General features: G+C 38.7%; 2 protein-coding genes across 2 annotated transcripts; both read right to left on the minus strand.

The window, feature by feature from the left end:
• Positions 1-42,513: 42,513 nt before the first annotated feature.
• LOC141714586 (uncharacterized) lies at positions 42,514-43,281 on the minus strand. The gene has a single exon (XM_074518100.1). The coding sequence runs from the start codon at positions 43,279-43,281 to the stop codon at positions 42,514-42,516; it is 768 nt and encodes a 255-aa protein (XP_074374201.1).
• A 4-nt stretch (positions 43,282-43,285) lies between these two features.
• On the minus strand, positions 43,286-44,664 carry LOC141714587 (uncharacterized). Its single transcript, XM_074518101.1, has 2 exons — positions 43,942-44,664; positions 43,286-43,855 (listed from the first exon to the last, which is right to left on the minus strand). Exons 1-2 carry the CDS (start codon positions 44,662-44,664, stop codon positions 43,286-43,288), a joined length of 1,293 nt encoding a protein of 430 aa, XP_074374202.1.
• Positions 44,665-72,089: the final 27,425 nt, after the last annotated feature.

Here is a 72,089-nt window from a genome sequence, read left to right on the forward strand (position 1 = left end):
ACTTCATTAAGTCCTGATATATATCCATATATATATATATATCTCATACATTTCCTGAAAATCTCTGTCATGTAAAGTATGAACAGAGTTATAATATCCAATGAATTTTGGAAAGGAAAAGAATTTTGGCATAAACCAGATTTCTTGCTGATCAGGCAAAGATACCAATAAGTAACCTTTTCTACTGTAGATGGATGAATTCCTCACCGGTCATCACCCTGGCCGCATTAGGACCTCGCGCTAGACCGTTACCCGGCCACTCACGCGTTGATGGACTGCCACCCAGCCACTTACACTTTGATAGACCGTACCCCGGCCTGTCGCTTATGCCGACTCAATTAGATGGGCTTACTTCCCGAACATTGGGCAAGTAATCAATTCATTTATCAAAACAGCAACCTTGTTGCGAATATAAAATACACCATAGAGCCGGATCCCTCAGGTTTTGAACGAGTATTTAAATCCCCTTTAAAAGGAAGATCTTAAATATAAAAATGAGTTTTGGGATCCGCTCTAACTTTTAAAAATCATTTTGAAGACTCGAAAACATTTTTAAGAATGTTTGGAGTAATGCTGATTTAATAAAATAAATCAGTCCCAATATGAAAGAAATATCTGAATATTATTATTTAAATAATATTCCCATAAAGAATAATTGAGGTAGAAGTTGGAAAACTTATACTTGAATGAATAGCAATTAATCAAAGATATACTTATACGAAAGTAATATCTTTACTTGAATATCAAAAGTAAGTTTGATTATCGAACATTATTCTTTAATAAAATAAAGAATATTAATAAATAGTAAGCGGAGTCATAATACCTCGAATGAATATTATAAACAATATTCATTAAATAAAATAAAGGAGTCATACATCCTCAAATGAATATCCAATTAATAATCATTAATAATATAAACTGAGTCATAAGCCCTCGAATGAATATTCAAAATAATATTCATTAAATAAAATAAAGTTATCGAATAAACCTTATTCGATTAATAGTTTTGAAAACTATAACCATATATTTATATAAATATATATATTATACTCGGGATCCTCGACTCCCGGTTTAGAAAATATTTCCACCTTTTGGGTCCCTATACTAAGGGTATATACAAGTTACCGCTATCCTCTAGCATAGGTATTATCAACTGAATCAACAATTATATATGGAAAGAATATGAAACAAGCATGCATATATATACCATAGCAGCATGCTTCAATATATTGCAACATTTGCTAATATAAACATCATGCATCTATCGCAAGATAATGCATATACATATATACATCACAACAACAGTATAACGGGTAGAAAACTTGCCTGAGCGACTGGGGGTTACGAATGGCTCGGGACGAGTCTGGTAACCTATAAACAACAAGTAAGTTGGAATTAAACCAAAGTCACTTGTAAATCTATACTTTAACTAACTTAGACTCTAACGCTTGTTTGCGCTTACTGATTCTCTTAAGTCACTCGAGTACCCTCGGCTCCACCATTTTTAATAATTTAACCTTTATGAGTTTTAAGGCGATTCCTTCGCGAGTGTCTTACCAACTGCCTAACACACTTACCATAAATGTTTCATACATTAATTAACCCTTTTTGGTCTTTAACCTATGTTTCAAAGTAAGGCGAGGGGAAAAGTTTCATTCGCGAAACGCCGTTACTTGAAACGGTCGTTTCTCCTAAATCGTGCATCGGAATCGAACGAACTACATATCAAAACGAAGCTCGTAACATGAGCTATCTAAACATGGCTGTGGTCATAATCTAGAAGGGGGTTCTCGGGTCCTAATATTATGCACAAAAACAGTCCAAAGAAAATCGGACGTTACGACGGCTATGTTTACGCGATTACCAATGTTTAAACTACTCCAATTAACCACCAACCAACTCATAACCATCAATACAACAAAACTTCACCTAAACCATACCACATCAGTCCATAATCTCCAAGGTTTTCAACTCAAACAACCACAATCAAGACCTATGAACTATAATCAAGCTTCAATTACCAAAATACTTCCAAATCAAACCAAACTACTAATAATCACAATCCATGCTTCTCATTTCACAACACCAACCATTAAACTTACTAACAAATAAAGTAAAGGCTAGGGTTTGAAGTTTATACCTTCCTTGGGAGGTGTTAAGTTGCTAGGAAGCCTTAGGGAGCCTCCTACAAGCTTGATCTTTCCAAAGAAATCAAGAACACAAAGTTAGGCTTTGAAGTTTCTAAAAGTCTGATTTAAATAACTGTAAAAATGAGGGTCTTACCATGATTATTTGGACGAGACTTGTGAACAAGAGTTGTAGGCCATCTCAATACCTTTCCAATGAGCTATAGAACACAATATTTGTGTGAGAAATGAAGGAGATACAGCAGTTTTAGTGTTCTGGTTCTGTTTTGGCCGAGAGCATGAAGAACAATGCCTTGGTTTCTTTTTGATTTTGATGAAAATGATTTTACTTGGCTTGGTTGCTTTGTTTTTGTGTTTGATTTAGTCAATTACCTTGTTGCCCTTGAATTTGTGTGGTTCTCATTCAACCACACCTCCTTCCTTCCCATGTCATGCTTGTGTCATCCTCATGATGTCATCCTCCCCTCCTTGTCCTCTTTCTATTGGTTGGATGACATCATCCCCACTAATCCCCTTGATTAACTTCCTAATCGTTTGCCTAATGACCGCTGATCTGTTATACAGTTCGCTTAACTTCCGTTTTCGTTTATCGTTTGAGGGATCATACTCGGGATCTTATTACTTAGGTTCCCTTAACCTTTCTCAATATATTGTATTCCTTTTATGATCCTCTCTTATAATCCTTTAATTTAAATCCTTTTTATCCTGTTACCTTATACTCAATTCTTTCCGTATCTATTGGATTTCCGGGAAAAATCAAAGTGTTCGGATTTGGATTCTGACGATCTTTACATACACTTATATCCCATATAAAGTACTAATAAAATCTCAGAATATCCATATCAGAACCCCTACATAGTGTGGCATGAAAAGTTTTCTCATTCAGCAAAAACACTATTCATAAGGGTTTCAAAAATTTCCCAAAAATTGGGGTTATTACAGTCTCCCCTCCTTAAAAGGATTCCGTCCCGGAATCAGATAGAAAATAAATAGGGATACTCTCTTAGCATTGCACTTTCTAACTCTCGAGTAAATTTTCCCACATTGTGGTTCTACCATCAAACTCTTACTAGTTTGATAACCCTTCTCCTAAGCACTCGTTCCCTTTTACTCTATACCCTTCCTGGTTGCTCCATATAGGTTACGTCTGGTTGCATGTCTATGCGCTCATATGCCCCTATTTGTCTGGCATCTGAATTACACTTCCTTAACATTGATACGTGGAACACGTTATGAACTTGCTACAGGTTCGGGGGTAGGGCTAGCTCATATGCTAACTTCCCAAACGTCTTAATATATCCAAGGGTCCAACAAATTGTAGACTTAGCTTTCCTTTCTTTCCGAACCTCATCAATCCTTTTCAAGGGTTTCCAAGGGGATACCTATAACATTACTAGGCCCCCTATTTCATACTCTTTGTCCTTTTTGAGTCAAATCAGCATACCTCTTATGTCCATCTTGGGTTACTACCAGCCGTCCTCTGATTAGATCTATCATATCCTTGGTCCTTTAGACCACTGCTGGTCCGAGCATCTTGCGCTCTACAACTTCATCCTAACATAAGGGAGATCGATATTGTCTTCCCTCAAGGATCTCATAAGGCGATATCTCAATACTGACATATGATCTATTGTCGTAAGAAAACTCAATCCGTGTTAAGTGATCATTCCAATTTTTTTCAAGTCTATTGCACAGACTCTCATTATAGCTTTTAGCATTAGAGCTTTTGCTTCTCAATACCCATTCTTTTCCAGTTCGTAATCGCTACTACCTTCCGTTCCTAATATTATACTGGTTATACTTTTGCTCGTTAGCGTTCTATAACCTTTTAATAACCACGTCAACCTTAGTATCACGAATGTGTTTCCATTCCGAATACTACCACAACTTTATTACTCCTTTTTCAGCTGTTTCTATTTCCCAAAGTTTGATCAATCATATAGAAGTAAAGGAATTTGTTGAGAGATCACTATGATCATGAACACTTGTTATCTCGCATAGTTAGTACAGAAGGTGGCCAGCCTTTAGTACTTGACAAGCAATTAAACAATAGTTGGTATCCTACTAGGCTTCTATCACACAGATAGACAGTCATTCGGCAATACCTCCCCTTCTGGAAGGGTTGTTCTTCTCAAATTACATGAAATGAAAAGAAGAGAAAAGAACGAACTGAAGAGAATTGTATATATATATAAAAATATACTGCCACAAAATATCTGGCTTGGAACCTACCTCTGAACTATAGAGGTTTGTCATAGGAGAACAAAACATATATGTATTTATATCAACATCAAGTATTATAGCATCCTATTTCACATGCCTAAATATTTCTATTCCGTTCATCATTCTATGGACCCATGCTCTTCCTCGAGCTTATACACAATCACCTTTGAAACTCCCTCGACATCGAAAATCGAATCTGGGATCTCATTCTATACATCATCGCTACTAGAATTCTATGCTTGCACCGCAACCTTCCTCGTATAATAATACGACTCTCTATTGATAAGAAAGAATAATAATTCACTAGGTAGATACTCTACTTAATTAGTCTATCAATGATAACTTATACACTACCACGACCCGATTAGTGGTACTCAATCTCAACACCCATTCCAATACAACTCTCACGGTTGTAATCAGCTCATTACTCGCAGAATCATTGCTGCCTTACTATGTTCCACCACTGACCTACTGTCGTCATTCACTTTTCCATAAAATCTTAATATCTAACCATACGGAGTCCATACATCTCGTATCTAATTCTCCTAAGGAGTTAACATAACCACCAATCACAATTCATGAAGAACACTCCAAACTCTGACGTACTTTCATGACATGAAGTAGATAAAATTGCAGAAGAGTTTCAATCAAAGCAACGATAGCAGGTTAATACCATTCTTAGTCATATGCCTTAAATAGAAGACTTAACTCAAAGGTTCGTTTAGTCCTTTTTGAAACATGGTCCTGGATTATTCTCAAGATAGTACCTCCTAAGATAGATAGCCCGTTCCTGGCGATTACACGAATTAAACCTTTACCAACTACTATTACGGTTGGGTATTGCACAGTCATCAGAAGGAATGTCAATCTTCCAAACCATAATTCAACCTTCACATTTTTAACCATCATCACTGTTTTCTTTTGGCACACGCGCCTATAATTATCCACTTACCTTTAAAGTGTCGGCCACCTCTTTGGCCTTTCCTGATAGTAAAATTTCCTTACAGTCAATGTCATTTTAACCACCTCCAAATAAATTTTCTACCTTATTTCCGATCACTGCTTGAGTGAAGATGTTTTCCTTAAAATCAGATAGGAAAGAAAAGAAAAAAAAATATCACCATTTTTCCATAAGTTATTGCCTCAATCTTTAGAGGCTAATCACTGTCAAGACTGACTCTCAATCATACTTAGAACATTTTTTATCTTAAGTCCTAATTGCCCTGAACAATTTCGACCATTACTGGTTCGATCCACACTTTCTCGTGGTTTAACACGTGCCCCACTTGGCATCATTATAATTATGTCATATTTCCTTTATCAACATTTTTATTCTTGAGAATTTCGAATATTTCCTTTCTCCTTGTAAAACCTCTAAGGTTATCCTTCAATCGTTCCTCCAGTATTCCCTATATACAGGGCATATCAAAATACCATTTACTAATACTAGAACCATTGTCTATATACTTCTGAAAAATTTCTCCACTGATCCTTAAAGGTTATTATTACCTTAATCCTTTCCAATTCATACTGTCAAAACTCATACTATCCCTATTAAGGGTGAAATGCCAACCTTTATGCATTCCCCTAGGATTCATTTTAAGTTACCGATGTTCTATCCTTAATTCCACCTTTAAAAAGGTACAAGCATCCTTCCATGGATAAATAAAGTCATATATCCCTGATAAGGGTATCTTATTCAATCATTTCCACCTCGATAGTCTATACCGAATTTCACAATAGCATCCTTATTCAAGTTAAGGTCAATCCACATGGCCTCCAAAAGATAAAAATGGTTATCCGCTTTTCTTTCCTGATTTGGTAATGATCACATGGATGATCTGGAAGATATTGGTCGTGTTCAACTTGAACTTCTTCTTAATAAATCCTTATTTACTTTTGTTGTTTATCTCAACAGTCATCTCAATGTTGGGATATCTTTCATACCTGGCGTCTCCCTTCCTGGGTATCAAGCCACCGGTCTTACACTTCACATTCTTGAAGGTCACTTCCTTCATCCAATTTTCTTAATTTCTTACTTTCTTGTCTCCTCAGTCTATCCGCGTCTCATTATTTATCCTTCGAACTATCTCAAGGTTTCTTCGAATCCTCCCAACTTACAGGGGATAATATATATGTATCTCTTATACCTTCAACCATCAATTTAACTCATGGTATATCACCCTCATCCTGACGATTACATACTTTTCTATGTCTATTGCTACGAGTCTTTAGGGTTTCCTCATACCCAACTCCCTTATCATTCCTCAAACTCTATTGCCTTTATATTCCTTTCCACTTCAGTTTCTTTTTATTTTCCTTTCTCTTATCATTATTTCATGGACCAACACAACATAAACATTGATTTCATACATCCCGTCATTCTGGATTCGTGTCCTCAGAACGAATCTTGATAACTTTTACAACTTAGATTCATAATTCATCATACTCGTCTGCCTTTGTTCTGTCTCTAAAGCTTTTACACTATCTCCATAACCTTGGGAAGTACTTTCCTAAAACAATTGACTAAACTTAAATCAGTTTATTATAACCTCTGGCTCCGTGCCTTTCTTGGTCTTTCACCAGCGGGTGGCCTCTCTCTTAGGAGGGTAAGTGACAAAAACAGTCCTTTGTGGTTCGTCAATCATTTAGAATCTCAAATGATTCCTCTATTTCCTTTAGCCAGGCTCTTGCCTCGGCTGGGTCAGCTTGTTCCATGGAACTCTGAGAGCTTAGCGACTTAAAGGTCCTGAAAGAATTTCTCACCGTACTGTCTCCTCAGGGTGGTGGTTGGGGATAATAGTCTAAGTTCTCTTTAGACAGGTCCATGAATTGCCGTATAGGGGTACCATCTCGGGTCTCCTTTCCTTACTCGACTTTTTGTTTCCTTAGTATGAAATGTTTCATCCTACTCCCCATAATTGGGGTCATCTTTTAATTTAAAATCCTCATTTTCCACTCCATTATGTCATGGGTTCCTTCTATCTTGATGGCAACCTCCCTGACTATCACGTTCAGGGTTTGCTCTAAATCTTATTCCTCAAACTAGCTTTCATCTAAGATCTCATCTTTAAGCTCTTGAACATTTGGAACCCAAATTCTGTAGGAATACCTCATTATTCCCTTCTCATCTTTCTCGGTATTAACCTCTTATCTATTTGTTGGCTCTCTGCCTTCATTCATAACTTTTTCTGGCACAATATGATCTTTTCCAATAATTCGGGCTGTATTGCTATCTCAAACAGCTTTTCGGTACCGGCTCCGGTTACCTTCACTACTATTTCCATTTTCTCAAAATCTCTTATAAACTCTCCAAAAGACATTATCATCTTGAGTCTCTCCTTTTTACTAAGGGCATCAGCCACCATATTGGCTTTCCCCGAATGATAAAGAATCTCCCAATCATAATTCTTGATTAGCTCTAACCGCCTCCTCTGGCGTATGTTGAGCTGTTTCTACGTAAGAATGTACTAGAGCACTTATGGCTTAGGTAATTCTCGCACTTCTCTCCATACAAGTAGTGCCTCCAATCTTTAGGGTAAAACTATTGCCACGAGCCTAAGCTCATGGGCGGGGATATCGAATTTCATATTACCTTAATTGTCTTGACGCAGACGCGATTATCTTGTTGTGCTAAGAAGCACCCTAATTCCTTATGCGAAGCGTCACTTACAAATCACAAAATCTCCTTTTTCCATCCGGCAACGCCAGCATAGGGGCCATCACCAACCTCTGCTTCAGTTCTTGAAAGCTGTTCTCGCATTTCTCTGTCCATTCGAACTTCTCAGTCTTACGAGTAAACCGCGTTAAAGGGGCTACTATCTTTACAACTTGAACGAACCTCCGGTAGTGACCGGCCAATCCTACCTCTGGTAGTTGCCCTAACCATGGTCATCAATTCCTCAGTGGTCCTTTATTCATTCTTGTCAGGATCCTCCATGGGATCCTCCTCAGCAACTATCCCTTCTAGGACAACATCCTCAACCGCTACATCCTCAATATCAACATCATCCGGTCCCGCGTTAGGACGCTCTATCGGATCCATAATCTGATCCCCAATAAATAATAAAACATCATCGCGTTGATGTTCCTCAACTTCAGGGTTCAGAGTCCCGCTACCATATACGATAACGAACTACGCTTCTATCGCTACATTTATAAGGGTTCCCATAAGGGTTTTAACTGTCAGTACTACGTTAGGTAGTCCGACTATGAACTTGGCAAGAGTTCTTATTATCTTAGTGAACTTATTATCTTAACGTCCCATCATCTCTGAGGTTTATAACGCTTAGCTCTGATACCATTTCTGTAACACCCCCAGATCCGGGGTCGGGGATCCGGGTCGTCACGGTCTTTCTTTCCACAATATCACTTCACTTAATTAATAATAAATAACCTTATGTTGTGACCCCACACTAACACACACCACAACCCGTTATAGTCTCAGAGATGAAATTTAAATAAGTACAAGTCTTTGAATCCAAAATTTAAAAGTTATTACAACCCAAAATGATTACTTGATAAATTTACAGTTAATTGCCATTATCTGCCACAAGTTATAATTATACATAATTGATTCTCAAAAGTAGATGGTCTGATCTACAATAGATCTACCTCTGCAGCTATAGCAGCTACAACATCAACGGGAAGACGCGGGACGCTTCCCACGCGCTTGCGCTGGGTCTGCTGGAGTCTGGCCATCTTTCCTAACTGTTGTTGTGTGATGAAGAAATAAATCAAGGGTGAGCAGCAAGCCCACCAAAATAATATGTATAATGATTAATAGTATATGAGCCTTCTCATAGTACTCATGAAAGTCTTGGTCAAAAGAAATGAACCAAGTTTGATATCTTAATGCGATGAAGTCGCAAAATATTCAGTATATATACATATATACTTTTCAAAATCTTGGAAGTCCTCTTCCATCCATAATATACACAGAGTTCCAGTTTATAACTGTATACACAAAAAAATATCGTTGCAAGGTGATCTCATATATCTAACCTTGTCTCAACGTTTTTCCGAAAATCTTTGTCATTCATAAGACAATCATTAACTAGATATAAGTTTAAAAGATGAAGTTACAAGATACCCCAAAATACTTATATCTTTACCAAATACTACTTGAACTACCCCCGTTCAAGTTATAATCAGTTTCAAAGGTTCATCACATAGATGAGACTACAAGATAAGACTTGAATAGATTCAATCTTTGAAATATCATTATAAATAATGAAGTTACGAGATACTTCATTAAGTCCTGATATATATATCCATATATATATATCTCATACATTTCCTGAAAATCTCTGTCATGTAAAGTATGAACAGAGTTATAATATCCAATGAATTTTGGAAAGGAAAAGAATTTTGGCATAAACCAGATATCTTGCTGATCAGGCAAAGATACCAATAAGTAACCTTTTCTACTGTAGATGGATGAATTCCTCATCGGTCATCACCCTGGCCGCATTAGGACCTCGCGCTAGACCGTTACCCGGCCACTCACGCGTTGATGGACTGCCACCCAGCCACTTACACTTTGATAGACCGTACCCCGGCCTGTCGCTTATGCCGACTCAATTAGATGGGCTTACTTCCCGAACATTGGGCAAGTAATCAATTCATTTATCAAAACAGCAACCTTGTTGCGAATATAAAATACACCATAGAGCCGGATCCCTCAGGTTTTGAACGAGTATTTAAATCCCCTTTAAAAGGAAGATCTTAAATATAAAAATGAGTTTTGGGATCCGCTCTAACTTTTAAAAATTATTTTGAAGACTCGAAAACATTTTTAAGAATGTTTGGAGTAATGCTGATTTAATAAAATAAATCAGTCCCAATATGAAAGAAATATCTGAATATTATTATTTAAATAATATTCCCATAAAGAATAATTGAGGTAGAAGTTGGAAAACTTATACTTGAATGAATAGCAATTAATCAAAGATATACTTATACGAAAGTAATATCTTTACTTGAATATCAAAAGTAAGTTTGATTATCGAACATTATTCTTTAATAAAATAAAGAATATTAATAAATAGTAAGCGGAGTCATAATACCTCGAATGAATATTATAAACAATATTCATTAAATAAAATAAAGGAGTCATACATCCTCAAATGAATATCCAATTAATAATCATTAATAATATAAACTGAGTCATAAGCCCTCGAATGAATATTCAAAATAATATTCATTAAATAAAATAAAGTTATCGAATAAACCTTATTCGATTAATAGTTTTGAAAACTATAACCATATATTTATATAAATATATATATTATACTCGGGATCCTCGACTCCCGGTTTAGAAAATATTTCCACCTATTGGGTCCCTATACTAAGGGTATATGCAAGTTACCGCTATCCTCTAGCATAGGTATTATCAACTGAATCAACAATTATATATGGAAAGAATATGAAACAGGCATGCATATATATACCATAGCAGCATGCTTCAATATATTGCAACATTTGCTAATATAAACATCATGCATCTATCGCAAGATAATGCATATACATATATACATCACAACAACAGTATAACGGGTAGAAAACTTGCCTGAGCGACTGGGGGTTACGAATGGCTCGGGACGAGTCTGGTAACCTATAAACAACAAGTAAGTTGGAATTAAACCAAAGTCACTTGTAAATCTATACTTTAACTAACTTAGACTCTAACGCTTGTTTGCGCTTACTGATTCTCTTAAGTCACTCGAGTACCCTCGGCTCCACCATTTTTAATAATTTAACCTTTACGAGTTTTAAGGCGATTCCTTCGCGAGTGTCTTACCAACTGCCTAACACACTTACCATAAATGTTTCATACATTAATTAACCCTTTTTGGTCTTTAACCTATGTTTCAAAGTAAGGCGAGGGGAAAAGTTTCATTCGCGAAACGCCGTTACTTGAAACGGTCGTTTCTCCTAAACCGTGCATCGGAATCGAACGAACTACATATCAAAACGAAGCTCGTAATATGAGCTATCTAAACATGGCAGTGGTCATAATCTAGAAGGGGGTTCTCGGGTCCTAATATTATGCACAAAAACAGTCCAAAGAAAATCGGACGTTATGACGGCTATGTTTACGCGATTACCAATGTTTAAACTACTCCAATTAACCACCAACCAACTCATAACCATCAATACAACAAAACTTCACCTAAACCATACCACATCAGTCCATAATCTCCAAGGTTTTCAACTCAAACAACCACAATCAAGACCTATGAACTATAATCAAGCTTCAATTACCAAAACACTTCCAAATCAAACCAAACAACTAATAATCACAATCCATGCTTCTCATTTCACAACACCAACCATTAAACTTACTAACAAATAAAGTAAAGGCTAGGGTTTGAAGTTTATACCTTCCTTGGGAGGTGTTAAGTTGCTAGGAAGCCTTAGGGAGCCTCCTACAAGCTTGATCTTTCCAAAGAAATCAAGAACACAAAGTTAGGCTTTGAAGTTTCTAAAAGTCCGATTTAAAGAACTGTAAAAATGAGGGTCTTACCATGATTATTTGGATGAGACTTGTGAACAAGAGTTGTAGGCCATCTCAATACCTTTCCAATGAGCTATAGAACACAATATTTGAGTGAGAAATGAAGGAGATACAGCAGTTTTAGTGTTCTGCATCTGTTTTGGCCGAGAGCATGAAGAACAATGCCTTGGTTTCTTTTTGATTTTGATGAAAATGATTTTACTTGGCTTGGTTGCTTTGTTTTTGTGTTTGATTTAGTCAATTACCTTGTTGCCCTTGAATTTGTGTGGTTCTCATTCAACCACACCTCCTTCCTTCCCATGTCATGCTTGTGTCATCCTCATGATGTCATCCTCCCCTCCTTGTCCTCTTTCTATTGGTTGGATGACATCATCCCCACTAATCCCCTTGATTAACTTCCTAATCGTTTGCCTAATGACCGCTGATCTGTTATACAGTTCGCTTAACTTCCGTTTTCGTTTATCGTTTGAGGGATCATACCCGGGATCTTATTACTTAGGTTCCCTTAACCTTTCTCAATATATTGTATTTATTTTATGATCCTCTCTTATAATTCTTTAATTTAAATCCTTTTTATCCTGTTACCTTATACTCAATTCTTTCCGTATCTATTGGATTTCCGGGAAAAATCAAAGTGTTTGGATTTGGATTCTGACGATCTTTACATACACTTATATCCCATATAAAGTACTAATAAAATCTCAGAATATCCATATCAGAACCCCTACATAGTGTGGCATGAAAAGTTTTCTCATTCAGCAAAAACACTATTCATAAGGGTTTCAAAAATTTCCCAAAAATTGGGGTTATTACAAACAGGCTTCGGCTGGATTGAAGATGGCTTCGGCCGTACCTGAAAATAAAGAGAATGCGAGGGTTTGGACCCCCGATTCACCTCCGGTGTGAGAATTAGAATCTGGCTGTAAAATTAGGGTAGTAATACAAGAGAAGTAGAGTGTTGAGAGTGTCTATCTTTTATCTTACTTCACAAGGGTTTTATACCCAATTATGCCATGAATGTTCTTCCATTACCAACCATTAAGGAGGGAGTGAAAAAGGGGCGTTGTGTCCCTTACATTATCCAACAATCCGCGAGTAGCAGGCCTCGGCCTGGGCTTCAATGGGCCTTGGCGACGCGGGCCTGGAGGTCCTTCAGCCCAGTAGCACAACCGCTTAGTGGGCCTTCGTTCAATGGGCCTTATTAGGCCTATAACCAACATGTCCCTGTCCTTCGGCTGGGTCTTCGGGCCGGCCGACGGACACCGGTCTCGGCCCATATGGGGATGGAGGAACCCTAGGGCGATCGCTTCAGTCTTGCCTCGATCTTCGGTCGTACACGTGGCAATCTTATGGGGACTTGCAGTGCATTGATGACAGCTGGTGGCACGTCGTTTAATGACTCAATCTCAACCGTTGAATGCCAACCGTTTTGATCTGGGACGTTCATTTCAAAAAACCCCAAACGTCGCTGCTCTAAATTCATTTTAGGCGCCTATATAAGCCCATTTGTATGTTTCATTTCCTTTTTATCACTTTAGCTTCTCCACATACAGTGACAAATTGCGGTGAATCTCTCAGTCACGGGCAACAGCAACTCCGTCTTTCCAAATTATCCCATTTCAATCCAAGAACATCTTCAAATAAGTAAGTCTCTCTTCTTGTTTTCCAGTTTTGAATTTGCTTGCTAGTTTCCCGTGTTTTATAGAGTTTGCATGCGGACTTTTGATCCGGGTTTATGGGGATTTTCTGGGTTTTTGCGTGTGCTGTTGTGTTTTTCTGGGGTTTTTGGGTAGGTAATCATAGGTTTCTGGGTTTTACCGATCCTGAGGAGGCCCCAAGGGTTTAAAGATGGCATGTGAGGTATTTTATGACCAAGAACGTTCTTCAGGACTTCTTGGTTTTAGAACACCCTTCGGGAGCCGACCTAGGGCTTAAACAGGTGGTCTGGAGCGATGTTCGCGTAAGGCTCTGTAGGCAAGAACATCCTTCGGGTGGGCTTGGCTCAAGAGCAGCCTTCGGAAACAGCCTCCGGGGTTCGGGTTCGTTCGGTCCTGGGAAGTGTACTCGGGTGTTTATTTTTTCTTTTATCTGCTAATCTGAGTACATGAACTAATGTCTCTCTGTTCGATACAGGGACATGGACCGAGCAGAACGTCCCCCGGATTCTTGGGACCCCGTATCCAACAGCTTGGTGGGAACGTCTTCCATTCGCCCCGAGCGGATGGGACGGGCCCGATACGGTTCGGCTGCCGACTATCCCGCAGCCAATAATAGATCTGAGCTGACGAAAGGGCGCGTCGTTCAGATGTACGATGATTACTCTATTCCCCGAGGACTTTGTTGGCTGTACGCGTCGAAGGAGGGTGAGAGAATCTTCGACACTCCGGGGTACCGGACGGATATGGAGGCTGTGCCGTAGGGATTTCAGAGGCGACCTTCAAATGCGGCTTGAGGGTGCCGCCGTTGAAGTTGATTAAGCACCTCTTTTTCCAGATGGGCATCGCCCTCGGACAGATGGATCCGAACGGGTTCATTCACATAAACTATTTTTAAAACAGGTGTCTTCATGCCGGGATCGCACCCAGCACTCGCATATTCTGGTACCACTACGATTTTAGGAGGAATCCGAAGAGTGCTGGTTTTTACACCATCGCCCGTCGGGCAGGGTGACCCGATTGGACGGCGACCAACTCGAACAATAAGTCCACTCACACACATTGGTGCTATGTGTGTGGCCCGGGGTTGGCGGCCATGTCGGTTTGGCGGGATGTAAACCCCGCTCTGCTTCTCATGCCGAGCTTGACCTTGGAGGAGAAGGATAGTTACACGGCGTTGGTGGACGTCAATGTGAAGAAGCTGGGTCCCGGAGAGTTTCGGGACAAGGATTGGCTCTTCAGCTTATGGGGTGGGGGTAACAAAACTTCTTCCTTGGTCTTTTAGTTTTGTCCCCACGCCTGTATTTCCATTTCTTTCTATGCATTCGATTATATATATGCTTGGACTGACTTGTTTTCCCCTCTTATTTCTGTGTCTTCAAGGGAGGCCCTGATCGAGAGAAAGAAGGCCAGGGCGGCCGAGAAGAGGGCGGCCGAAGAGGCGGCGAAGAAGGTCGATGATAAGGGGGCTACGCCCGATCCATCTGAGGGCACGAGCGAAAGGGCCCCGACCGAGAAGCCTTCGTCGCCTCGTCAATCTCGAGTGGCTTCTGAGGCCGAGGAGGGGGACGATCTGGAGTACATGGGAGAGGGGAACCCTTCCAAGAGGACCTGGAGCAAGGAGGGGATAGTGCATTCTTATCTCCCGGGGTGGGGCGTGCTTACGTCCAACCATACGGTGTATCCTGCTCGGCAGTCCACGAAGGAGGTGGCTTCGGACCTCTGCCATGGTCTTCAGCTCCCGGTCGATCTCCTGACCTTTGCCTCGGCTTCTGCTACCGAAGCCTGCATGGAGTTTTAGTCCTTCCTGTGCTTGGTATGTTTTTTAATCTTCTATTTTTCTTCCACTTTTTTTATTTCGGCATCCTTTAGTAATGCTTTTTCCATCCTTTTGCAGGCTGCTCCTTGGGCCGCAGCCGTGGAGGATAAGGTTAAGGATATGGAGACTCGCATGGCCGAGGTGAAGGAGTTGGAGAAGAGGGCTACGGCGGTCGAGGAGGAGCTCGTAAGGGTGAAAGCCCAGAACGAGGTCGAAGCCGCTGAGCTGAAGAAAGATAGATCCCGGCTGGAGACTGAGCTAGAGAGGGCGAATCGGAGGATCTCCCATCGGAACGGCCAGCTGAAGAGGTCCCGAAAGGAGCTTCGAAAGAAGCAGAAGCAGCTTCGATATCGCTGCTTCCAGTTCGGTGCTGATTATGTCCTGGAGAAGGCCCATGGCCTGAACTGGGACTATAAGCAGTTGCTGGACGACAGCCTGGAGGATTCTATCGATCGTCCAGCAGTCGAAGTCCCTCCTGTCTCCTCCGGCGAAGACGAAGAACTCTCAGATGAAGACCCTCAAGCCTAAACCTTCAGTACTGAGGTGCTTGACATGACTGAAGATGATCTTATTGCGAAGTTTGCCATTGGTGTTTTCATGGTCGTACCCAACTCTTGCAGCGGCATTCTTCGTTCGTCTTCCTGTATTTCTATTTTTCGTAATCGGTACTCTTTGTAATTGGTAGTAGTTGGTACTCTTTGTAGTTGGTACTCTTTGTAATTTAACTGGCCTTCGGGGTTTTATATTTTAATACATCTTTTGTTTTTTCATCAGCATTGTCCGACTGCATTTAATTGTTCACCTTAAAAACAAACCGTCTCTTCGGCATTATTGGTGCCTTAACGATTATTAAAATTGTATCTTTGGCTTACTCATTTGCCTTAACGAAATTAGTGAATTGTATCTTCGGCTTATTCTGCCTCAACAATTTTAATAATAAAATGAATCGCATCTCTGGCTTCATTCGCCTCAACGATCTTATCAAATTGAATAAAATGAATCGTATCTTTGGCTTATTCCGCCTCAACAATTTTAATAATAAAATGAATCGCATCTCTGGAATTGAATAAAATGAAATGTATCTTTGGCTTAAATGAATCGCATCTCTGGATTTATTCGCCTCAACGATCTTATCGAATCGTTAAAAAATGAATCGTATCTTCGGCTTCATTCGCCTCAACGATCTTTTTTTAACGATTTTAATGTATTGCTGCCTCACTACCCCTTACGGCCCCAAGGGTTAAATGTCGAAGGGTGGTTCGGGCTGTTAATCCTTTCTTAATTCAGGCGAGGGCATATGTGTAACACCCCCAAATCCGGGGTCGGGGATCCGGGTTGTCACGAGTTTCATTTCCCTTAATAACACCCAATCTTAATAAATAATCAACTACTCTGTACTGTGACCCCACAATAAACACACACACCACAAGTTATAGTCTCAGAGATGAATATCCAAAAATAATCACAAGTCATTTTATTCCACAATTATCTGCCAATACACCTTAAAAAGGGTTTCTGAATAAATTTACATTTCTTTGCCATTATTACAATTCATAAATATACATAAGTCTGGTACAACAAAAGTTGAAAGCCTAGCCTATTGGTATACCCTACCTCAGCTACAACGGCATCAACGCCTACAGGAAACTGCGGAACGTTTCCTATCCGCTCGCGAATTGGGAGCTTGATCCTGTTCATCTTGTCTATCTGATGTTGTGTGATGAAAGAAGAAAGCAAGGGTGAGCAGCAAGCCCACCGAAATAATATGTGTAATAATTAACAATATATGAGCATTCTCATAGTACTCATGAAAGTCTTGGTCAAGAAGAAATGAACCAAGTTTGATATCTTAATGCGATGTAGTCGCAAAATATTCAGTATATATACATATATACTTTTCAAAATCTTGGAAGTCCTCTTCCATGCATAATATACACAGAGTTCCAGTTTATAACTGTATAAAACTATCGTTGCAAGGTGATCTCATATATCTAACCTTGTCTCAACGTTTTTTCTAAAAATCTTTGACATGCATAAGATAATCATTTACTAGATATAAGTTTAAAAGATGAAGTTACAAGATACTCCAATATACGTATATCTTTTCCAAATACTACTTGAACTACCACCGTTCAAGTTATAATTAGTTCAAAAGTTCATCACATAGATGAGAATACAAGATAAGATTTGAATAGATTCAATCTTTGAAATATTATTGAATGAAATGAAGTTACGAGATACTTCATTAAGTCCTGATATATATACACCTATATATATCTCTCATACATTTCCTGAAAACCTCTGTCATGTAACGTATGAACAGAGTTGCAATATCCAATGAATTTGGAAAGAAAAGAATTTTGGCATAAACCCGATATCTTGCTGATCAGGAAAAGATACCAATAAGTAACCTTTTATACTAGTAGATGGATGAATCCCCAACCGGTCATCACCCTGGCCACATAAGGACCTTGTGCTAGACCACCACCTGGCCTCTTACGCGTTGATGGACTGCCACCCAGCCACTTACACTTTGATAGACCGTACCCCGGCCTGTCGCTTATGCCGACTCAATTAGATGGACTTACTCCCCGAACATTGGGCAAGTAATCAAACTGTTTATCAAAACAGCAACCTTGTTGCGAATATAAAATACACCACAGAGCCGGATCCCTCACGTTTTGAGCGATTATTTAAATCCCCTTCGAAAGGAGGATCTTAAATATAAAAGAATGAGTTTTGGGATCCGCCCTAACTTTTAGAAATTATTTTGAAGACTCGAAAACATTTTTAAGAATGTTTGGAGTACTGCTGATTTATTAAAATAAATCAGTCCTGATATATTAGAAATATCTGAATATTATTATTTAAATAATATTCTCATAAAGATAATCCTTATAAAAATAATCGAAGTAGAAGTTTTAAAACTCATACTTGAAATGAATATTAAATAACCAAAGATATGCTTATACGAAAGTACTATCTTTATTTGAATAATCGAAAATAAGTTTGATTATCGAAACATTATTCTTTAATAAAATAAAGAATATTATTAAATAATAAGCGGAGTCATAATACCTCGAATGAATATTATAATTAATATTCATTAAATAAAATAAACGGAGTCATACATCCTCAAATGAATATTCAAATAATATTCATTAAATAATATAACTGAGTCATAAGCCCTCGAATGAATATTATAAATAATATTTAATAAATAAAATAAAAGGAGTCATAAGCCCCCGAATGAATATTCGAAATAATATTCATTAAATATAACTGAGTCATAAGCCCTCGAATGAATATTATAAATAATATTCATTAAATAAAATAAAGTTAAAGTTATCGAATAAACCTTATTCGATTAATAGTTTTGAAAATTATAACCATATATATATAAAAATATATATATTATACTCGGGAACATCGACTCCCGGTTTAGAAATATGTTCACCTTTGGGTCCCCTATACTAAGGGTAAACTCAAATACCGCTTATCTCTAGCATAGGTATTATGCAACTATAAGCATTTGAACCAACAGATATATAAATCAAGAATATGAAACAGGCATGCATATATACCATATCACATGCTACAATATATCGCAAGAATTTGCTAATAACAAATATGCATTTATCGCAAGATCATGCATATACACATATACATCACAACAACAGTTATACGGGTAGAAAACTTGCCTGAGTGCTCCCGGATAGACTTAAGCTTAGAGTGGGTCCGATAACCTATGAACAACAACATAAGTCGGAATTAAACCCCGATCGCTTAAGAAACTAGACTTTAACCATTTAGAGTCCTAACGTTCGCTTTCGCGCTTAACGATTTACTTAAGTCGCTCGAGTACCCTCGGCTCCACCATTTTTAAATAAATTAACCATTAAGGGTTTTAAGGCGATTCTTTCGCGAGTACCTTACCAACTGCCTAATCCACTTTACATATTTGTTTCTTACCCCAATTATTCATTTAAGGTCCTTAACCAAGGTTTCAAAGTAAGGCGAGGGGTAATGATTCGTTCGCGAAACGTCGTTACCTAAAACGGCCGTTTCTCCTAAACCATACATCGGAATCAAACGAACTACATATCAAAACGAAGCTCGTAACATGAACTATCTAAACATTGCAATGGTAAAAACCTAACAGTGAGTTCAAGGGTTCTGATGTTAAGAACAAAAACAGTCTACGGTAAATCGGGCATTACGACGGCTATGTTTACGCGATTTCCCAAAATTTCACCTAACCAATTCAACCACCAATCAATCCCAATTCATTCATACAACCAACATCCCTCCATATCACACTACAACAGCCCCCAAAACCTCAAGTTCTCCAATTTATGTTATTCTCAATCATGAATTTAAAACTATACTTAAGTCCTTTACTAATCAACAAGTTTCAACATTCAATTCACTACAACTCCAACCCAAACTCTAAACCTACAAGCATTAAGCTACTCTTTTACCATAACAACCAAAATCATCCTAATATACAAAGTAAATCTAGGGTTTGGAGATGATATACCTTCCTTGAAGCTTTTAATCAATGAAAGATCCTTGGAATGCCCATGGAAGCCTTGATCTATGCTTAAGCTACCTTGAACTTTCATAAAAAATCAAGAAAACCAAAGTTATTTCTTGAAGGTTACTATTCACCATCTTCTTCCTTGATTTATTGGAAGAGATTGTGAAGGAATTAGAAGCTTAAACTTATAGGATATCCATATCTATGTACAAGGAATACTAGATAATTATCTTACCAATTAAGGAAGCTTGGAACTTGAATTTTGAAATTCTTCTTCTTGAAAATGGGGAAAAGCCGAGAGCAAGCTTGGAAGAAAGAGAGATTTTTGTGTTTTTGTGATTTGTTTTGATTTTCCTTGGTTGTTTTTGTTTTGATTTTGGTTAATTACCTTATTAACCTTGAACTTTATGTGGTTATCATTCATCCACACCTCCTTCCCCCCTATGTCATGCTTATGTCACCTTGTGATGTCATCATCCCTTACTTGCCCTCTTCTTATTGGTTGGATGACCTCATCATCCCTAACCTCCTTGATTAACTCCTAATTGTTTGTCTAATGACCGCTGATCTGTTATACGGTTCGCTTAACTTTCGTTTTCGTTTATCGTTTGAGGGATCATACCCGGGATCTTATTACTTGGGTTTCCTTAACCTTTCTCAATACATTATATTCTTTTTATGATCCTCTCTTATAATCCTTTTATTTAAATCCTTTTTATCCTGTTACCTTATACTCAATTCTTTCGGTATCTGGTGGATTTTCGGGAAAAATCAAAGTGTTCGAATTTGGATTCTGACGATCTTTACATACACTTATTTGTCATATAGAGTACTAATAATATCCCAGAAGATCAATAAAAGAGCCCCTACATAGTGTGGCATGAAAAGTTTTCTTATTCAGCATAATCGGTAAAACACTATTCATAAGGGTTTCAAAAATTCCAAAAATTGGGGTTATTACAACATGTTCCCAGTAGGGCTAGCTCATATGCTAACTTCATCAATCATATGCTTAAGCAAAACGAGGAGCAACAAGTTCATCAATCATATGCTTAGAGCTTCCAGGCATAGCTCAGATTTTGAAAAGTGATTTGCTGAAGCTTATCTACAGCTCTTCTTTAACTCTTCTTTAGCAATAAGCATATGATTTATGAACTTGCTACATGTTCGGGGGTAGGGCTAGCTCATATGCTAACTTTCCAGTACGTCTTAATACCTCAAAGGGTCCAACAATTCGTAGGCTTAGCTTTCCTTTTTTTTGAACCTCATCAATCATTTCCAAGGGATACCTTTCACATTACTAGGTCCCCTATTTCCTATTCTTTGTCCTTTCATGTCAAATCAACATACTTTTTATGTCCATCTTGGGCTACTACCAGCCGTCCTCTGATTAGATCTATCATACCCTTGGTCCTTTGGACCACTGCTGGTCCGAGCATCTTGCGCTCTGCAACATCATCCTAACATAAGGGAGATCGACATTGTCTTCCCTTAAAGATCTCATAAGAAGACATCTCGATACCTGACATACGATCTATTATCGTGAGAAAACTCAATCCGCGTTAAGTGATCATTCCAAATTCTTTCAAGTCTATTGCACAGACTCTCATTATAACTTTTAGCATTAGAGCTTTTGCTTCTCAATACCCATTTTTTTCCAGTTCGTAATCGCTACTACCTTCCGTTCCTAATATTATACTGGTTATACTTTTTCTCGTTAGCGTTCTATAACCTTTTAATAAATGCGTCAACCTTAGTATCACGAACGTGTTTCCATTCTGAATACCACCATAACTTTACTACTCCTTTTTCAGCTGCTTCTATCTTCGGAAGCTTGATCAATCATATAAAAGTAAATGAATTTGTTGAGAGATCACTATGATCATGAACACTTGTTATATCGCATAGTTAGTACAGAAGGTGGCCAGCCTTTAGTACTTGACAAGCAATTAAACAATAGATGGTATCCTACTAGGCTTCTATCACACAGATAGATAGGCATTCAGCAATACCTCCCCTTCTGGAAGGGTTGTTCTTCTCAGCTTACATGAAATGAAAAGAAGAGAAAAGAACGAATTGAAGAGAATTGTATATTCGTAAAAAAAAAATTATTGCCATAAAATATATGGCTTGGAATCTACCTCTGAACTATAGAGGTTTGTCATAGGAGAACAAAACATATATGTATTTATATCAACATGGTCCTGGCTTATCTCAAGATAGTATCTTCTGAGATAGATAGCCCGCTCATGGCGATTACACAAATTAAACCTTTACCAAACTACTATTACGGTTGGGTATTGCACAGTCATCAGAAGGAATGTCAATCTTTCAAACCATAATAAAACCTTTACGGCTTCAACCATTATCACTGTATTCCTCTGGCACGAGCGCCTGTAATTGTCCTCTTATACTTAAAGTGTCGGCCACCTCTTTGGCCTTTCTTGATAGTAATATTTCCTTACAATCAATGTCATCTTAACCACTTTCACTAATTTTCTACCTCATTTCCCATCACCGCTTGTGTGAAGATGTTTTCCTTAAAATCTGATGAGTACAAATAAAATAAAAATAAAAAATTATCACCATTTTTTTTTCCATAAGTTATTGCCTCAGTCTTTAGAGGTTAATCACTGTCACGACTGACTCTCAATCATACTTAGGACATCTTTTATCTTAGGTCCTAATTGCCCTGAACAATTTCGACCTTTACTGGTTCGATCCATACTTTCTCGTGGTTTAACACGTGCCCCACTTGGCATCATTATAATTACGTCATATTTCCTTTATCAACATTTCTATTCTTGAGAATTTTGAATATTACCTTTCTCCTTGTAAAACCTCTAAGGTTATCCTTGAATCGTTCCTCATGTATTCCCTAGATACAGGGCATATCAAGATACCATTTATTAATACCAGAATCATTGTCTATATACTTCTGAAAAAATTTCTCCACTGATTCTTAAAGGTTGTTATTACCTTAATCCTTTCCAATTCATACTGTCAAAACTCATACTATCCCTATTAAGGGTGAAATGCCAACCTTTATGCATTCCCCTAGGATTCGTTTTAAGTTACCGATGTTATATCCTTAATTCCACCTTTAAAAAGGTACATGCATCCTTCCATGGACAATTCAAGTCATATATCCCTGATAAGGGTGTCTTATTCAATCATTCCCACCTCGATAGTATATGCCTAATTTCATAATAACATCTGTATTCAAAATGAGGTTAATCAATATGGCCTCCAAAAGATAACAACGGTTATCCGCTTTTCTTGCCTAATCTGGTAACGATAACAAGGATGTTCTGGAAGATATTGGTCGTGTTCAACGTGAACCTCTTCTTAATAATTCCTTATTTACTTTTGCTGTTTATCTCGACAGTCACCTCAATGTTGGGATATCTTTCATACCTGGCGTCTCCCTTTCTGGGTATCGAGCCACCGATCTTACACTTCACATTCTTGAAGGTCACTTCCTTCATCCAATTTTCCTAATTTCTTACTTCCTTGTCTCCTCAGTCTATCCGCGTCTCATTATTTATCCTTCGAACTATCTCAAGGTTTCCTCGAATCCTCCCAACTTACAGGGGATAAAATATATGTATCTCTTATGCCTTCAACCATCAATTTTAACCCATGGTGAATCACCCTCATCCTGACGAATGCATACTTTTCTATTTCTATTGCTACGAGTCTTTAGGGTTTCCTCATACCCAACTCCCTTATCATACCTCAAACTCTATTGCCTTTATATTCCTTTCCACTTCAGTTTCTTTTTATTTTCCTTTCTCTTATCATTATTTCATGAACCAACACAACATAAGCATTGATTTCAAACATCCCGTCATTCTGGATTCGTGTCCTCAGAACGAATCTTGACAACTTTTACAACTTAGATTCATAATTCATCATACTCGTCCGCGTTTGTTCTGGCTCTAAAGCTTTTACACTATCTCCATAAACTTGGGAAGTACTTTCCTGAAAATAATTGACTGAACTTTAATCAGTTTATTGTAACCTCTGGCTCCGTGCCTTCCTTGGACTTTCACCAGCGGGTGGTCTCTCTCTTAGGAGGGTAAGTGACAAAAACACTCTTTTGTGATTCGTCAATCATTTAGAATCTCAAATGATTCCTGTATTTCCTTTAGCCAGGCTCTTGCCTCGACTGGGTCAGCTTGTTCCTTGGAACTCTGAGAGCTTAGCGACTTAAAGAACCTGAAAGAATTTCTCATCGCATTGTTTCCTCAGGGTGGTGGTTGGGGATAATAGTATAAGTTTTGTTTAGGCAGGTCCATGAATTGCCCAATAGGAGTAGCATCCTGATTCTCCCTATCTTGTTCAACTTCTGTTTTCTCAGTATGAAATGTTCTAACCTTCTCCCATAATCAGGGTTATCTTATACGTTAAAATCCTCATTTTCCACTTCATTATGTTATGGGTTCCTTCTATCTTGATGGCGTCCTCCCTGACTATCATATTCAGGGTTTGCCCTTAATCTTATTCCTTGAACTATGACTTTCATCTAAGATCTCATCTTTAAGCTCTTGAACATTTGGAACCCAAATTCTATAGGAATACCTCATTATTCCCTTATCATCTTTCTCGGTATTAATCTCATATCTATTTGTTGACTCTCCGCCTTCATTCATCACTTTTTCTGGCATAATATGTTCTTGTTAGATATATTTGATAATGTCATGGCTAATATGTTTTATGTTTAGCTTTCAGATCTTACTTGAACAGGATAAATCAGTACTTAACTGTTGATCAGTACTTATACTGGAAGTCAGGACTTAAGGATATCAGTACGTATGTTATCAGGAGATAATCATCAGAAGATAGATATCAGAACTTAAGTGCTGAAGGACGATCAGATAAGGACAGTAGCTGATTAAAGGAAAGAAGATCAAGATAAACATAAGAAGAGATATGCATGAAGAAGGAATTCTGTAAAGAATGGAATACTTGGAAGAAAAGATATCTGATTGATATATTTTAGGAAGCAGAATTATATTCCATATCAATTAGCGATTATCTTGTAACTGTGTAGTATATAAACACAGACATAGGGTTTACACTATAAGTGTTATCATATTAGAGAAGATTATTCATTGTAACCCTAGCAGCTCTCGTGATATTTGTTCAACACTGAGAGGTAACAGTTCCATATTGTAACAGAGTTTATTGTTTCAATAAAGTTTGTTTTCTGTTACTTAAGTTCTTAAAGTTCGATTTGAGAGTACTATACACTATATTCACCCCCTCTACAGTGTGTGTGTGACCTAAAAATTGGTATCAGAGCCTAGCTGTTAACATACATACAGTTAAAGATCCAAACACAATCATGTCGGACACAGAAACTCCAACTAAGCCTACCAAAACTGTGGAATCACCAAAGACACAAATTCAGAGTCGGTATGAGACCATCAGAGTTCCCATACTGAGACCATCTGAATATCCCATATGGAAGGTAAGGATGACCATGTTCCTGGAAGCAACAGATCCAGAATACCTTGATAGAATCAAGGAAGGCCCTCACAAACCAACCAAGCTCGATGTTGCAGTTGCAGGTGAAGCAGCAAAGACCGTACCAAAAGAGAAGAGTGATTATACTGCTGAAGACATAGCATCAATTGCTAAGGATGCTAAGGTACGGCACTTACTGCATAGTGCCATTGATAATGTAATGTCAAACAGGGTAATCAACTGCAAGACTGCTAAGGAGATATGGGATGCTCTGGAAATAAGGTGTCAGGGAACTGACACAATTAAGAAGAACAGGAAGACAATACTCACTCAAGAGTATGAACACTTTGACTCAAAGACTAATGAGTCATTGAATGATTTATATGATAGATTTGTCAAACTTTTGAATGATTTGTCATTGGTTGATAAAGAGTATTATCTTGAAGATTCAAACCTTAAGTTCCTGTTATCTCTTCCTGAATGCTGGGATTTGAAGGCAACGGCAATAAGAGACAACTACAATCTTGATGAAACAACTCTTGACAAAATCTATGGAATGCTCAAGACTCATGAGCTGGAGATGGAACAAAGAAGCAAGAGGAAAGGAGGAAAGTCAAGGATAGTTGCTCTTAAGGCTGAAGAAGAATTCCCCAAAGCAGCTTCGTTAAAGAAAGACAAGGGTAAAGCTCTTTTCATAAAGACTGATACTGAGTCATCAAGTTCTGAGAGTGATGATGACTCAGATTCTGAAAGCTTGCCTGAGACTGATGCTGATGAGGAGATGATGAAGCTGTATGCTCTTATGGTGAAAGGAATCACAAAGATTGCATACAGGAAGTTCAGGAAGGGAAAGAAGTTTTCCAGGAAAGGCATAAGTTCCGATAAGAAGAATTTCAGAAGATCTGAAGGCAGAGGAGGAAAGTCTGACAGAGGAGATTACACCAATGTTAAATGCTATAACTGTGATGAGAAAGGCCACATATCTCCTGACTGCAAGAAGGTAAAGGGTGACAAAGGAAAGGCTCTTATCACAAAGCAGAAAAGCTGGACAGACACCTCAGACTCTGAAAGTGAGGAAAACTATGCATTGATGGCAAATGCTGATAAAGAAAGTGTTGAGAGCAATTCTGAAGCTGCTGAAATAAAGGGCAACAAGAAAAATATTCTAGTTCTGGACAGTGGATGTTCAGGACATATGACTGGAAATAAGGCCCTGCTATTAGACTTTGTGGAGAAAGCTGGCCCAAGTGTTTCTTATGGAGATGGCAACATAGGAAAAACATTGGGATATGGCAATATCAATCTTGGAAATGTCATAATTAAACAAGTAGCTCTGGTCTCAGGACTTAAACACAACCTACTGAGTATAAGTCAAATCTGTGACAGAGGTTATCATGTTGATTTCTTTGAAGACCACTGTGAAATTGTGAGTAAATCTAAAGGCAAAGTTGTTCTGAAAGGATACAGGCGTGGTAACATTTATGAAGCTAAGCTTTCAACAAGTACTGATGGTTCTGCAATCTGTCTGATGAGTAGAGCATCAATTGAAGAAAGCTGGAATTGGCATAAGAAACTCTCTCATTTAAATTTCAACAATATAAATGAACTGGTCAAGAAATATCTTGTGAGAGGATTTCCAAACACAGTATTTGCTCCTGATGGTCTTTGTGATTCATGTCAGAAAGCCAAACAAAGGAAATCTTCATTCAAGAGCAAGACTGAATCATCAATTCTTGAGCCTTATCATCTACTACATGTTGATCTATTTGGTCCAGTAAATGTCATGTCTATTGCAAAGAAGAAGTATGCGTTGGTCATAGTGGATGAGTTCACTAGATACACATGGGTGTATTTCTTGCATACAATAAGTGAAACTGCATCAACCTTGATTGATCATATCAAACATCTGGATAAAATGGTCAAAGATTCTGTGAAAGTTTTAAGGAGTGATAATGGCACTGAGTTCAAGAATTTGATAATGGAAGAGTTTTTCAAAAGCCATGGAATAAAGCAGGAATTTTCTGCTCCTGGAACTCCACAGCAAAATGGAGTTGTTGAAAGGAAGAATAGAACTCTCGTTGAAGCTGCACATACAATGCTTGAAGAAGCAAAGCTTCCAACCTATTTCTGGGCTGAAGCTGTGCAGACTGCTTGTTTTACTCAAAATGCAACACTCATTAACAAGCATGGAAAAATACCATATGAGATGGTGAAGAAAAAGAAGCCAAATCTGAAATATTTTCATGTATTTGGATGCAAGTGTTTTGTTCTCAAGACTCATCCTGAACAGCTATCAAAGTTTGATCTAAAAGCTGATGAAGGAATCTTTGTTGGATATCCACTTTCCACAAAAGCCTTCAGAGTCTATAATTTGAGAACAAAAGTGGTCATGGAATCTATCAATGTCTCTTTTGATGACAAAAAGATTACTGGTCTTGAAGATTTCATTGACCATGATCAGCTGAGATTTGAAAATGAAGAGTCAAATTCTGATACTGAAAATCCTGACAGTCTAAGTCCTGATACTGTAAACTCTGATGGATTAAACTCTGATGTTATTGAAACTGTGGTGACTACGTCAAAGCAAGATGCACCTATGCAGGGGGAGCATACTCAAGATCCTACCACATCTCAAGAGACATCAGAACATGCATCTGGCTCTTCAAGTTCTGATTCGTCAAGTTCTGATAAGCCAAGTTCTGATAGTGCTGAAAATTTAAATACTGAAGAATCCAATTCAGAGAGCATAGTTTCAGGGGGAGCATCAGAAAATGAAAATGAAGATAGCATGGATCATGGGGGAGCATCCAGTTCTAGAGAAAACCTTCCATCTGCAAGGAAGTGGACAAAATCACATACACCTGATTTGATAATTGGAAATCCTGATGCAGGTGTCAGTACTAGAACAGGTACTTCAAATGAATGTCTTTACAATTCTTTTCTCTCTCAGACTGAGCCAAAGAAAGTGGAAGAAGCTCTTCAAGATGCTGATTGGGTGCAAGCAATGTAGGAAGAGTTGAATGAATTTGAAAGAAACAAAGTCTGGACCCTAGTGCCAAGACCAAAGAATAGATCTGTTGTTGGTACAAAGTGGGTATTCAGAAACAAAACTGACAGTGATGGCATAATTACAAGGAATAAGGCAAGGCTGGTTGCAAAAGGATATTCTCAACAGGAGGGAATTGATTATGATGAAACATTTGCACCAGTTGCTAGGTTAGAAGCCATAAGGATATTCTTGGCTTATGCTGCTCACAAAAAGTTTATTGTCTTTCAAATGGATGTGAAAAGTGCTTTTCTCAATGGAGAATTGGAGGAGGAGGTATATGTTGAACAACCTCCAGGTTTTGTAGATACCAAACATCCAGATTATGTCTACAGGCTTGATAAAGCACTTTATGGACTTAAGCAAGCTCCTAGAGCATGGTATGAGACTTTAGCTCAGTTTCTTCTGGAAAGTGGATTCAACAGAGGGAAAATAGACAAAACATTGTTCTACCTCAACCATGGAAAGGACTTACTTCTGGTCCAGATTTATGTTGATGATATCATTTTTGGATCTACAAATGACAAACTTTGCAAGAAGTTTGCCAAACTAATGCAGTCAAGATATCAGATGAGTATGATGGGGGAACTTAGCTATTTTCTGGGCCTTCAAGTCAAGCAGAATGAGGAAGGCACTTTTATTTGTCAAACCAAGTACACCAGAAACTTGCTGAAGAAATTTGGAATGCAAGATTGTTCAAGTGCATCCACTCCAATGGCCACTGCAACAAAACTAGATAAGGATACCGGTAAATCAGTAGATATTACTGACTACAGAGGTATGATTGGCTCTCTACTCTATCTAACTGCTAGTAGATCTGATATCATGTATGCTACCTGTCTTTGTGCAAGATTTCAAGCAGATCCAAGAGAACCTCACTTAACAGCTGTAAAAAAAATCTTTAAGTATCTTAAAGGAACAGCTGCTCTGGGATTATGGTATCCTAGAGAATCAGATTTTAAACTAATAGGTTACTCAGATGCAGATTTTGCAGGTTGCAAAATTGACAGGAAAAACACAAGTGGAAGCTGCCAATTTCTTGGAGGCAGATTGGTTTCTTGGTACAGCAAGAAACAAAAGTCAATTTCCACATCAACTGCAGAAACAGAGTATATTGCTGCAGGAAGCTGTTGTGTACAGATTCTTTGGATGAAGAATCAGTTACTGGATTATGGGTTAACATATTTCAAAATCCCTATTTACTGTGATAATCAAAGTGCTATTGCTATGACAGGTAATCCAGTTCAACACTCTATGACAAAGCACATTAGCATCAGGTACCACTTCATCAGGGAATATGTGGATGAAGGTACAGTGGAATTGCATTTTATTCCCACAGATCAACAACTAGAAGATATCTTCACAAAACCACTGTGTGAAGCTACTTTTACAAGATTAGTAAAAGAACTTGGAATGGTTTCAGGTTCTTTCTCTAAATCTGCTTAGTCTTGTTCTGTGTTATCAGACTTTATGCTCAGTATTTACAGAATTAATCTCATTGTGTATTATGTGCTTAATTGATAAATGTCTTTAAGTACTGACTGTTGTCTGATATATATTTTTAAACTCTGATAAGTGATATGTCTATTCTAGTACCTATTCAATCCTATGAGGATAACTGTGCTAGATACTGACCTAGTAGTCTTCAATAAACAAATGATTCCATGTAAGAAGTAATTATTTCAGTGGAAATCTTATGACACTAGCAAATTCTGATAATTGAGCTTAGTTAAGTTTACTTTGTATATCTTATTACTAAGTCACAAATTAGAATAATGCTACTCATCTGTTAAGTTCTGATACTAGTAAAACTGTTGAATGTACTAAGTGCTGATAAACCTCACTTATCAAAAGAAAAAGCAAAAAGATCAAAGAATAAAATCAGGTACTCCTTTGAGATCTAGAGTAAAAATGTGGAAGGGACGACCCAAGTGCATTGCTGGTATTAAGTAAATATGCATTAGAAAAGCAAAATATTTTCTTGGTGACTTTTCACACTCTAAGATTACTGGAGAAATACTCTGATAATAGCATAAATTCTGATAAACAGTCGTGACTCACTTACACTGAAAAGCCATTGTAAAATAGAATTTCAAAAGATGCATAAAATTAGCACAAAACAGTTGAGGTGGACTCATGCATGAACTCATTCATCAGTAGGTTTCAGGACAATGACAGCTCTTTTGCAAAATTTTAGTTATGCCTTATTTCTAAGATGTACTGAAGTGAATCAGACTTTACTCTTTGTCTGTTATTTAGCTTAATGCACACACTAATCACTCCATCTGAATGATGAAAATTTCTGTGGAGGTCTATGTTATTTTAGATAAACAGTCATTGTGTTATTTTGCACAAATTCTGAGGACAAGTTCTAGTTACACGTTCTAATGATTAAGTTCTGAAGTCTATAACTCAGAACTTGTATGAGGATTTACTAAGATGGGCATTCCTTTTTCGAGTTAAGAAATTATGTTCTGATGACTGTTAAGTTCTGATATAAGTCTAAGTTCTGATATTACAGTCTAATGTTTTACTTGACTTATCTGTGAATAAAATTTGATAGCAGTCTCAGTTAATAATTGAATATGTTGAAGTGGAAGATTAATAGTCACTATGGTTAGGGTTAATGGTATTTGTGCCTGAACAGTCCAATGTTACTTGTTTCTTGTGCGCTTTAAACCATGTTTCCTCTTTCCAATGAATGTTATTCTTTTTCAAAGTCTAGGGAGACGAGGTAGAATTAATTCTACCTGTCAGCATTCAATTTCTTTGCGTCTCCTGGCATTCTCTTGCCTATATAAGCAGCCACTTCACATCAGTATTTCCATCAATTTTTTCTCACATACTTATCTTCATACTTCTTCTTTCAAAAACACAATGGTCAGATACAACATGTTTTTGAACTACCAAAACTTCAATATGGAGCTAAGCTGTGCCGATTGGTAGAAGGAATGGCATGTCACAGCCATTCCTGAGGAGATATGGGACTCTGTCCCACAGGAGGTACTGACACACCTCCTGTTCTTCTATATGGACTACCATCGCCATCTGGAGCGATTGGAGGAGGAAAGGCTGGCAGCTCTCCGCCAGCAAGAGCGAATCATCAGACTCGCCATTCTGTTTGTCGAGAGTAGGAAGAAGAAGAAATGATTTAATCTTGTCTTCTTCCTGTTTTTCTTCATCATCAGCTTTGTCAGGCTTCTTAGCTAGGACTAAGGCTGTTGATGTTAGGTTTAGAAGCTTAGGGAAAATCTTGTTTAAGTATTGATGTAATTTCCATTTCATAAATGTATTGTCTTGATATATTAATGAAAGTTGTTTTTACTTCAAGATTTTGTCTCTGAGTTATTTTATCTTGTGTTGATAAATCCTGATTGATATTCTGATGACCATATAAATTTTGTTTTATATTAAGTTCTGATTCGTTTTCAGCACTTACTTATCTAATTTATCTTGGTCATTTTCATGTGATGTATTTTCAGAATATTAATGATGCAGTGAAAAATAATTCAATCAGTGATAACGGTTTAAATTTTGAATTAAAACTGTTTCTCTTGATAAATGGAACGGTTTTTCCTTGAAACTAGGCAAATGGGTAAGTAATGATTCCTGTTTTCTCGAGCCCAGTAACTGTCCGTTATTACTGCATGTCTGACAGGTGTCCAACGATAACATTTTTGTTCAGAGTATAAGTACAACATAGAGATGATTTTTTTAATCTTTTATTTTCTTCATATTTTATCTCTCTCCTTACTTTTACTCTCCTTCTCTTTATTTCTCACGTTGGTTTTTCATACAGACATTATATCAAACACCTAACAGGCATACTTGAATCTCAATTTCTTTTCACATGGCACCAAAGGATTTAATCATTGATGGAGCTAAGTTTGTCCCCAACAACTATGCTGCAGTTCTTGATCACACTGCAGCTCCATCTGAATTGCACTTTGTGCAAGATCTTCTTGCACATAGTGAGGTTGGGTATGCATTAACACAGCCTGAATTCTTTTCAAGCCAACAAGTTCTGAGGTTTTGGAGGACTGGACTTTTTGATGATGGTGGTCAACGTGGAACTCCCAGTATTATCTTCCAAGTGGGTGATTCATCCTTTGTAGTCACTCCTGGTACAATACGCAGGGCTTTACATCTTCCAGAAGATTGTACTTTCTCAATTCCAGAGGACTCAGCCCTTCGGGAGTTAATGGCTGAATTGGGATATGAAAAGAGTCTGATGAAACTTGGACAGTTGAAACGGGCTAATATCAGAAGAGAATGGAGTTTCTTCTTTGATTGCATCACCAAAGCTTTTGGGAACAAATGTTCAAATTTTTATGCTATCCCAATTCTGAGTCAGCACATAGGGTATGCTATTATTCATCAAACTAATTTTGATTTTGCAACTGGGATAATTGGTTTTATTGGGGATAGGATGACAGAGGATCGAGATGTTGTTTATTTTTCTAGATTCTGTCAACTTATTTACACTTATTGTACTAATGAACCTCATTTAGTCAGCACCAAAACCCCACCTTTTAAGGTTGCAAAACGATACTTTAATGACCTGGTAAATGCTGATACTAAGAAAAAAGTGGTTAGACCATTACAGATTCCTCAGTCTGTAAAACAGATCCTAGTAAATGCTGATCCTGATACTTATAGATCTGTTTACTCTGATATCCAACCAACTCCCAACACCCAAAATCCATCAACCTCAGTACCTACCTCTCATACTACTCAACCTACCCTCAGAACATATCTCAAATCCTATCTCTCCACTTCACAGACTGCTCAACCTTCATCTTCAGCACCTACTGTGAAATCTTCATCTTCTAAGCCAAAGAGGACAAAAAATGTTCCTCAAACACCTCAAAAGAGAAGGAGGATTGCATTGAGAGATGAATCTGATTCTGAGGAACCGGTTCCTGCTAGAGAACCTGTTGTAACTGAAGCTGAGAAAGAGATTTCTCAGAAGGATTCTGAAATTGGGGGTTCTAGGCTTCTCAAGAGGCTTAGACGAATGACAGTTCCTGAAACTCCCAAGGAATCCAAATCAACAAGAAAGTACAAGAAACAGAGGGCACAAAGGCCAGTTTCAGATGATGAAGAGGAAGCAACTAAGGAAGGGGATCAGGAATCTCTGATCTCACAAGACAAGGAATTTGCTCCAGTCACTTCTTCTCCATCAACTCCATCTCAGGAAGCTGTATCTGACAAGGCTAACTCACCATCTGTGTCTCTTGTTGATCCAGGCACAAGTGCTGATATTGATGTTCAACACTTGGTTGTGTCTGAAGTATTTCTCTTAGAAGCTCCAACAGCAAATAATCCTTCCACAACACCTGTTACTGATGCTGTTCAAACTCCAGAGTTATCAACAACACCTTCTCTGCATCAAGATGCTGATGATCAGACTTTCGGTGAGCATCAGGATATGGCTGTTGATCAGAACTTAGTATCAGTTCAGCAATTAGAGGATGCTGAAGCCTCCATTGCTACTCATACTGTTGTCTTATCAGAAGATACTGATTCTTTAAGTTCTGATGCTGCAAATGCTGGAGATACTGGTGATGTTGCACCAACTGTAGATGCTGATGAAGCAGGTCCTTCAGGACATACTCCTCAACAGACTCTTCCTAAGTCTGAACTGGTAAAGAAGTTTGTTATCGGGGAAGCACCAGTACCTTGGAGTGAAACTCCTGCAGGTCAGGAGTGGACTAAGGAATGGAATTCAGTTTCATGTGTTCCAACTGACAAACATTTTGCTGAGCACTTGACTAAAGCTGATGAAATGTTAAATTCTGATGATTTTAAAACCCAGCTTAGAGTCACTGCATTGAGTACTAAGTATCTACAAGGTCTTCATTCAACTACTCATGCAGAGCTACACAAGATTCAGGAGAACTTTATCAAACAAGAACAAGTTTGGAAAATTGATAAGAAAAAGTTCTTTCAACCTACCATTGACAGGATTGCTTATATTGAGCAAACTCAAGAGAAACAACAAGCTCAGATTGATGAAATTCTGATAAATCAAGCTTCTCAGCAATCTCAACTTACTGAAATCCAATCCTCAGTGGAATTACTTATCTCTCTTTTACTACCTGCTGATGCCAAAAAGGGGGAGAAGGTAATTAAGTCCAAATGCAAAACTAACAAGACACTGCAAGGAAAGGATGATGGAAATGATGATCAAGGATACTCTGGAATGGGTAGCGGTCATAGTCAAGGTAGAAGGTTTACATCAAGACAAGCTAGTCACATGACAAGTTCTGATACTGGGAAAAGAATAAGTTCTGCTGCTGGTAAAAGGATAAGTTCTGATGAACTTCTAGATCTTGATGAGGAAATGTCAAGACAGTTATTTCTTCAAGAAAATCCAGGAATGGACTTGGAAAGTTTAAAGGAAGAAGAAGCCAGACTTAAATCAGAGAAAGTCACATCTAAATCTGAAGCTTCTGGTAAAAAATCACTTCCAAAACTCAAAGGCATTGTGATCAAAGAAAGGACACATACTGAAGCAACATTGGCTAGATCACAACCACAGATAGATCCAAGATCCAAGGGTAAAGAAAAGGTTGGTGAACCTATCAAGGTTTATGTACCTCCTGAGGAAGAAGAAATTACTGATGAAAAGGATGATCTTGCTCTGACTACAAGAAAAGTTCTTAAAACAACCTCTGACATGGCTCAAGTTGTTCAGAGTCAAGAAATTGTAAGTTCTGATATTCAGAAGAAGCAAGTAACCTCTGACATAGCTCAAGTTAACTTGATATCAGAAAATAGATCAAAGACACTCTTACCAGGATTCACTATAGCAAAACAGACTCAATCTTTGAAGACTACTGCAAGTGGTTTTGAAGCAAGAGTAGTTACTGGAAAGGAAGCTAGAGATAAAACTGGATTGGGAAGTGCTGATGAAAGAAGAGTACACAACACTACCAATGATCCAACTTCCTTGAGTGAACCAGGTATTGGAGCAACTCCTGAGAGATTGAATCAACTGGAATCTGTACAAATGGTTTACCATACCTACTTGAAAGAATACATCATGTTGTATTTCATGACAGATGGTAGGGTTTATCATATAAGACAAAATGCCATTCCGTTGAAGTATTTTGAAGAATTGGAACATGTACTTTTCTTACTTCAAGTGGATGACAGAATAACAGGGACTGCTGCAAACTACTTAAAAGAACAGATTCAGAGACAGAAAAGGCTTTATTCTGTTAAGTCTGACAGCATATATGTTCCAAAGTACAGAGATCACAATGATGATATTGTTGATATGAAGCCTAATACTGCACAGATCAGAACATATCTTGGTATTAAGGGACTTGAATTCAATCTAGAGTCTGACAAAGCTTATGTCATAAGACTAGATCAGGAGTTGAGAAAAGCAAAGATCAATGATCTCAGAGCTGCAATCTTTCAAACTGGTGAAGATACTGCCGAGTTTAAAAATGTCAAAAGGAGAATGATTGATGAACTCAGATATGCTGAGAAATGTTTGTTGTAGAACTATCTCAGAACAACTCCTGACATCAGAGAGATCAGGAAATGATGAAGCCAAGTCGAAGATCTACAACTGCTTAAATTCTGATATTTATACAGACTGAAGTTGTTATCAGAAGTTGAAATTGGTAAAAGCTTTAAGGACTGTAAGTTGTAGTTATCTAGTCTAATTCACATGCATTTGTACTTAATGTTTTTGACATCATCAAATATCTGTTAAACTTGTATATTATGTTACGTTACAAGTTGGGGGAGATTGTTAGATATATTTGATAATGTCATGGCTAATATGTTTTATGTTTAGCTTTCAGATCTTACTTGAACAGGATAAATCAGTACTTAACTGTTGATCAGTACTTATACTGGAAGTCGGGACTTAAGGATATCAGTATGTATGTTATCAGGAGATAATCATCAGAAGATAGATATCAGAACTTAAGTGCTGAAGGACGATCAGATAAGGACAGTAGCTGATTAAAGGAAAGAAGATCAAGATAAACATAAGAAGAGATATGCATGAAGAAGGAATTTTGTAAAGAATGGAATACTTGGAAGAAAAGATATCTGATTGATATATTTTAGGAAGCAGAATTATATTCCATATCAATTAGCGATTATCTTGTAACTGTGTAGTATATAAACACAGACATAGGGTTTACACTATAAGTGTTATCATATTAGAGAAGATTATTCATTGTAACCCTAGCAGCTCTCGTGATATTTGTTCATCACTGAGAGGTAACAGTTCTATATTGTAACAGAGTTTATTGTTTCAATAAAGTTTGTTTTCTGTTACTTAAGTTCTTAAAGTTCGATTTGAGAGTACTATACACTGTATTCACCCCCTCTACAGTGTGTGTGTGACCTAACAGTTCTTTTCCAAAAATTCGGCCTGTATTGCAATCTCAAACAGCTTTTGGTACCGGCTCCGGTTACCTTCACTTCTATTTCCATTTTCTCAAAATCTCTTATAAACTCTCCCTAAGACATTATTATCTTGAGTCTCTCCTTTTTGCTAAGGGCATCAGCCACCACATTGGCTTTCCCTGAATGATAAAGAATCTCCCAATCATAATTCTTGATTAGCTCTGACCACCTCATTTGGCGCATGTTGAGCTCTTTTTGCGTGAAAATGTACTAGAGCACTTATGGCTTAGGTAAATCTCGCACTTCTCTCCATACAAGTAGTGCCTCCAATCTTTAGGGCAAAACTATTGCCACGAGCCCAAGCTCATGGGTGGGGATATCGAATTTTATATTCCCTTAATTTTCTTGATGCGTACGCGAGTACCTTGTTGTGCTGTATAAGAGCACCCTAATTCCTTATGCGAAGCGTCAATACAAATCACAAAATCTCCTTTTTCCATCCGACAATGCCAATATAGGGGCCGTCACCAACCTTTGCTTCAGTTGTTAAAAGCTTTTCTCGTATTTCTCTGTCCATTCAAACTTCTCAGTCTTACGAGTATGCCGCGTTAAAGGGGCTACTATTTTTACAAACTTGAACGAACCTCCGGTAGTGACCGACCAATCCAACCTCTGGTAGTTTCCCTAACCATGGTCATCAATTCCTCAATGGTCCTTTATTCATTCTTGTTAGGATCCTCCACGAGATCCTCCTCAGCAATAATCCCATCTAGGACAACATCCTCAACCACTACATCCTCAATATAAACATCATCCGGTCCTGCGTTAGGACGCTCTATCGGATCCACAATCCGATCTCCAATAACTAATAAAACATCATCGCGTTGTTGCTCCTCAACCTCAGGGTTCAGAGTCCCGCTACCATATATGATAACGAACTACGCTTCTATCACGATATTTATAAGGGTTCCCATAAGGGTTTTAACTGTCAGTACTACGTTAGGTAGCCCGACTATGAACTTGGCAAGAGTTCTTATTATCTTAGTGAACTTATTATCTTAACGTCACATCATCTCTGAGGTTTATAACGCTTGGCTCTGATACCACTTCTGTAACACCCCCAAATCCGGGGTCGGGGATCCGGGTTGTCACGAGTTCCATTTCCCTTAATAACACCCAATCTTAATAAATAATCAACTACTCTATACTGTGACCCCACAATAAACACACACACCACAAGTTATAGTCTCATAGATGAATATCCAAAAATAATCACAAGTCATTTTATTCCACAATTATCTGCCAATACACCTTAAAAGGGGTTTCCGAATAAATTTACATTTTTTTGCCATAATTACAATTTATAAATATACATAAGTCTGGTACAACAAAAGTTGAAAGCCTAGCCTATTGGTATACCCTACCTCAGCTACAACGGTATCAACGCCTACAAGAAACTGCGGAACGTTTCCTATCCGCTCGTGAATTGGGAGCTTGATCCTGTTCATCTTGTCTATCTGATGTTGTGTGATGAAAGAAGAAAGCAAGGGTGAGCAGCAAGCCCACCGAAATAATATGTATAATAATTAACAATATATGAGCATTCTCATAGTACTCATGAAAGTCTTGGTCAAGAAGAAATGAACCAAGTTTGATATCTTAATGTGATGTAGTCGCAAAACATTCAGTATATATACATATATACTTTTCAAAATCTTGGAAGTCCTCTTCCATGCATAATATACACAGAATTCCAGTTTATAACTGTATAAAACTATCGTTGCAAGGTGATCTCATATATCTAACCTTGTCTCAACATTTTTCTGAAAATCTTTGACATGCATAAGTTAATCATTTACTAGATATAAGTTTAAAAGATGAAGTTACAAGATACTCTAATATACTTATATCTTTTCCAAATACTACTTGAACTACCACCGTTCAAGTTATAATTAGTTCAAAAGTTCATCACATAGATGAGAATACAAGATAAGATTTGAATAGATTCAATCTTTGAAATATTATTGAATGAAATGAAGTTACGAGATACTTCATTAAGTCCCGATATATATATACACCTATATATATCTCTCATACATTTCCTGAAAACCTCTGTCATGTAACGTATGAACAGAGTTGCAATATCCAATGAATTTGGAAAGAAAAGAATTTTGGCATAAACCCGATATCTTGCTGATCAGGCAAAGATACCAATAAGTAACCTTTTCTACTAGTAGATGGATGAATCCCACACCGGTCATCACCCTGGCCACATAAGGACCTTGTGCTGGACCGCCACCCGGCCTCTTACGCATTGATGGACTGCCACCCAGCCACTTACACTTTGATAGACCGTACCCCGGCCTGTCGCTTATGCCGACTCAATTAGATGGACTTACTCCCCGAACATTGGGCAAGTAATCAAACTGTTTATCAAAACAGCAACCTTGTTGCGAATATAAAATACACCACAGAGCCGGATCCCTCAGGTTTTGAGCGAGTATTTAAATCCCCTTCGAAATGAGGATCTTAAATATAAAAGAATGAGTTTTGGGATCCGCCCTAACTTTTAGAAATCATTTTTAAGACTCGAAAACATTTTTAAGAATGTTTGGAGTACTGCTGATTTATTAAAATAAATCAGTCCCGATATATTAGAAATATCTGAATATTATTATTTAAATAATATTCTCATAAAGATAATCCTTATAAAAATAATCGAAGTAGAAGTTTTAAAACTCATACTTGAAATGAATATTAAATAACCAAAGATATGCTTATACGAAAGTACTATCTTTATTTGAATAATCGAAAATAAGTTTGATTATCGAAACATTATTCTTTAATAAAATAAAGAATATTATTAAATAATAAGCGGAGTCATAATACCTCGAATGAATTTTATAATTAATATTCATTAAATAAAATAAACGGAGTCATACATCCTCAAATGAATATTCAAATAATATTCATTAAATAATATAACTGAGTCATAAGCCCTCGAATGAATATTATAAATAATATTCAATAAATAAAATAAAAGGAGTCATAAGCCCCCGAATGAATATTCGAAATAATATTCATTAAATAATATAACTGAGTCATAAGCCCTCGAATGAATATTATAAATAATATTCATTAAATAAAATAAAGTTAAAGTTATCGAATAAACCTTATTCGATTAATAGTTTTGAAAACTATAACCATATATATATAAATATATATATTATACTCGGGAACATCGACTCCCGGTTTAGAAATATGTTCACCTTTGGGTCCCTTATACTAAGGGTAAACTCAAATACCGCTTATCTCTAGCATAGGTATTATGCAACTATAAGTATTTGAACCAACAGATATATAAATCAAGAATATGAAACAGGACACATATACATCACAACAACAGTTATACGGGTAGAAAACTTGCCTGAGTGCTCCCGGATAGACTTAAGCTTAGAGTGAGTCCGATAACCTATGAACAACAACATAAGTCGGAATTAAACCCCGGTCGCTTAAGAAACTAGACTTTAACCATTTAGAGTCCTAACGTTCGCTTCCGTGCTTAACGATTTACTTAAGTCGCTCGAGTACCCTCGGCTCCACCATTTTTAAATAAATTAACCATTAAGGGTTTTAAGGCGATTCTTTCGTGAGTACCTTACCAACTGCCTAATCCACTTTACATAATTGTTTCTTACCCCAATTAGTCATTTAAGGTCCTTAACCAAGGTTTCAAAGTAAGGCAAGGGGTAATGATTCGTTCGCGAAACGTCGTTACTTAAAACGGCTGTTTCTCCTAAACCGTACATCGGAATCAAACGAACTACATATCAAAACGAAGCTCGTAACATGAACTATCTAAACATGGCAATGGTAAAAACCTAACAGTGAGTTAAAGGGTTCTGATGTTAAGAACAAAAACAGTCTACGGTAAATCGGGCATTACGACGGCTATGTTTACGCGATTTCCCAAAATTTTACCTAACCAATTCAACCACCAATCAATCCCAATTCATTCATACAACCAACATCCCTCCATATCACACTACAACAGCCCCCAAAACCTCAAGTTCTCCAATTTATGTTATTCTCAATTATGAATTTAAAACTATACTTAAGTCCTTTACTAATCAACAAGTTTCAACATTCAATTCACTATAACTCCAACCCAAACTCTAAACCTACAAGCATTAAGCTACTCTTTTACCATAACAACCAAAATCATCCTAATATACAAAGTAAATCTAGGGTTTGGAGATGATATACCTTCCTTGAAGCTTTTAATCAATGAAAGATCCTTGGAATGCCCATGGAAGCCTTGATCTATGCTTAAGCTACCTTGAACTTTCATAAAAAATCAAGAAAACCAAAGTTATTTCTTGAAGGTTACTATTCATCATCTTCTTCCTTGATTTATTGGAAGAGATTGTGAAGGAATTAGAAGCTTAAACTTATAGGATATCCATATCTATGTACAAGGAATACTAGATAATTATCTTACCAATTAAGGAAGCTTGGAACTTGAATTTTGAAATTCTTCTTCTTGAAAATGGGGAAAAGCCGAGAGCAAGCTTGGAAGAAAGAGAGATTTTTGTGTTTTTGTGATTTGTTTTGATTTGCCTTGGTTGTTTTTGTTTTAATTTTGGTTAATTACCTTATTAACCTTGAACTTTGTGTGGTTATCATTCATCCACACCTCCTTCCCCCCTATGTCATGCTTATGTCACCTTGTGATGTCATCATCCCTTACTTGCCCTCTTCTTATTGGTTGGATGAACTCATCATCCCTAACCTCCTTGATTAACTCCTAATTGTTTGTCTAATGACCGCTGATCTGTTATACGGTTCGCTTAACTTTCGTTTTCGTTTATCGTTTGAGGGATCATACCCGGGATCTTATTACTTGAGTTTCCTTAACCTTTCTCAATACATTATATTCTTTTTATGATCCTCTCTTATAATCCTTTTATTTAAATCTTTTTTATCCTGTTACCTTATACTCAATTCTTTCGGTATCTGGTGGATTTTCGGGAAAAATCAAAGTGCTCGAATTTGGATTCTGACGATCTTTACATACACTTATTTATCATATAGAGTACTAATAATATCCCAGAAGATCAATAAAAGAGCCCCTACATAGTGTGGCATGAAAAGTTTTCTTATTCAGCATAATCAGCAAAACACTATTCATAAGGGTTTCAAAAATTCCAAAAATTGGGGTTATTACAACATGGGTGCTGATCTTTTAATGATCGCCCCTAGATCAGCGGTCATCTTGGGGATCACCCCTATACCTGGTCGGATTAATTGTTTTCATTATCTAGGCCGAAGGACCATGTCCTTCCTTTGATCGCCCCGGGACAGGGGTTCCTTGGGCCTCATTAATAATAAATAATTAAGTTAAGATGAATGATAGGGCGTTATTCTAGGACTACCCCTTAAGGCCCTTAATTCGTGTTTACCAATTTCAAGTTTTCATAAGAGTGTAGTGATGTTCGATTTTTGGGTGATTGCCCCTTATGTCTTTTCAATTAACAAATTAGACAATGGCGGCGGCCGAAGGGTTTATCTTCTTCGGGATCGCCCTCAGATAATACTCGGTCGGCCGCAGCATGTATGAATAAAGAAATTTTGACAGGAAATGCATCTTTATTCAATCAGTCCGCTTACATTCTTCACATATAATTGAAATACAAGCTTTTTAAGAAATTTCTTACTGATAAAATTTCCGAAGGCGACTGGCATGCCAAGTATTTTTAATTGATTCGCCTGACAGCGTTTCGAGCTTGTAGGTTCCAGGGCGAACGACTTCGGTCACTTTGTAAGGCCCTTCCCAGTTCGGCTGGAGCTTTCCTTGCTTGGCCGGCATAGATGCAGCCAACTCCCTTAATACTAGGTCTCCTACTCCGAAGGCCCTTTTCTTCACATTGGAGTCATAATGTTGTGCCGCTTGCAGTAAATACCTCATGTTCCTTTGATGGGCGGCTTCTCTTTCTTCCTCCAGCAAGTCTACTTTCACCTTCAACCCGAAGCTATTAGTTTCCACATTGTAGGTCTCGGTTCGGTATGATTCCAAGCCCACTTTGACAGGAACTAAGGCCGCGGTGCCATAAGCCATTCTAAAAGGAGTTTCTCCGGTCGATGTCCGGGGGGTGGTTCGGTAAGCCCATAAGATCCAAGGGAGTTCTTCCGCCCATCTTCCTTTTGCCTCGCCCAACCTCTTCTTGATTCCACGGAATATCACTTTGTTCTCCGCTTCAATAGCCCCATTTCCTTGTGGGTGGGCGACTGAGCTAAATTTTTGTTGGATTCCGAAGTGGTGCAGGAACTTGCGGAATTTGTTTCCAACGAATTGAGTTCTATTATATGAGATGCAGGTTTTCGGAATGCCAAACCAGAGAATGACCTGTTCCAGGAAGAACTTTTTAGCGGCTTCTTCGGTTATGGTTGACAGAGGACGTGCTTCGACCCATTTAGTCATGTAGTCAATGGTGATTATGCAGTATTTCGCTTGTTTCGTGCTGGTAGGAAGTATGCCGACTATATCCACGGCTCATACGGCGAACGGAATTGGGCTTAGTATAGAGGTCATCTCTTCTGGAGGTTTCTTCGGGACAGTGGAGAACAACTGGCATTGTACACATTTTTTTGCACCAGTCGATGGCGTCTGCCTTCAAAGTGGGCCAGAAGAATCCCTGCCAGAGAATTTTAAAGGCGAGGGAACGACCAGCCAGATGCTCGCCGCAAATTCCTTCGTGTACTGCCTCCAAAGCCTGTTGTTGTTCTTCGCTGTTCAAACAGCGTAGAAGGGGTTGACTGACTGATCGGCGATACATTCGCCCATTGATGATAGTGTAGCTTGATGCTCTGTATTTAACCTTCAGGGCATCTTTCCGGTCGGGTGGCAGAATGCCCTTCTCCAGAAAGTTCCTGAGGGGGTCATCCAGTCGCTTCCCTGGTGAATCTCTAGGCATTCTTTCTTTTCGATCGAAAGCATTTTGGCTTCGGTGAGGTAAATAGAACCGGTTAAGTTTTGTGTCTCGGCCGAAGCTAGCCTGGAAAGTGCGTCCGCCCTAGAATTATTTTCTCTGCCAATTTGACTTAATTCAAAGGTTTCAAATGATAAAGAAGCTTCTCGTACCTTGGTAGCATAGGCTCTCGTTCGGGGATCCCTTTGTTCATACTCCCCTGTGAAATGTTTCACAACCAACATGGAGTCGCTGAAGGCCCTTAGGTGCTTCACCTCGAGGCTTCGGGCAAGCTTCATTCCTGCGAGGAGGGCTTCGTACTCGGCCTCATTGTTTGTCAAGGGGAAGTCGAACCTTATGGCCTGACATATTTTAAATCCTTCGGGGCTGGAGAGGATCAAGCCTGCCCCACACTTTTTTCCGATGACCGACCCGTCTACAAAGAGCTTCCACTTCCCTGGGATCCGGATTAGTTGTTCTTCAGGCGAGAGATCCTTCGGACCCAAGAATGCGTATTCAACCACGAAGTCGACCAAAGCCTGGGCCTTAATTGCCGTTCGGGGGACATATTCGACATCAAATTCCCCGAGTTCAATGGACCACGCTACGACTCTCCCGGAGGCTTTGGGCCTGGTCAAAATCTTCTTCAGAGGTTGATCGGTGACACCTTGGACCGTCCGGCCTTGAAAATAATGTCGCAATTTTTGGGAGGCCATAACCAACCCATATGCGAATTTCTCGGCGTTGGGGTACCTTGTCTCTACGTCCTTGAGAACATGGGACACGTAAAACACGGGATGTTGATTGCCTTCATAATTCTTCACAAGGACGGCCCCCAGAGTTCTGTCAGACACAGCTAGATAAAGCTGAAGAGTTTCCTTCGGATCGGGCCTCATCAAGAGTGGTGCCTTTGTTAAATATTCCTTTACTTCTTCGAACGCCTTTTGGCATTCGGGCCCCCACTCAAAATTCTTTGACCCTTTGAGCACGGCGAAGAAAGAAGTGCTTTCTCGGCTGACCGGGAAATGAAACGTCGAAGGGCGGCGAGTCGCCCCGTCAATTTCTGTATATCTCTAATGCATTTGGGAGGTTCCATATTGATAACCGCTTCGATCTTCTCCGGGTTCGCCTCTATCCCCCGGGCGCTGACCATGTACCCGAGAAACATTCCACTAGAGACTCCGAAGGTACATTTGTTTGGATTGATCCTCATGTTGTTCTTTCGGAGAGTTTCAAAGCATTCCTTTAAGTCCTCGGCATGATCTTGGAACAGTGACTTCACTATCATATCATCCACGTATGCTTCCATGTTCCTCCCAATCTGCTCCTTGAAGACTTTGTTCACCATTCGCTGGAATGTGGCTCCAGCGTTCTTCAGTCCGAAGGGCATTTTAATATAAGCATAAGTCCCCTTCGGAGTTATGAACGCTCTCTTGGGCACATCCCTATCATTCATAGAAATTTGATGATAACCAGAAAAAGCATCCAAAAAACTAAGTACCTCATATCCTGCGGTTGCATCTATTAGTTGGTCGATGTTAGGCAATGGGTAGTGATCCTTCGGACATGTTTTGTTGAGATCAGTGTAATCCACGCACATCCTCCATTTCCCGTTCGACTTCTTCACGACCACCACATTGGCTAGCCAGTCAGGATACTCGATCTCCTTGATAAATTTGGCCTCTAAAAGTTTTTCCACCTCGGCCTCTATTACCTTCTGTCGTTCGACTGCAAATGTCCTCTTCTTTTGCTTTACCGGCTTGGCCTCGGGCTGCACATTCAAGCAGTGCGTTGCCGTCTTGGGATCCAATCCGGGCATATCTTTGGGCCCCCAGGCGAACACATCATGGTATTGCCGAATGACAACTATTACCTTCGCCTTCAGGTCTGGCCCCATGTTTTTTCCTATCCGTACCATCTTTCTCGAATGGCCTGCGTACAACTCCACTTCTTCAGTCTCTGCCGCGGGTTCGGCGATAGGACTCGAGAGATCAGCCCCAAATTTTTCCAACACAATGTTCAATGTTTCCCGACTTCCGTTGGGTTCGGATTCTGCCCGCTTCCTCTTTCCGGTTCCATCCGGCCCTTCATATTCTTGATCCTTCTCAAGGTCTTCGAGCATTATGATTCGGGCAGTTTTCTGATCGCCCCTCATTTCTCCTACCCCTTTTTCAGTTGGGAACTTGAGTTTGAGGTGATATATGGACTCCACTGCTTCGAAAGTTGATAAGAAGGGCCTGCCAAATATTGCATTGTACGGGCTTTCAATCCGAACCACGTAGAACTTCACCAGCTTCTCGGCGGTATACGACAACTTGCCCAGGAGGACCGGAAGAGTAATCGTTCCTTCGAACTGAATTGGATGGCCTCCGATTGCATAGAGGGGGGCCTCGTTGCAGGGCTCTAGTTGCTCTCCCGCCAAGTTCATCTTACAGTAGGTTTTGTGGAATAGTATATTGGCTGAGCTGCCGGTATCCACCATCACCTTCCATATTTTGTTTTGCCCGATGATAGGATTGATGATCAGAGGGTCCTCGTGCGGGCGAATGACATCCTCATAGTCTTCAGTGCTGAAGGTCATGGGCATGTGGGGCTTTGCCTGCCCGAACTGATACAGATTGTACACCTGTCGGGCGTACCTCTTCTTTGCAGTCTTGCTATCCTTATCCAGGATGCTCCCCCCAGATATAGTTTTTACTTCGCCCCTTATCATGTCCCTTCGTTCTGGCTCATCGGCCTCTACTTCCTCCTCTGGGTTTCCTTCGGCCCCAATCTATCTCTCAGATCTCGGACGAACTGATTAAGCTCACCGGCTTTGATCATGCGCTCAATGAGCTTCTTGAGGTGGTATCATTCATCTGTGTTATGCCCCTTATCCCTGTGATAGTCACAGTACTTATCGGGGTTTTTCTTGTAGTTCGGGACCTTCATCTTGGCGGGGCGAACAAATCCCGGCTTGCCCTTTATCTCATAGAGAATCTTGGAGATCGACGCATTCAAAGGAGTGAACACGGCCGAATCTCTATCTCGACGTCGTTCGACCCCTCAATCTGATTCCTTCATTCCTTCCTTTCTGCTATCCCTTCGGTCAGATCCTGATCTTGAGCCCTCATATCTGTCGGCTCGCTTTGATCGGTCGTCCCTTCTTGTGTCTTTATATCCCCCAATACTTTCCATCTTGCGGCGAATATTCTCGCCTCTCACATATATATCATTTAGGGATCTTGGGGGGAAATCGTAAAGAGATGAACGAAGCTTTTTACCTTTATAGGGGTCTAGCCCCGCCGTTAGAAAGCCCATTGCTTTGATTTTGTCCAGATTGGTGACCATTCCTGCTTCTTCCTTGAATCTAGCGAGATAATCCCCCAGCTCCTCATTCGCCCTCTGCCGACAATGGACCAAGACTTCGGTGTCCTTCGCCTTTCGGCACAGGTGCGAGTAGTACTTTAAAAATTTCCTCTTCAACTGCTCGTAAGACCCGATTGACCGAGGCTTCATGGATTTGTACCACATCGAGGCAGACCCTTTGAGATAAGTCTTGAACATTTTGCACAGCATTATATCGTTGTGGCCCATCCCAACCATCAGGAGTTCATACTTTTCACAATGGTCCTCGGGGTCCCCTTTCCCGTTGAACTCGCTCATCTTGGGGAATTGTCTCTCTTCGCCCGGAGGGGGTCGGTACAGTTCAATCTCTTGTATTACAACAGGTTCTCGATCGGGCCTCCTATCACCGAAGAGGGCCTTCTCTAAGCGATTGAGCCTGAGGCGGGATCCATCGGGCTCGTCATCTGAATCAGAAGAGTAGGGTTGCTTAGCCCTCTTCCTTCGGGGATGCGAATCAGAGTCAAACTCATCTTCTTCGTCATACGCCCTTCGTTCCCTTCTATCCTTCTGTGCTCCGCCGGTCTCTTCGGCCCGCATCGCTTCTCTCAAGGCTTGTTCTTGCAGTTCAATTTCTTCTCTCTGCAGTTGCAGGGCTTTGAGTCGGAGGGCATCATCTTTGTAACACCCCCAGATCCGGGGTCGGGGATCCGGGTTGTCACGGTCTTTCTTTCCACAATATCACTTCACTTAATTAATAAAAATAACCTTATGCTGTGACCCCACACTAACACACACCACAACCCGTTATAGTCTCAGAGATGAAATTGAAATAAGTACAAGTCTTTGAATCCACAATTTAAAATTATTACAACCCAAAATGATTACTTGATAAATTTACAGTTAATTGCCATTATCTGCCACAAGTTTTAATTATACATAATTTGATTCTCAAAAGTAGATAGTAGGATCTACAATAGATCTACCTCTGCAGCTATAGCAGCTACAACATCATCGGGAAGACGCGGGGCGCTTCCCACGCGCTTGCGCTGGGTCTGCTGGAGTCTGGCCATCTCTCCTAACTGTTGTTGTGTGATGAAGAAATAAAACAAGAGTGAGCCTTACAGCTCGCAAGATAATATATAGTGATAACAATAATATAAGTATCTAAATGGATACTTAATAGAATCTTTATCGTGCGCAAGATAATTACTTACTAGATATAAGTAAAAACAAGAAATGAAGTTACCAAATACTTCACCACACTTATATCATTTATAAAGCTACTTGAACTACCACCGTTCAAAGTATTATAAGTTTTAAGAAAAACATCCCATAGATGAGACCACAAGTTAAGACTTGAATGGATTCAATCTTTGAAATATTATTGAATGAAAAAGTTATGAGATACTTTATTTAGTCCCGATATATATATATCCACATATATATATCCCGAAAACATTTCCTGGAACCTCTGTTATGTAAAGTATGAACAGAGTTTGAAACATCCAATGAATTTTGGAAAGGAAAAGAATTTTGGCATAAACTAGATATCTTGCTGATCAGGCAAAGATACCCATTAGTAACCTTTTCTACTAGTAGATGGACGAATTCCCCACTGGTCATCACCCTGGTCATAATTAGGACCTTATGCTGGACTGCCACTCAGCCACTTATGCATTTGATGGACTCCCACTGAGCCACTTACACTATCATGGACGCCCACTGCGCCCATGTTGCTTATGCCGACTCAATAGATGGACTTACTTCCCGAACGTTGGGTAAGTAATCAATTCATTTACCAAAACTGCGACCTTGTTGCGAATATAAAATACACCACTGAGCCGGATCCCTCAAGTTTTGAACGAGTATTTAAATCCCCTTAAAAGGAAGATCTTAAATATAAAAATGAGTTTTGGGATCCGCTCTATCTTTTAAAAATCATTTTGAAGACTCGAAAACACTTTATAGAGTGTTTGGAGTAAAGCTGATTTAATGAAGTAAATCAGTCCCCAGAATATTTAGAAAATGACTGAATATTATTAATTAAATAATATTCCCATAAAGAATAATCTTTATAAAAATAATTGAAGTAGAAGTTTTAAAACTTATACTTGAAACGAGTATTAAATAACCAAAGATATACTTATATGAAAGTATTATCTTTATTTGAATAATCGAAAATAAGTTTGATTATTGACACCTTATTCTTTAATAAAATAAAGAATATACCTCAGCAAATAATCGGAGTCATAGATCCTCAAATGAATATTCAAATAATATTCATAATAATATAAAAGAGTCATAAGTCCTCGAATGAATATTTAAATAATATTCAGATAAATAAATAAAAGGAGTCATGAGCCCTCGAATAATATTCGAAATAATATTCAATAATAAAATAAAGTTTCAAGTTATCGAATAAACCTTATTCGATTAATAGTTTGGAAAACTATAACCATATATATATAAATATATAAATATATATATATATATATCCATATCCATATATATAAAATCTACTCGGGATCCTCGACTCCCGGTTTTTGAAAATATTTTCACCTTTGGGTCCCTATACTAAGGGTATATGCAAGTTACCGCTATCCTCTAGCATAGGTATTATCAACTGAACCAACAGATATATATTCCAAGAATATGAAACAGGCATGCATACATACTATATCACATGCTACAATATATCGCATCATTTGCTAATTATCCAACATGCATCTATCGCAAGATAATGCAAATACATATATTCATCACAACAACAGTATAACGGATAGAATACTTGCCTGAGCGACTTGGGGGTGAGAAAGGCTCGGGACGAGTCTGATCACCTATAAACAACAAGTAAGTTGGAATTAAACCAAAATCACTTGTAAACCTATACTTTAACTAACTTAGACTCTAACGCTTGTTTGGCGCTCACCGATTCGCTTAAGTCACTCGGGTACCCTCGGCTCCGCCATTTTTAATAATTTAACCTCTACGAGTTTTAAAGCGATTCCTTCGCGAATGACTTATCAACTGCCTAACACACTTACCATAAATGTTTCACACATTAATTAACCCTTTTTGGTCTTTAACCTATGTTTCAAAGTAAGGCGAGGGAAAAAGTTTCGTTCGCGAAACGCCGTTACTTGAAACGGTCGTTTCTCCTAAACCGTGCATCGGAATCGAACGAACTACATATCAAAACGAAGCTCGTAACATGAGCTATCTAAACATGGCAGTGGTCATAATCTAGCAGGGGGTTCTCGGGTCCTAATGCTATGCACAAAAACAGTCCAAAGAAAATCGGACATTACGACGGCTATGTTTACGCGATTTCCAAATTTTTAAACCATCCACAATCAACCCAAACCATCCTCAAATCCAACACACAACAAACATCCATCCTTATCACATCATAACAATCCCAACCAATTCAATTTTAATCATTCATACATATACTTAAACCTAACTTTAATCATACTTAAGTTCCTTAAAATCAAAACCACAAAATTACCATTCCATTACACTACCATACCAAATCTCAAACTCTAAATCATAACAACAACTACAATAGCATCCCACTCATCAAAATCACCTTATAATATATATGAACCTAGGGTTTGGAAATGGTATACCTTCCTTGAAGTGGTGGGTGGAGCTAGGAAGCCTTAAGAAGCTTTGAGAAGCCTTAGGAAAGCTTGGATCTTCAAGAAAAACAAGAAAAAGTTCAAGTTAAAAACTTGAAAACACTATTCATTGTCTTCTTCTTTGATTAAATGAAGAAGTTAGAGAAAGAATTAATGGCTTAAACTCATGATATAGCCATAACTAAGCATAAAGATGATTAGGGAATTTTCTTACCAATTTAGGATGCTTGGATCTTGATTTTTGAAAAATCTAGCCTTGAAAATGTGTAAAAGCCGAGAGCAAAGTGAAGAACAAATGCCTTGGTTGTTTTTGATTTTTGATGAAATGATTTTGCTAGCTTGGTTGACTTGATTTGTATTTGATTTAGCAAATTACTACCTTGCCCTTGAATTTGTGTGGTTCTTATTCAACCACACCTCCTTCCTTCCCATGTCATGCTTACCTCATCCTCATGATGTCATCCTTCCTTCCTTGTCTTCTTTCTATTGGTTGGATGACATCATTCCCATTAATCTCTTTGATTAACTTCCTAATCGTTTGCCTAATGACCGCTGATCTGTTATACGGTTCGCTTAACTTTCGTTCTCGTTTATCGTTTGAAGGATCATACCCGGGATCTTATTACTTAGGTTCCCTTAACCTTTCTCAATACATTATATTCCTTTTTTATGATCCTCTATATAATCCTTAAATTTAAATCCTTTTTATCCTGTTACCTTATACTCAATTCTCTCCGTATCTTGTGGATTTCCGGGAAAAACCAAAGTGTTCGGAATTGGATTCTGACGATATTTACATACACTTATATACTTCATAGAGTACTAATAAAATCCCAGAATATCCATAACAGAACCCCTACATAGTGTGGCGTGAAAAGTTTTCTCATTCAGCTAAAACACTATTCACAAGGATTACAAAAAGTTGAAAATTTTTGGGGTTATTACAGTCTCCCCTCCTTAAAAGGATTCCGTCCCGGAATCAAACAGAAAACAAATGGGGGTACTTTTCTAGCATTGCGCTCTCTAGTTCCCAAGTCGATTCTTCCGCATTATGATTCTGCCATAGTACTCTGACTAGCTTGATCACCTTGTTCCGAAGCACCTGCTCCTTCTTATCTATGATCCTTACTGGCTTCTCCACGTAAGTTAGATCTGGCTGCATATCCACCTGCTCGTACTCCACTATGTGCCTGGCATCCCGATGATACCTCCTTAGCATTGACACATGGAACACATTATGAACTTGTTGCAAATTAGGGGGTAGGGCTAGCTCGTAAGCTAACTTTCCAATCCGTCTTAATATCTCAAAAGGTCCAATGTATCTTGGGCTTAGTTTTCCCTTCTTTCCGAACCTCATTAATCCCTTCCAAGGGGATACTTTCAGCAATACTAAGTCCCCTACTTCATATTCCTTGTCCTTTCGGGCTAGGTCTGCATATTTCTTTTGTCTGTCTTGGGCTGCTACAAGTCGCCCTCTGATAAGATCCACTATATCTTTGGTCCTTTGGACCACTTCGGGTCCGAGCATCTTCCGCTCTCCTACTTCATCCCAGTATAAGGGAGATCGACACCTTCTTCCGTACAGGGCCTCATAAGGCGGCATTCCGATGCTAGCATGAAAGCTATTGTTATAAGAAAACTCGATCAACGGCAAGTGATCATCCCAACTTCCTTTAAGGTCTATTGCACAGACTCTCAACATATCCTCTAGTGTCTGGATGGTCCTTTCACTCTGTCCATCCGTCTGGGGATGGTACGCGGTACTCATATTTAACTTGGTCCCCGCACATTCCTGAAAGCTCCTCCAAAATCTGGAGTTGAACCTTGGGTCTCGGTCTGAGACAATGGACGCTGGGACTCCATGTCGCGTTACTATTTCCTTAAGGTAAATGTCCACCAGTCTATCGACTGTGTATCTCTCATTGATAGGAATGAAATGAGCTGACTTTGTCAGTCGGTCTATAATTACCCAAATGGCGTTGTGATTGGCTTTCGTCCTTGGCAAGCCTACAACAAAATCCATCGCTATCTGTTCCCATTTCCATTCGGGAATCTCCAGGGGTCGCAAAAGTCCACTGGGTCTCTGGTGCTCTGCCTTTACTCTTTGGCAAGTCAAACACTTGTTTACCCATTCTGCTACGTCCCTCTTCATGTTGGGCCACCAGTAATATTCCTTCAAATCCCTATACATCTTGGTACTTCCCGGGTGAATGGAATACCTCGAACTATGGCTTTCGTCCAAAATCTCATTTTTAAGTTCTTGAACATTCGGAACCCAAATTCGGTAGGAGTACCTCATTATCCCCTTATCATCTTTTTCAGTATGGATCTCCTCTCCAGTCATTGACTTTCTGCCTTCATTCATTATTTTCTCCTGGCACAATCTGATTTTTTCCAATAACTCTGGCTGCATTGAGATCTCAAAAAGCTTTTCAGTTCCGGTTCCGGTTACCTTTACCTCTATTTCCATTTTCTCAAAATCCCTTATCAACTCTTCCGAAGTCGTTATCATTCGGAGTCTTTCCTTTCTACTAAGGGCATCAGCCACCACATTGGCTTTCCCTGGATGATAGAGAATCTCACAATCATAGTCCTTGATTAGTTCTAACCATCTCCTCTGGCGCATGTTGAGCTCTTTCTGCGTAAATATGTACTTGAGGCTCTTATGGTCTGTGAAAATCTCGCACTTCTCTCCATACAAGTAGTGCCTCCAAATTTTTAAAGCAAATACTATGCCGCGAGCTCAAGGTCATGAGTAGGATATCTAACCTCGTATTCCTTCAGTTGTCTCGACGCATACGCGATAACTTTACCGTGCTGCATAAGCACACATCCTAATCCTTTGTGCGACGCGTCACTATATATCACAAAATCTCCTTTTCCGTCCGGCAATGCCAATACCGGAGCCGTTATCAACCTCTTCTTTAATTCCTGAAAACTGTTCTCGCATTTCTCCGTCCATTCAAACTTCTCTGTCTTACGAGTAAGTCGTGTCAAAGGGGCTGCGATCTTCGCAAAGTCCTGTACAAATCTACGATAGTAGCCGGCCAATCCTATGAAACTCCTTACCTCTGTGGGTGTGGTTGGCCTTTCCCAATTTGAGACCGCCTCTATCTTGGAGGGGTCGACCAATACTCCTTCTTTATTGATCACATGTCCTAAAAACTGTACTTCATTCCGCCAGAATTCACACTTCGAGAATTTGGCATATAACTGCTCCTCTCTGAGTATTCCTAGAGCTATCCTCAAATGCTCTGCATGTTCTGCCTCAGTCCTTGAGTAGATCAAAATATCATCGATAAAAACTATCACACACTTGTCCAAGTACTTCTTAAATACTCTATTCATTAAATCCATGAAAGCCGCTGGGGCGTTGGTTAATCCAAAGGACATTACCAAGAACTCATAATGCCCATACCTGGTACGGAACGTTGTCTTGGAAATATCTTCGGGTTTAATCTTTAGTTGGTGATATCCAGTTCTCAGGTCGATCTTGGAAAAATAAACAGCATCCTTTAGCTGGTCGAACAGATCGTCTATTCTAGGTAATGGGTACCGGTTCTTTATGGTTAGCTTGTTCAACTCTCGATAGTCTATGCACAACCTCATGCTCCCATCTTTCTTCTTAACAAATAAAACTGGTGCTCCCCACGGGGACACACTGGGTCTTATCATACCCTTATCCAAGAGTTCCTGCAATTGGATAGCTAATTCCTTCATTTCTAACGGGGCTAACCGGTAAGGTGCTTTTGAAACTGGCGCCGTCCCTGGGGCCAACTCAATAGCAAATTCAATCACTCTATCGGGTGGTAATCCCGGAAGGTCTTGGGGGAATACATCTTCAAATTCGTTGACTACTGGAATATCTTGTAAGTTGGGCACCTCCTTCTGCGTGTCCACCACATAGGCTAGGTAGGCCTCACTTCCTTTTCGTAGCATCCTTTTGGCCTGGGCCATAGTCAAAAATTTCTGCGTCTGCCTCTTTCCTCTAAATATAACTTCTTTCTTCCCGGGGATATTTAACTTAACTTTCTTCCCTTTACAGTCTATCTGAGCATCGTTGCTAGATAGCCAGTCCATTCCCAAAATCACATCAAACTCCCCTAATTTAAAAGGAATCAGATCAACACGGAAAGATTGCTCCCCTATGCCTATCTCACAGGCGGGGTGAATCTGGTTAACAGGAATAATTTCATGATTGGCTATTTCTACTTGTAAGGGTTCTATCAAGGGTTTAGCCTTAAGTCTTAACTTACGCGCAAAGTCCTTTGATATAAAAGATTTAGTTGCTCCCGAATCAAATAAAACATTTGCACTGACTGAATTTAGAGAAAGGGTACCTGCTATCACATCTGAATCTTTCATAGCATCCTGGACTGTCATGTTGAAAGTCCTCGCAGTAGGTGGCTTATTAGAAGCAGCCCTGCTTGCTCCCGAAGCTGCTGGTTTGTTCATTGGGCATTCCTTCTTCCAATGACCCGGGCGTCCACACCGATGACAATTGGTGGTTGGAACGACGGCAGGGGTTGATGATGGGCACCTAGTTGAATAGTGGCCTTCCCGACCGCACTTAAAGCAGGTTACTGGCCTTTCTTTACACTCCCCCGTGTGATTCCTTCCACATATGTTACAGGCTGGCAATGGGGGTCGAGACTGGTTGGAATAGGACATTCTTGACTTCTGGCCGCCCTGGCTCACACTCACACTCATTGGTCGCTTAAACCCAGTGTTCCTTCCTGGCAGGGACACTGCTCCTCGATTAAATCTAGTTGGGAAGCTCCTTCCTGCGGAACCTCCACCCGTGCTCATACTTTTCCTCTTTATTCCTTTCTCCTCTCTTTCCTTCTGCATCTGTTCACTTCCAACTTCTACAATCGTTGCCTTTTGCACCAGAGTGGCATAGTCCGTAAGCTCAAGGATTGCCACCCTATTCTGAATCCACGGTTTCAGTCCCTGCTGAAACCTCCTAGCTTTCTTTTCCTCGGTGCTCACAAACTCCGGCACAAACCTTGATAACTCAGTAAATTTCGCCTCGTACTCTGCTACAGACAAGTTATTCTGCTTTAGCTCCAAGAACTTGAGCTCCATCTGGCTTTCCATAAACCTCGGGAAATACTTCCCCAGAAACAACTGACTAAATCTCTCCCAGGTTATAATAGCACCTGTCTCCATGTTTTTCTTGGCCTCCCACCAGTAGTTAGCTTCTCCTTTCAGAAGGTAGGTAGCAAATACAGTCTTCTGTGCCTCCTCGGTACTCAAAATCTCAAAAGATTTCTCCATTTCCTTTAACCATGCCCTTGCCTCAACTGGGTCGGCTGATCCGTGGAACTCAGGGGGCTTAAGGGACTTAAAAGCCCTGAAAGAGTTTGCCACAACATTGTTACTTCCTTGAGGGGGTGGGTTGGGTTGACGTTCCAAATTCTGTCTTAGGAGTTGCATGAACTGGCTCATGGGATCCATGCCTGGGTTTGGTACTGGTTGCTCAACCTCGGTTTCTCCTTCTTCAGCCTCTATCTCAAATCCCTCAACATCATATGTCTCCTCTTCCTTTTCATACAGGGAGTCATCCTGTTCCACATAATCCTCATCTTCCTCTTCACTGTGTTCTTGGTTTCTATTGTCCTGATTATGGCTTCCCTGGTCCTCAGACCCAGGGTTCGCCCTAGTTCCAATCTTTCTTGGCGGCATGATTCTGATAATAATAAAAACAATTATTGGGAAAAATTCAACGTTAGGCCACAATCATATACAACATTGTGCCTTGCACAGCTCTTATAATGGGGAGAACGTATATCGCAATTCTATTATTTTAAGAAAGTTCTAATACGAAGTGCAGTAAATATAATAATAAAACAGTGATCCCGTCACTATGGAACTGAACCGAAAGGAAACAAATATATACATAATGCGAGAAATACATAGTTTGATCTGGTCAAAAGTACAACAGTGCTACAGTCATCTGTCCCAAAAGTGATACACAAGAGTCTATCTGTCTAGTCAGAAAAAGGGATGCTATATACAAGTCAACTATCCCGGAAAATTGGCTCTTACTAAGGCCTCGGCTCACTAGACAACTAGACTATTCCATCATCAATCCTGAATCACACACCGGAGCGGGTCAGCTCCCAAACCCTTTCCATCGCACGACGGAAGATATAGTCGGCCTGCCGCCTGGAGATCCTACCATGCCTGTCCCCCTGGAGAGATCTGAGTCTCGCTCGGGACGTGAGCTCTATCCCCGTAAGCTCCCTCCTCAAGGATCGGGGTATAGAAGCCCTGGTCTCATAAGCTCGGGTACGCCTACCCGCCCTCTCTGCATCCAACTCCCTCCTGGCCTCATCCATTCGGGCCTCGGCAACAGCCACTCGGGTCCTCAGAACATCCTGAACATATCCATGAGCTAACGAAGACTGCCTCTGGGCAGGGTCAAGAGGTGGTGAATCCGGAGCCGCTGAGGGTGCCAACTCGGTCTGCCTAGGCTCGGAAGTATGGGTCTCTGAGCTGTCATCATCAGGAATCCAAGATAGTGGTGGAGGGGTAGGGGCTCTGACCACCGGAAGTGTGGGTAAAGGGATACCAGCATACACTACCATAGATCCAACACGCTCCTCAGCTACTGGGACCTCATCCGGGTCCTCCTCATCTGGAATAGCAATAACCTCTGTCTCTGACTCCTCTGAGGGGTCCTCCTCATCTGAAACAGCAATGACCTCCGTCTCAGGCTCCTCTGGGGGGTCCTCCTCATCCTCCTCCATCTCAGGCTCCTCCTGATCCTCAACATCTAGCAATGCCTCATCATGCTCACGCTCGAACATCTCTGGGTCCTCTATCTCAGGCGCCTACACATTAAACGAGCTAAGTTACTATCATGATACTTATAAGGGTTCCCGTAAGGGTTTTAACTGTCGGCACTACTTTAAGTAGTCCGACCATGAACTTGGCAAGAGTTCTTATTATCTTTGTGAGTTTATTATTATATCGTCGCATCATCTCTGAGGTTTATAACGCTTAGCTCTGATACCATTTCTGTAACACCCCCAGATCCGGGGTCGGGGATCCGGGTTGTCACGGTCTTTCTTTCCACAATATCACTTCACTTAATTAATAAAAATAACCTTATGCTGTGACCCCACACTAACACACACCACAACCCGTTATAGTCTCAGAGATGAAATTGAAATAAGTACAAGTCTTTGAATCCACAATTTAAAATTATTACAACCCAAAATGATTACTTGATAAATTTACAGTTAATTGGCATTATCTGCCACAAGTTATAATTATACATAATTTGATTCTCAAAAGTAGATAGTAGGATCTACAATAGATCTACCTCTGCAGCTATAGCAGCTACAACATCATCGAGAAGACGCGGGGCGCTTCCCACGCGCTTGCGCTGGGTCTGCTGGAGTCTGGCCATCTCTCCTAACTGTTGTTGTGTGATGAAGAAATAAAACAAGAGTGAGCCTTACAGCTCGCAAGATAATATATAGTGATAACAATAATATAAGTATCTAAATGGATACTTAATAGAATCTTTATCGTGCGCAAGATAATTACTTACTAGATATAAGTAAAAACAAGAAATGAAGTTACCAAATACTTCACCACACTTATATCATTTATAAAGCTACTTGAACTACCACCGTTCAAAGTATTATAAGTTTTAAGAAAAACATCCCATAGATGAGACCACAAGTTAAGACTTGAATGGATTCAATCTTTGAAATATTATTGAATGAAAAAGTTATGAGATACTTTATTTAGTCCCGATATATATATATCCACATATATATATCCCGAAAACATTTCCTGGAACCTCTGTTATGTAAAGTATGAACAGAGTTTGAAACATCCAATGAATTTTGGAAAGGAAAAGAATTTTGGCATAAACTAGATATCTTGCTGATCAGGCAAAGATACCCATTAGTAACCTTTTCTACTAGTAGATGGACGAATTCCCCACTGGTCATCACCCTGGTCATAATTAGGACCTTATGCTGGACTGCCACTCAGCCACTTATGCATTTGATGGACTCCCACTGAGCCACTTACACTATCATGGACGCCCACTGCGCCCATGTTGCTTATGCCGACTCAATAGATGGACTTACTTCCCGAACGTTGGGTAAGTAATCAATTCATTTACCAAAACTGCGACCTTGTTGCGAATATAAAATACACCACTGAGCCGGATCCCTCAAGTTTTGAACGAGTATTTAAATCCCCTTAAAAGGAAGATCTTAAATATAAAAATGAGTTTTGGGATCCGCTCTATCTTTTAAAAATCATTTTGAAGACTCGAAAACACTTTATAGAGTGTTTGGAGTAAAGCTGATTTAATGAAGTAAATCAGTCCCCAGAATATTTAGAAAATGACTGAATATTATTAATTAAATAATATTCCCATAAAGAATAATCTTTATAAAAATAATTGAAGTAGAAGTTTTAAAACTTATACTTGAAACGAGTATTAAATAACCAAAGATATACTTATATGAAAGTATTATCTTTATTTGAATAATCGAAAATAAGTTTGATTATTGACACCTTATTCTTTAATAAAATAAAGAATATACCTCAGCAAATAATCGGAGTCATAGATCCTCAAATGAATATTCAAATAATATTCATAATAATATAAAAGAGTCATAAGTCCTCGAATGAATATTTAAATAATATTCAGATAAATAAATAAAAGGAGTCATGAGCCCTCGAATAATATTCGAAATAATATTCAATAATAAAATAAAGTTTCAAGTTATCGAATAAACCTTATTCGATTAATAGTTTGGAAAACTATAACCATATATATATAAATATATAAATATATATATATATATATATATCCATATCCATATATATAAAATCTACTCGGGATCCTCGACTCCCGGTTTTTGAAAATATTTTCACCTTTGGGTCCCTATACTAAGGGTATATGCAAGTTACCGCTATCCTCTAGCATAGGTATTATCAACTGAACCAACAGATATATATTCCAAGAATATGAAACAGGCATGCATACATACTATATCACATGCTACAATATATCGCATCATTTGCTAATTATCCAACATGCATCTATCGCAAGATAATGCAAATACATATATTCATCACAACAACAGTATAACGGATAGAATACTTGCCTGAGCGACTTGGGGGTGAGAAAGGCTCGGGACGAGTCTGATCACCTATAAACAACAAGTAAGTTGGAATTAAACCAAAATCACTTGTAAACCTATACTTTAACTAACTTAGACTCTAACGCTTGTTTGGCGCTCACCGATTCGCTTAAGTCACTCGGGTACCCTCGGCTCCGCCATTTTTAATAATTTAACCTCTACGAGTTTTAAAGCGATTCCTTCGCGAATGACTTACCAACTGCCTAACACACTTACCATAAATGTTTCACACATTAATTAACCCTTTTTGGTCTTTAACCTATGTTTCAAAGTAAGGCGAGGGAAAAAGTTTCGTTCGCGAAACGCCGTTACTTGAAACGGTCGTTTCTCCTAAACCGTGCATCGGAATCGAACGAACTACATATCAAAACGAAGCTCGTAACATGAGCTATCTAAACATGGCAGTGGTCATAATCTAGCAGGGGGTTCTCGGGTCCTAATGCTATGCACAAAAACAGTCCAAAGAAAATCGGACATTACGACGGCTATGTTTACGCGATTTCCAAATTTTTAAACCATCCACAATCAACCCAAACCATCCTCAAATCCAACACACAACAAACATCCATCCTTATCACATCATAACAATCCCAACCAATTCAATTTTAATCATTCATACATATACTTAAACCTAACTTTAATCATACTTAAGTTCCTTAAAATCAAAACCACAAAATTACCATTCCATTACACTACCATACCAAATCTCAAACTCTAAATCATAACAACAACTACAATAGCATCCCACTCATCAAAATCACCTTATAATATATATGAACCTAGGGTTTGGAAATGGTATACCTTCCTTGAAGTGGTGGGTGGAGCTAGGAAGCCTTAAGAAGCTTTGAGAAGCCTTAGGAAAGCTTGGATCTTCAAGAAAAACAAGAAAAAGTTCAAGTTAAAAACTTGAAAACACTATTCATTGTCTTCTTCTTTGATTAAATGAAGAAGTTAGAGAAAGAATTAATGGCTTAAACTCATGATATAGCCATAACTAAGCATAAAGATGATTAGGGAATTTTCTTACCAATTTAGGATGCTTGGATCTTGATTTTTGAAAAATCTAGCCTTGAAAATGTGTAAAAGCCGAGAGCAAAGTGAAGAACAAATGCCTTGGTTGTTTTTGATTTTTGATGAAATGATTTTGCTAGCTTGGTTGACTTGATTTGTATTTGATTTAGCAAATTACTACCTTGCCCTTGAATTTGTGTGGTTCTTATTCAACCACACCTCCTTCCTTCCCATGTCATGCTTACCTCATCCTCATGATGTCATCCTTCCTTCCTTGTCTTCTTTCTATTGGTTGGATGACATCATTCCCATTAATCCCTTTGATTAACTTCCTAATCGTTTGCCTAATGACCGCTGATCTGTTATACGGTTCGCTTAACTTTCGTTCTCGTTTATCGTTTGAAGGATCATACCCGGGATCTTATTACTTAGGTTCCCTTAACCTTTCTCAATACATTATATTCCTTTTTTATGATCCTCTATATAATCCTTAAATTTAAATCCTTTTTATCCTGTTACCTTATACTCAATTCTCTCCGTATCTTGTGGATTTCCGGGAAAAACCAAAGTGTTCGGAATTGGATTCTGACGATATTTACATACACTTATATACTTCATAGAGTACTAATAAAATCCCAGAATATCCATAACAGAACCCCTACATAGTGTGGCGTGAAAAGTTTTCTCATTCAGCTAAAACACTATTCACAAGGGTTACAAAAAGTTGAAAAATTTTGGGGTTATTACAATCTTCTCTTTTCTTGGCTCGCGCTTCCGCTTCCTTGTCAATCTGATCAACTTTGGACTTACCCTTCTCCGCGGCCTTCTCTGCCCAGATCTTTAGGAGTAAGGCCTCTTCTTCAGGGGTTAACGTGATAACCCCGTCCTCGTCGACTGGGGAGGATGGTTGTCCCTTGTCGGTGAAACCAGGTGGCGGTGAATGCTCATGAATTTCTGTCATTTTCTCAACTTGTAACTCTCGTAGTTCCCACAGACGGCGCCAAATGTTACGCCCGGATCCTTTCGGTTGTATGAACAGGCTTCGGCTGGATTGAAGATGGTTTCAGCCGTACCTGAAAGTGAAGAGAATGCGAGGGTTTGGAACCCCGATTCACCTCCGGTGTGAGAATCAGAATCTGGCTGTAAAATTAGGGTAGTAATACAAGAGAAGTAGAGTGTTGAGAGTGTCTATCTTTTATCTTACTTCACAAGGGTTTTTATACCCAATCATGCCATGAATGTTCTTCCGTTACCAACCATTAAGGAGGGAGTGAAAAGGGGGCGTTGTGTCCCTTGCATTGTCCAATGGTCCGCGAGTAGCAGGCCTCGGCCTGGGCTTCCATGGGCCTTGGCGACGCGGGCCTGGAGGTCCTTCGGCCCAGTAGCACAACCGCTTAGCGGGCCTTCGTTCAATGGGCCTTATTGGGCCTATAACCAACATTACCAAAATATAATAACATTATTTTAAGTATACATTTTAATATTCTTTGTGGAGGAATTTTTTAAATAAATATAATGAAATATTTATTAATTAATTTATCGATATTAAGAAGTTCATTTCATGCAACATATGTGTAACTATACTCATTGTTAAACCCAGTTTCCTTCGGATGGATGAATATGATTCGGCTTCTGTTAAGGTAATTTCGACTTAGACCTGAAAGTGAAGAAAATGCGAGAGTTTGCAACTCGATTCACCTCCGGTGTTAGAATAAAAAGAAAAACAACGTATTTGTAACTATACTCATTGTTAAGCCTAGTTTCCTTCAGATGGATGAACATACTTCGACCTCCGTGAAGGTAATTTCGACTTAATGATTGTAAAGTGGGTAGAAAATACAAGAAAAACAGAGTGTTTTAAAGAGAATGTGTCCGTTTAGTCTTACTTTTTAAGGGGTTTTATATCCATTACAGGTCATTAATGCTCATCCGTTACTCATCATTAAGAAGGTAGTGAAAAGAGAGCGTTATGTCTCTTTTGTTATCCAAATTTTGGAAAGAAAGATGGACATTGGCCTCAGACTCTTGGTGGGCCTTCAGTCCAATAACTAGACCTTTCCGTTGAGTCTTCGTTCTGTGGACCTCATTGGGTCCCAAGCCAACACTCATTCCATTTCAAATCATTTGTTTGTATGATTGCTACTACACGCAGATTGGAAAAAGTTAAATGACAAATACGAGGTCTAACTTTAAACCGTAAAAATAAGTTTAAGGTACAGCTACTCGTGTACGTAATAAGCATTCATAGAACACCCCACGAGACAAATTAACAAAGTATAAATCCTCAACTCTTCAAATCTCCATGCCCGTACTTTAGACCTAATTAAATCCTTTTATTATTCTCACCAGCGTACAAAATCTGTATACATAGTATTAGTTTGTTCCAAAGAGACTGCGTATCGTATATAGAATTAGAGCATTAAAGATTGTTCAAGGTAGGTGAGCCAGAATAGTAAATACGATTAGAATAATATAATGAGAAAGAAAGAAAAGGAATCGTTTGAAGATTTGAATGCCCCCCTTATTATTCCCTCCCATCTTTAATTTTGTTAACCACAGAAAATATGAGATTCTTGTATTACAAATTACTCATCACAATTCCTAATTTCTCACATGCGTTTGCATATACGTAATTAGCCATCTTACTAATTTATTAAATTCTACATAAAATCATACACATTGATTCTTTAGAGTTCAGACGATCAAACTGACACAGATGCTTTCACACCACTAATGCCATCTGCTTCCAGAAAAGGGGACGCTATTGTGAATACATTAGTACACGAATCATGTTTTTTAGTGCAAAAGTTGTCAATAATTACGCTTTTTCCGCCTAAATTAGCGAGCTTAAATTAATGTAATCGCCAATAGATTTCCTTTCCACATTATGTGTTCATCTTCCTATGACTGTCCTAGGAAACACAACTCAGCTAAAGCCCCAATAATTAACACGAACTTACATAATTAACAATATGGAAAAGGAGGAGGAGATCACGTCATTAGCTTCTTGATGAAAAGTCTAATATTCTTTTGAGACAAATTACCCAACTGGAGTGATAAATCAAAAGAAGAGTATATATATATTTTAAAGATTTTGAGAATGACCGAGTGATAGGTTGAGGAAATCAGCAGGAAGCAGCCACGACCGATCAATATGTATACTACTGCATCATGCATCGGTTAAAGAACATTAGACCATTGACTATAACAACACTACTTGTTCAAATTGTTTGCATGCATCACCCTTTTTTGTTATTCTGTGTTGAATAACTTGTAAACTTTATATAACTCTATCTATACATATACGTATGTTGAAGTAATTAACTTATATCATGTTCTTGTTTAGGAAATTTTAAAATAATTAATTTATGATTTAAATCAAATAAATGACTGATAAGTGATAAGTTAATAAATACTTATAAGTTATAAAAGTGTTTGGGTAATTTAACTTATAAGTCAGATTTTTTTTAAATGAACTAAAATAAATAATTTTTAAATATAATTATCTTAATTTATATATTTTAAGTTTGAATTAACATTTTTAAAAAATATATTTTAAAATTAAAAATGATAAAAAATTAAAAAATTAAAAATAAGTTGAAAAAAAGTACGTAGTTAATAACATTCAACTTAAAAATTGGGTCGATAAACACTCTTTAATAAGCTGTTATGGACATATAAACCAATAAATTGGGTTATCAAATTTGCCAACCATTCCTATGTGTATATATTCCTACAACTTTCGACGACTGAATCCACATTTCTATGTACATACATACTTTTTCAAAACGTGAATGAGATTTTGAATTACTTTGATATGTCCTCTCTACAACTAAACTTAAAAAATGGACACAGTTCGCTATCTTGACCGCATGCGCTTAAGGGATCATTCGGTAAAAAGTGCCTATGTGTTTCAATGGTTCATTTGTGAGTATATACTCCCTTGGTCACTTGTGATATATTGTAAACTGGTCATAGTGAAATCTAAATCGAAATTATATACATTTCGTGCTATTTGTATTATGCATATAACTGGGCTAAATCTGCATTTTTTTTAATGTCAATGTTCTACATTAATTAAACTAATTATAAAGCCACTATAGTTATCCAATAGTTGCATGCCAACTTTCACCCTAATCAGGCTCTACAACGCCAAAAAAATTAGCAGAACTCCTTAGGTTGTGTTTTGTTGTCATGACGAATAAAAGTATAGCGAATAGAATGAAATTTAAGTTACAGGGAAAATGAATTTTAGTATTCCTCGACCACTTCTTTTCAAACCTGCCACTCAATAAATAGTTTTTTATTTTAATGACTAATGCCACCTTTGTAATGAATTATATTCTTTTCGTTAATTTTGATGTCTTATTCTCCCTCTATTTTTTAATATATAAAATTTAACTTTTTGACACACATATTCTTATGCTCCCTCTATTTTTTAATATATGACAGTTTAATTTTTTAACACATATATTTAATAGAATTATCACATAGTTAACATTATTATTTTTAAGAATTTTTTTTTGAACAAAAATATGAGATCAAAACTTTTATTCATAAAAAAAAAATTTGAAAAAAATAATTTTAATTATATGGTCAAATCTCCTAAATATGTGTGTCAAAAAGTCAAACGTCATAAACTAGTAGTAATTAGTATTCATGTAATAAATTTCATCATGTCTATTTTCAAGCCCTAAGATTAGGATTTTCACCCTCAATCGACTCTCAAGCTCACGATCTATTCTATGCAAAATAAAAATATTAAACTATTTTTGAATAAAAAATTCTTGTGTTTTCCGAATTCGAATATGATTGAAACAGGATTTTATGAGTGTTTGGTGATAGATGATTGAGAGAGGAGTTTGGTTACAAGAATGGATTGCGTGGATAATCTCGCAAATAAGATTTGCGTGGATAATCTCACAAATCTTCAACATTATCTTGTAATCCGAGAATTTTATTGATAATTATATTTTAAATCTGATATGAGGACCCCCATTAAATCTCGTACCATCCTGAAAATAAAATCAGGGAGACAATAATGAACATTTCCCGTCCTACTTCTTTTTTCCACCACTTTTATCATAAAAAAATTTCACTAACTCATTCTTTTTCGTCAAATCATCCATCTAACTTCAATTATTTCTAGTTAGTTTTACTTGTTCTATTTTCTCCAAGCACAACATTATAGTTTATTCCATGTCCAGATTAACTAAATTGTTTCTGATGCAAAAACATCCAAGTAGACAAAGCTTCTTTTTGAAAATCGCTATATATTGTGGGATCAGTTTAAATTACTTAATTACTGAATAGTACATGTTTGGTGTCGACCCAACATGAAATTACATACATATATATAACAAAACAATTGACGAATCCAAAGGAAACTTAGTATGAATGCAACCCCCCTATACCTAGGTGTGTCCATGCACAAATACGTGTCTCCCGAATATTGCTAGCTCTGCACACAAAACACTTGGATCAAAGGACACTAAAGCATGCGTCTTCTTAGGTTTGATGCCCGACACCGCATGTGTTTCCGGTCTTTTTCTTCTCTCTCTCTTCCTTTCTCCTTTTCTTCTTTCATTATAAACAAAAGACTCTGTTTTAGACGTGGCATGTCATGTGAGATTTTATGTGGGTAGATTCTCCACAACAGAATAAATATATATCTAAAGGTACTACTTTCTCTCTAAAAGATTTATTCATTTTAAAGAGCATTTGAATATTAGTAGTAGTACTAGTAAGTATTCAAGCTTATAATTAATGAGCCACTGATCAAGAGACAGAAGCTCACATGTTTGTTTGGTGAAGAGAGATTCAATAATTTAGGAAATAGAAACGTAGTGTACAGATCAACCGCAGAAGTTTGTGGTTTTAGAGTTCTTTATACCAAACACTGAAAGTATCCATAATTTGCTGCAACACCAAGATTATAAATGTGTCTTATTTAATCAACTCTACACCTATGTTTTTCTTGATTCCCGTATCGTTGGTATTGGACTATACTTATAGAATATGGGTTTAATTCCTCTCCTTAGATGTGGTGCCCCATGTGAATGTTTATGTTAGCATTTTGTCCCTTGGGCGTAATTTTTTTTTTCATTTTGATAATATTGTTTTTTTATATAGACACAAAATAAGAATATATGTTACAGTAGTAGCTAACATTGTAATTAATCATGGGAAATTAATATATCTGATATGCCAACAATATTATTATTATATTATTAGACTATAATTTTAGGAGATTGTCTCTTTACTATAATTTGCCAACCTCTTCAAATGAGGTTGTTGTCTTGTATTTATACTAAATCCCAAATGGACTTTTTCCTTACAAAGTGGGCCTTTTTGGGATTTACATTATGTTTCACAATTATCCTGGCTATAATTCATTTGGGCCCTCTTGTCTTGGTCCAACATTTGTCCCCCTCCCAGTTTGCGCAATATCTTTAGATTTGCGTTTTTCTACTTCTTCACTTTTGCGCTTTGAATTTTGAGATTTTGCTTCGATACCTGAATGAAGTTAGTGATCGGATAGGGGAATAAAAAGAATCAGGGATGATAAGAAAAAACAAACATGAAAATAAGAATTAATTATAAACTCAAGATAGAAGTCAAATGTGTGTGCCCGAAAAAGAAATAAAAATAATGTATTCTTGTCTTGTTGTTGCTCTCTTTCTCTCTTTTTTTAGGACATATATATAGTTGTTCATGTATGTTTTTGAATTTATTTTTTCAGGTTTCTTTGCAGATTGGCGGGCTAGACTCTTCGGTTTCCTCCCAGGCTATCTAAAAAGCAGCTGTTGCACGCCCTCCGTTCACAAACCGTTTCTAAGTTATCTTCTTCCCCTCTTGTTTCTTCTTTCTTACCTGCGAGTCAATCATACTTGTCTGTAGTTTGCAAATTTAAAATGACCGACTTTTCCTCATCGTCATCTTCGCGTAGCGCTTCCAATCGGGATCCTGGGAAGCGACCCTTAGAGGAGGGTGATGAAGAGTCTGTTTTGAACTTGGATAACCTTGAAATCCCGGATTTAGGTAAGTGTGGATCTTTTGATTTTCTAGAGAGCGATGAGTTTCTAAGGGGTATGCCTACCGGTCAATTGCCTTCTCCTCCCCTAAGCCCTCGTACCTTAGATTTCAGGAATAGGGTAGTTGAGGAGAGCCTTCAGTTAGGTAGGATCGAGTTCGAGAGTAAACCTAGTCTGAATTATCTTAGTTACTACATCACCGCCGACCCTCCTGTGAGCAAGTTGAAGAGTTATATAGACTTGTCTAACGGTTATCGGTATCGGGTGCCGATAGCTGATGAGAGGGTTTGGATGATGCCCGAGTTCGGAATGCATGGAGTTACAATGATTATGTTTCAATTTGGTCTTCGTTTGCCGATGCAACCCTTCTCGTCCTGACGATGTATGAGGCTATCGGGTGCGGCCTAGGGAAATTGACGCTGAATTTTATTGCTCAGTTAAGTGGTTTCGTGGCATTGTGTTGTGATAAGGGTCGACCTCCGTCTCTGAAGTTGTTTTTCTCTATTTATGGTGTGCGTTATTATGGCGGGCAGGTATACTTCGACTCTCGACATAAGAGGATGAAGATTGTTAGCGTTAGATCGTCGAACTCCGGTTATCACACCCAATGGTTGTTCGTTGGGGGTCCTGATTTGGTATTTGTAAAACCTAGTGGGAAGGTTAGTTAGGGCACGATCGATTATTTGAACAACTTGGAGAAACACGATACTGCTTATCTCGATGAGTTTCATGGGTCGAGGACGTGGTATACGCATTTAGACTTGAAGGATACTGGCTTTTTGGAAATGCACGATTGTAAGGGGGATGTCTTATTTGTTGTTGCCCCTATTTTGTTTATGTAACTTGTTTTGTTTTTGTAGTTGTTACCGTAAGCTCTTGTCAGTTTGTTTTCATATGTGTATATATAGAATTTCTGATTTGCTCCTTTTTATTTTTGTGTTCCAGTGGCAGGAGCTTCCTTGAAAAAGATTTTAGACGGCGGGGTTCGAGAAGGGATGGATAAAGCAATGATGCTGTTGTTGCAACGTGCTTCGAGGAAGCCTTCTGATGCGGCTAGACCTGGACCATCGGGGGATCCACCGTGCCCTTGAGGGTGCTTAATCTTTTCAATCTTCCTCAGCATTCGGTGGCGTATGAGGGTCGAAGGCGTGAGGATCTTGTTGATCGATGTAAAAGTCGGGCTGAACGGGTATGCTTACTTCTTTTTTATCATTATTTTATATATATGTGCCACCCATCACTTTCCAACTGTATTCTATGTTTATTTACTTTATCATTATTTTCATCAACATTTTTTTTTGTGAAGTTCCTTTCCGATTTTATGCACATTGTGGAGGATTACAAGGCTGATGTCGATGGCGAGGTTCGTTCTAAGTTAGAGGCTGAGATTGCTGCTCTGAAGGGGGAAAATAAGAAAATCGGGGTTGGTTTTGCAGAGCTCGAGAGGAGGGTGGGTGACTTGGCTAAAGCGAATACTGCATTCTCGAGGAAGATTGCGGAGATGGAAGCTGCTGAGAAGACATCGAGTGACAGGGTGTAGGAGCTCGAGGGTCGACTTCGCGAAGTCGAGAAAGAACTTGATGAGGAGAAGAACAAGCGTCAAGGCTTGGATCGACAGGTTGAGGGGATGGATAGCTCGTATAGATTGATAGTAAAGGATAATAAAAATTTGAAGCGCGAGGTAGAGAAAGGTGTGGAAGATATCGCCGATGCTTTAGGCGATGGTTATGGAAGATGTTATCGACGGATGGAGGAGGCTGGTTTCGTTGTCGAAGGTCAAGCTTTTGAGGATTATCTTCGGGATCTTGCGTCGAAGGGCAATGATGCGTGAAGGCGGGGTATGCCCCGTGGATCTTTGTAATTGAATTAAGCGCTTTTATGAACTTAAGAATTTTATTGATGACACCGGATGATGGATTTGTAGTAAGTATTAGACTTGGCAAGTTTGGGTAATTTTCAAATACGTGATCCATGACTTGGTTTATTTTCATATTATAAGGAGTTGTATATTGACTGACTTTATCTTCTTCCTGTCGTGAGTCTGAAATATTAAGCCATTTATCGAGTTTGAAGTCACCGAAGTCGTAAATCATATCTGACTGTCAAATGTGCGATTTTAAGGAGGCAGAAACTCGGATACGACCTTCATGTGGCTGAAGGAACTAGAAGTACACTGATGAGCATATTGGTTTTGTTTATATTAGGAGAAAGATTTGATCTTGCACAGAATATTGATGTGGGTAGCATATATAAATATTTGTCTGAAATTGAATTGATTTGAATCTTTAATTGCCTGTTAAGATATTTTCAGATTAATCTGTGAACCAACACTTATTTTAACCTATATTTAGACTATTAGCTGCATAAAAATTATAAGAAATATTTATGTTGGTGAAAGTTTTCGAGGGTTATCCTTTTGTTTTTGCTGCTTGTGTAAGAGATAAAGTAAACAGATATTTATGTTCCTTACTTTTTGAAATAAGTTAAAAGCATTCATTTGTCATAACTTAACCGTCCCTCGATGGGGTTCTCATAACGACCCTCATTATATCGAGGGTTTGTCTTTGGTATGACATTAACAGCCTCAAGATAGCGAGCTATAGATGAAATTAAATTACTGGTAGAACTTTTTGAGATGAATCCCATTCTAGGTGTTTTTGATGGGCTTGTCGTCGAGGTACGCAAGTTCATAGGTCCCCGCACTTACCTCCTTCGAGATCTGATAAGGCCCTTCCCGTGTTGGTTTGAATTTTCCAGAAACAGTGGGTTGTGATGTCGCGGAATTCCTTAGGACGAGGTCGTCAGCCTTGAATTTTTTGGGCTTGACCTTCTTGTTGAAGTATCTTGCAGTTTTTCCCTGCTGGGCGATCATCCGTATTCGGGCTTCTTCCCTTGTTTCTTCTAGCAAATCATTGTGAAGTCGTAGACCTTCGAGAGATAGAACAGGGTCGAACACATCGACCCGTGGTGAAGTTAGACTTATCTCAACGGGCATGACAGCGTCAACTCCGTAAGCAAGGCGAAAATGAGTTTCACCTGTCGCGCTTCGGGGGGTTGTTCTATACGACCACAACACATTGGGGAGTTCGTCGACCCAACACCGGGGTATTTCTTCAATTCTTTTCTTCAAACCTTACAGGATGGTTCTGTTTGTTACTTCTGCTAGTCCATTAGTTTGGGGGTATGCTACCGATGCCTTGATATGTTGGACTTTTAATTCAAGCAGTTTATTCTCGAACTGCTTTCCTACAAACTGAGTGCCATTATCAGAAAATAGGATTCTGGGGATCCTGAAGCAAAAGACAATATATTCCATAAAGAATTCTATCATTTCCTTTTCTCGGATTTTGGAGAGGGGTTTTGCCTTAACCCATTTGGTTGCGTAATCCACAGCGACTACGATGTATTGGCACTGATTCTTAGATTTTGGAAAGGGACCCACAATATCTATTCCACATTGGAAAATGGGGGAGGGACTAAGTATCGAATTTAGCTCGGTCGTGGGTCGACGGTTTACATTTCCATGGAGTTGTCATGCTTGGCATTTTTTGACATAATCTTCACAATCCTTTCGAATTGTGGGCCAGAATAGACCTTGTCGGATTATTTTAAGGGCTAAGGATTTCCCTCCTAGATGTTCACCACATATTCCTGTATGTATCTCAACAATCGCTTGGAGAGCTTCCTTCGGGGACAAGCAACGGAGTAGTGGCTCAGAGAGAGCACGTTGATATAACGCTGAACCCACAACACAGTAGTTTCTGGCTTTGAACATAAGTGCGCGAGCCTCCGTTTTATGCTCAGGCAGCTTGTTGTCGATGATGTATTCGAGGAAAGGTTGGCGCCAATCGAGCTTAGTCTGGATCTGATTAACTGATACTTCGTCGATGAAGGGGGTCGCTAAGACATCGACGTATATCGGGCTGAGGTTAACAGGAAGATTGGATGACGCCAGTTTGGCCAGAGAGTCGGCCCACTGGTTCTCCTCTCTGTCGACGTTTGACATTTTCCATGAAGACAATTTATTAAGTAGCTCTTGTGTTCTTGTCAAGTATTGGGCCATCCTTTCATTATGTGTCTTAAATTCACCACTTATCTGTCTAGAGACCAATTGAGAATCTCCGAA

Source organism: Apium graveolens, chromosome 3, assembly GCF_009905375.1.
Source record: "Apium graveolens cultivar Ventura chromosome 3, ASM990537v1, whole genome shotgun sequence".
Lineage (NCBI taxonomy): Eukaryota > Viridiplantae > Streptophyta > Magnoliopsida > Apiales > Apiaceae > Apium > Apium graveolens.

What these genes read in the sequence shown, in the direction of transcription:
- LOC141714586 (XM_074518100.1), bottom strand. Translation starts at nt 43,281, where the DNA reads ATGACTAAATGGGTCGAAGCACGTCCTCTGTCAACCATAACCGAAGAA.
- LOC141714587 (XM_074518101.1), bottom strand. Translation starts at nt 44,664, where the DNA reads ATGAGGCCCGATCCGAAGGAAACTCTTCAGCTTTATCTAGCTGTGTCT. An exon ending in CGAGAGCCTATGCTACCAAG is followed by an intron (nt 43,856 to 43,941) that starts GTACGAGAAGCT and finishes CGCACTTTCCAG; the next exon opens with GCTAGCTTCGGCCGAGACAC.